Source organism: Sminthopsis crassicaudata, chromosome 3 (genome assembly GCF_048593235.1).
Source record: "Sminthopsis crassicaudata isolate SCR6 chromosome 3, ASM4859323v1, whole genome shotgun sequence".
Lineage (NCBI taxonomy): Eukaryota > Metazoa > Chordata > Mammalia > Dasyuromorphia > Dasyuridae > Sminthopsis > Sminthopsis crassicaudata.
The window spans coordinates 162,055,983-162,118,587 of record NC_133619.1 but is presented as its reverse complement, the minus strand read 5'-3'; the positions used below and the strand labels follow the sequence as shown (position 1 = coordinate 162,118,587).

The 62,605-nt window shown below is 35.1% G+C and overlaps 1 protein-coding gene across 1 annotated transcript; it reads left to right on the top strand.

The window, feature by feature from the left end:
- The first annotated feature begins 1,858 nt into the window (after positions 1-1,858).
- Positions 1,859-52,707, top strand: EFNB2 (ephrin B2). The gene is made up of 5 exons (XM_074299499.1): positions 1,859-2,258; positions 28,014-28,297; positions 47,961-48,053; positions 48,807-48,920; positions 50,497-52,707. Exons 1-5 carry the CDS (start codon positions 2,137-2,139, stop codon positions 50,883-50,885), a joined length of 1,002 nt encoding a protein of 333 aa, XP_074155600.1. The 5' UTR covers positions 1,859-2,136; the 3' UTR covers positions 50,886-52,707.
- The last annotated feature ends 9,898 nt before the right edge of the window (positions 52,708-62,605 follow it).

Genomic DNA, 62,605 nt, shown 5'->3' with positions numbered 1-62,605 from the left:
GGAGAAAGTGGCACTAACTCTGACAGACTAGGGAGAGGGAGGAAATTCACACCCAAGCTGAGAGCCCCTAATTATCTGCAGCATATTCAGGCGCCACATCCTTTTGATGTTGCTCTGCATTTCCATGCCCTGTTTACTTAGGAAGGCCCCTAGCTAATTGTTTTGTAACAAAATAAATTCTGAAACCCATTATTAAGAGGCATCGTGGGAAATATTGAAGATAGCCAAAAAACAATGGAGGAGACAAGGTGAATTCTGGAAGTTTCAGTGTACCTTGAGAAAAAAAACAAGGAACATCAAATTGTTTTCGCAACCGCAAAAGATTGCACTTTCTTGATTTTACTTATGTACATAAAAGTTACACCGAAAATTTTGCAGGAAAGAAAACATTCCAAACTATTAGCATAGTTTCATTTTGAGGATGGAATAAATAGAAAAAAAAAAAACCCTAGTTGTGGGAGGCAGAGCCGCGAAATATCAAGAAAGGGTAATAAATCCTTTAACATTAATTTCTCTCTGTCTCTGTCTCTCTGTGTGTGTCTCTTTGTCTTTTGCTCTCTCTCGCTCGCTCTCTCTCATCCTTCTCCTCTCTCTTGTCTCCTTAATCCTTTTTTCCCGCTCGCTCGCTCTCTATTTCTTCCAAAGAGTCGGAAGAAAAATGCAGGGTGTATTTCATTGTTGGGAAAAAAAAAAAAAACCATTATCGTTACGTGAATATAAATATCACTAGGTATGCTTTCTTTCCCAGTGTCTTCCAATTTACAGTATTGTGGTCCAGTTTATAAACGTTACGACTGGGATGCGGTGCTTGGGGGCGTGGGGGTGGGGTGGGGGTGGGGGATTTACCTGTCAGACATCGGCAAGCCCCACCCAGAGATCGGATGTCTGCTGCTGGAGGTGTGTGATGGACTCTGGAAGCACCCAACCAGAGCCAAGCTCTCAGACAGCAGCCCTATGAGCTTCGCTTGAAGGGGCGGATGGGCTGAGTTTATATTGCTATGACAGCGAGCTCGAAGCGGTTACTTTCGTTCACTGAAGACTCGGAGCAGTAGCGACTTTAGAGCCTGAACGAGTGAGGAGGAAGAGGCTGCTGCTGCTCGCATTCGCTCTCCTCGCTTACAGGCGCACACACAAAGCCACACACGCACACGCGCGCACACTCACACACACACACACACACACACACGCCAGGGCGAGCAACTGCAAGGGCTGGAGTAGCAACGGCAGCGGCGGCGGCGGCGGCAGGGGCAGCAAGCTAAACCCACACCCAAAGCAAAGGAAGGCTCTTTCTTCCTCTTCTTTTCCCTGACACTTTTTGCTGGTCCACCGCACCGCAACTCCTGCTTACAAGGTTGAGGAGGAAGAACGGAGGGGAGATTTTGATGTGATTTCGAGGTCTGCCCTCAAGCCGCCCCCCCCATTTTCTCTGTCCTCTTCAGCAGAGTCAGCGAACCCCGCTCCCTGAAAGAGAAATGGAATCTTGCAAATGTGGCTTTAATGGACTTCGGGCGCTGATCCTCCCCCTGGATTTATAGACCGAAGCTGCCTTTCTCAAGAGCTCTGCAACTACCCCGACTGGTCCTCTGGGGATTACACCGTGCAACCTTGGTTGGGGCTGGGTGGGACGGAAAACTGGAGACGGCGAGACGCCTTTCAGAAGATTTTACCTATTTTTTTGTCACTCGCGCGCTCTACAGCTTTTGTTATTATTTTTTTAATTTTCCTTTTTTTACCTTCAAAGATCAAACACCGTGAATGTGCCCAGGCACACTGGATCCCCACGGGAGTTTGCCGTTTGAGTCGCATCTTGCGCTGTTTTCCGGAGCCCCGAGATAGCAGGCGGGCGGCGGGGGGTGGGTGGGGGGACTCAGAGTTTTTGCTTTGGGGGTATAGTTGGATTCTGGAACCTTACGTTTGAAGGAGCGCTCGGAGGTCTACTGTAACTCAGATGACTCAGTGAATTGGCTTGCAGCAAATCACCAAGTGCACAGATCATTTTTTGCTTTAGGTTTTTATTTTTATTTTTTTAAATCGGAAGAATTGGAATTACGGGCGCTATACTTGGTTCTATTCAGGTACGGAAATCTCAAGGAGTTGGGAGAGGCTTTGCAAAAAGGGACTTGGAGCGGCTCGAGCATGGCTGTGAGGAGGGACTCCGTTTGGAAGTACTGTTGGGGAATTTTGATGGTTTTATTCAGGACTGCAATTTCCAGATCGATAGTTTTAGAACCGATATATTGGAATTCCTCGAACTCCAAGTAAGTTTCATTCGCCCATTTAATTCCCTTTCCCCTTCCTCCTTCCATCCTCTCGCTTTTTTTTTTTTTTTTTTTTTTTTTTTTTTTTTTTTTTACCAGCTCCAGTATTTCTATCGGTACCAACATCCTAAAAACGGAATTTAGATATTCAAAGCGCACTTTCCCCCGTGCCAGCCAGCGGTACTGTGCTCCACCGGGGCTGGGGCGGTATTCTGAAGTGCTTTCTCCTAGAGGAAGGTGCTACGGCCGTCGCTGAAAGCGCCGTCTCGGATCACGTCTTCTTTTTATTAATCTAACCACCCAGCCTTAACCCTTTCCCCTCTTTCCGCCCCCTACCTTCCTTCCGTAGTCACTTTTCACTAGGTGGAGACTCCTTCCTCTGGTTTAGAGTCTTCTGTAGAGCCGCGGCATCCCCTAGCTTCTCGGCCACCGGAGAGGAGAAAAAAAAAAAAAAAACCTTTTCCTCCTCCCATCCCCCAAAGGAAAGCAAAGAAAGCGTCTCTCCGGTGCTAAAAGCCTTTGGTTTCATCTTTCACTCCACTGAAAGGTGTCAGATTATCTATACCTGATCCACCATTCTTTTTTTTTTTTTTTTTTTTTTTTCAGGGGGGGGGGGTGAGAGAAGAGAAACCTTGGCCACTACAAATGTTACCCGATGGAGAAGTGGGGGGCGGGAGTGGGAGCGAGACGGTTGAACGGCTAGAAAGATTTCTTTTATCCATAGGAATTGATTTCCTTGCTAGGTGAGGGTGAAATAAAGGAGCCTAATAGCTGGGTCTCTTATGCGTGGGATGGTGATGAGGTGGAAATGAGAACGAGCCAGAAATTCCCAGGGTTTAACAAACAAAAACCCCATTTTCCACCCCCACCCCTTCCCTACTCCGACTCCGCATTTCTAAGCGTCGTTACATCTTTTGGGCAATCCTGCGCTACCTCATCTGGACAGCGTACGGGGAGCAATACTAACCCGGGGATTGCAGGGAGCTACTATGTGAATCCAAAGATAGAACTTGGGCAGCGAACTTATATCTCCCTCCTACCCCTCTCAGCGTCCTCCGGAGAAATCGAATTTTAAAGTGCATATATGCTTCTTTGCTTCTGTACCTCTTCATTAGCAACTTATGAAAGAGAGCTATATGTGGTCATAATAGCGCGTTCTTTATTCAAAAAATCTTATTTAAAGCAAGAGGGTCTGCATACATTTGCATTCTAAATATTAGAATTTTGAGACAGAAGGAATCAGATGTTCTGGAAAGGATTCCTTTGTGATGACGGCCTTCCTTAGTCAGAAGGTACAATGTTCAGATTTTTTTTTTTTTTTATTCGATAAGAACTCAATCTAGATTGTACGTATCAAATCTAATCTAAACAAAGTTTTATTTAGAGAAAGGGTGGTTTTATGATGTCTTCATCCTTTACCAGCTCCTCCCTCCTACCTTCGAACCCTATCCACCTCTATTTGAAAGGTCTTGTAGAAAATAACTTTCTGTGACGGCTCTTAAATGAAACACATTTTCAAGAAAAATAGCCTTCACTAATGCGACAGATTTGTACATATAAATTAAATATTGTGTGTCAAAACCATTCTAAGGATGTGTATCACTTCCTGCTCCAGTGAAACTTTATTTTATGGAATCCCAACCCAAAAACAAGTAGAGGAAGTCTACAAGAAAGTGATGTAGACTGATTTTTGAATTAGGGGGCTACAGCCAGATCAGTAAAGTCTTATCCAGGTCTAAAGCAAATTTGGATTAGATTTAGAGCTGTAAGAAATGTCCGGCTGATTTAGGAAAAAACATTCTCAACTAAAGAATTTACCTTCCACTCTTTCAAGAAAATGTATTATAGACCTTTCTAGACATTCTCAAGAATTTTAAGATTGGATATTCAAAGTTACCCAGATATTCTCTGTTCAAAAGAGATTTTAGTCATTTTCAAAAATTTTCAGTGGTACAAGATATTTTAGATATTCTGTTCATAATTTAGAAGTTAAGATAAGGGTTCCGTTTAGCCCACCTGTCTGGACATACTCTTTTAAAACATATGGTAGTGTTCCTTTTTTTTTTTTTTTTTTTTTTTTTTTTTCCTGACTTAGAAAACAATGATTTAAAATCCCACCGCTCCAAAAATGTAATGTGCCAGTTGAATAGAGTGTAAAAGCTTAATAGGTACAAGGAACAGGATGCACTGGTAGGCCTGTTATGACTTAAAAGTAGTTGCACATAACTGCACTGGAGAAAAAATGACTGTATTCTGAAGCTAGTGAGCAGTTTATTCCTACAGAGGTCACTCTTCCAATATGTAATGCTCTCAGCAGGATGGACCTCTTCTCTCCCCTGTCTGCTTAGGCTGCTCTTACTTCTCACTTTCACTAATAGGCTCTTCTTAGGTGTTGATTTTTCCTTTCACGATGGAAACGTTCATATTTAACCCTTATTGGAATATATTTGCATTCCTCTGATTTGAATTCTTTCACTGTTAAACTGTGTCTTTGATTCAGCATTAACAGTTTGGAGGGCTTCGTATTTTTGGATTTGAAAAGGCCCCGCTTTTTAAAAAAGCCCCAGATGATAATATTTAATGTCTTTCCCAATATAAACAAGCAAAATAGAAAATATTCTTTTCAGTTATGGAACTGTTCTGGGATGGAATAGATAAACCATTGAAGAGTCATCACCATTTTGAAGTACACTATTAAAATAGTCTTTTTCTGTCATTGGGGTCATATAGGCCATTTGGAGACCTGTACTTTGAAGAGGCTGATTTTAGCGATATTGCTATTGGTGTGTTTGCTCTACTTTTCAAGAGAAGAATTTCTTTCTAATTCTTGTCACAATTGTTTGCCCAGAGGATCCTGAATAATTTTTCTCATGGAAGAAAAAAGGTCATCCTCACAGAGAATATGAGGAAGGCTAGATGGAGAAATTAGAAAAAAATGTTTTTTCCTGTGGCTACCTGAAACTCAAAATAGTGATGTTATAGGATTTTTACTATAATTGCATCCTTTTAGTATAAAAGTATTTGTGGAAGCTACATAATTAATTCAATTCCAATGAAAAGTTTTCCATGGGTAAGTCTGGTATTATAGGGAAGTACTCAAATACCTTGAAATTTAGTGTCTCAGTAAATATAAAGTATGTCGTTATGGATTTATAGATGTCTATTATACATCTAAATATATATAATCAATTTTGTTTAGTTTGGAGGTCATCTTTTTTAGCAGGTGGTTGGCATAGGGAGCATGTAGCAGCTGTTTGAACGCAGGGTCCAGAAAATCCTTTGCAAATTCATCGTCTCCATAGCTACTTTCATCATACTATTCCCCTTACCCACCCCCCAAATCCCAGGACATTCAGGAATTAATGAAAAGGAATGTCACAAAATGAAACATAATAACTACCCTGTAAAATTATATAAATTGCATTGCTACCTTTTATAGTTGACTTAGGTAAATGGTAGCATTTGGGGCTATTAAGTCTTCCTTTGGGGAATTCAAGAATGACTATGGAAGCATAGCTTCTATTACTTCATTAACATACTTAAATCAAGGATTAGAATTGGGGGCATATCATTTTATTTGAACAGAAACTACCACCACACCCTCAGTTCAGGGTTTTTCTTCAAATAAAACGATACACCCCCCCAATTCTATTCTGAAACTTCACAGGAAGTGGCAGTGTCTTCATATTACCTTTCAGGATGAGTTCTATTTATTTTTTTGTATGATTTTGGCCAAATGTTGCAGCAGTTCAGTTATCAGGAAAAAGTGGGTTTGTGTGTGTGTGTGTGTGTGTGTGTGTGTGTGTGTGTGTGTGTGTGTCTGAGTCTGAGGCTGTGATTCCCTGCACACCACATGTCAGATTAACAAAGCATTTTTCTTTCTCCATGGGATCTTTCTCTACATCATGCTGTAACCCTGATATTGATTGACTCAAGAAAAACAAAGAGTGGCTGAATAATTGGCAGATAACCTATAATACATGGACTCTGCTAGAGTCTACCTCTGAATAAATATGAACATGTCAGAGATTGATAAACTAAAACTACAATGAAGAGTCCTGTTTAAACAGTCTATTCAGTAGCATATATAAGCCAGCCTGAACCCGCCCCCTCCTGCCATTGTATCTTGAAATTCTTATTTTTGTAAGTAAACAAATGCACATTCAGTGCTGATTGAATAGCCCCTTGAACTGTGCTCTGCAGTTTGAGTTTGGGTTAATCTTGTCGGTTTTCATATATAGAGAAAAAAAGGACAAAGCACCAGGGGTGGGAATTGTTCATGCTTTCACATCCACATTCCTTGCATCTTGTCAGGATGATAAACTGTAGGTAATGGACAGTCGTCGTTTCACGGGACAACTGAGCCCACTAGAATACAAAGAACTCGCTAAAGCGATATCTCACAACATGTTGGATTGCCTTCTTTTCAGGGCAGAATTTATTTGGGAATCCTGTGTCTTGGGACTGCACTTTTTAACCTCAAGCCATTACAACTTCAAGCTTCAGAAATAGGAGCTAGAGGTTAAACTGACTGGTTAAGCACTTGGTTATAATTCTTTCACAAAGCCAAGCTGTTGACACTTGCCATGCTAATGCAAAGAAATTCGAATAGCACCTCCAACCCTAGTAAGTATTCCTGACAACTATTCTAAGGCATTATTAGTGCAGGTGAATTAGCAAGAGACTTCTAGAACAGCAAGAACAGAATTTTGGAATGCTTTCCTCTGGCCTTGCATGGGCAGGATCAACTGGAATATAATTGACATATTATTTATAGTAATTATCGAAAAGCCTCTTATCTGTAAACTTAACTAAGACCAAGCAGTTGGGTAGTGCAGTAATTACTTTTCCATTGGATTGCCGGCAAGTGATGAAATTTTTAAAAAAATCTCAATCCTCCACTGATGTTTTAGTGAGCTCATTGAACCTCAGTGTGACATAACTTAGAGCCACCTTTTCACAGAACATTCACCTGATGAGAAACTATTTGAAATCCCTGGATGACTGCAGTGATGAGTCACAGGAATGGGAGTGGTAAGGAAAAGCAGCACATATGATATAGGCCTTAATTACTTTTTAAAAAGTTTTTTTTTTTTTTTTAATAAAAACTTTATTCTTAAAAACCTTAATTGCAAATTAGGAAAAATGGTCTTCTGAGAAAAATCGTGATTAAAATGGCCTTCATGTGTGGCTAATCTCTGCCTTCCTTTGCTGCTGACATAAAGAACCAGTTTTTCAGGTCACTTATCATACATCTACATAGATTTGCTTATGAGCTCACCCTTTGTGGAGCCTTGTGGAGACTTAAATGGGAGTGTTCAACTGTTTAAAATATTTTGATTAAAATATGCAGAACCCATAGAACTATAAGCTTCTAGGCAGGACTTAGTTCTTTCAGGGAAGAGAGCTTTTTTTTTTTTTTTTTTTTTTTTTTTGGAGGGTAGAATTAAAAGAGAGATGGCATATATGAAAAGCAAAGAAGGAAGGATGGCAAATGGGACAGCGTTAGAACAGCTTGGAAAAACTCCTGTGGCTTCATTGTCTCTATAAAGGCAGAGAATACAAAGACGTAAGCAATTCAGCCCTTCTCCCATGATGGAAAATGTAAACCGTTGACACGGCTCCCCTGCTTAACTTATTTAATTCTCATTTTAAATTCAGCACTATACCAGCCGTGTGAACTCTGAAGATTTCTTTAGTAATCCATTTTGTAGTTCCGAATCAAAAACAAAGTGAAAGGGTCTGACACAATTTGCTTTTATTTTTAGGCAAATCAACCCTGGTCATAGTTAATAAGGGGATTACAACCCAGACTAGGTCTTTACAGATGTAATGTAAATCAAGGGCAGAGTATAAAGAAACTGATCCCTTTTGATTGAAGTATGGTAAAAAGGCATAGAGAAACTAGCAGCAGTAATCTGATTGTATGGCAATAAAACCACCATTTTCTGTCTTTCAGATAAAAATAATGTGGTAAATCCATGCAGTTCATAAGATGTAAAGGCAGATAAAGAGTGATACCATGGCAACATATAGATTAACTTGATGTTAAAAATGACATGTCTCTGAAAAGGGTGCAGAAAACTAAGGTCCTTGCTCCAGGCTGTTAGGTATTATGTGAGAACTGCACAGAACTTGGAAACTAGGATTAGAAAGTATGAAAGGCCTACTTGTGGCCTGGGATGGTTAAAGAAGTGAAGAAAAGCTGCTCAGTTCTTGCTCATTGGTGGTGTATAATATGGTAAAGGTAGATTTCATTTACTGCCCTTTTTTTCTTTTTTTTCCCCTCTCCCCTCTACCCGCCCCCCACTCCTTTCTGGGGGAGATTTGGACTGATTAAAACTTCAGATCACTGCAGTTGTTAGGCTCTGGAAGATTTTCCTTTTTAACTCCTGGCCTAACAGCAGCAGCCATTCTGTAGGATTAGCTGCACTCTGAGTTTGTTTCCTTAATCTATTTGGGCTTCAGGCAGGGACATGCTGGGAAGGAACAGAGACCAGAGGGGATAGGTAGGGCTGGGGTTATCTGAAAAGAAAACAGAGACCTTTTGATTTCAGCCATCTTTCAGACTGGTCTCACTCTCACACTGCATGGGAGAGGCAAAGATAAACATTACACATTGTCCCTCTCCCTTAACAAGATAATTCTTCTGCCATTTTTGTATCTCCCACCCTACCAAAAATAAAAGGGGGAAATCCAGTTTTAATTCAAATTAGCAATAAATCCAATATGCCAAAAGTGATGTGGCTAATCCAGGTGATATTTTACTTCTGGAATGTCAAAAACAATCTCTGAGTTAAGGAAGATAATCTGTACTTGACTTTGGGAAGATTTCATAAGAAGCTATTTTAATGGTCTGTAGCTTTGAAAGTTAAAAAAAAAAAAAAAGATCCAACATACTTTTTCTACATGGAGCCTTTATTGCACCATTTTTCCCTTCCACACTTACAACTTAGTCATTTAAAAAGGTGGGGGGAGGCCTTTGAACCTATCATTAAGTACCATGCAGGGTTAACATCCTATAGGAACAAGCCCTAAAGGAAATATTTGCTTTATTGCTTGTCATTTTGTGCTGCTAGGAAAGTTCTTACAATTACTTTGAGTGAGCCTACACTTTAAGCACTAAGAAAATACTGAAGGTCACAATAGCCATGGTGTATCATGAGGGAGGGGGTTAATTTCAGATGTGTTGGACAAAGTGGAATTAAGTGATGTGTTCTTAGGCATAGATTATAACAGTTTTTTAAGTTTCTACACTTGGCCTATGAAAGTTTGTGAAAGATCTTAATTAGATCCTAAATTTTCTGTTAAAGTTTTTTTTTTTTTTATCCTGATAACCCAATCCCTAGACCCATCTGAATTACTGATAATCATTTATGTTTTAGTAGAATTTAAGGTTGCTGCTTTTTTCCCTTCTTGGGATGTTTTTGGTTTTACAAATGTCATTCAAGAAGAGAAAGCGTCTTTGGAGTATTGATGCATTTACCTCCTTGCCTTATTTAACCGTCAGTAGTCTATATCGAAGATTTTTTTTTTTTTTTTTTTTTTCATTTATCCAGATTCTGCTAAGCCTAGGGATACCCTCTTCTAATTTACAGGCTGGTCACATCCTAGCACCTTGCATTCTGCATTTGACAATGATTGCTAATGGGCCATTCAACTAAAGTATTTGCTTGTTAACAGGGAACAGAGCATGATAAATGTCCAGCAAGCTTGCGGCCTCCTTCAGCTTTTCAAATGCAGACTGGTGCATATTTATGGCAGGCAAATGACAAAAGAAGTAGCTGAATTACTCTGGCCTTATGCTTTCAGTTAGAACTAGGGTTAAAGTGATTAAAGAAATAATGCAAAAAGCAACCTCATTTGTTTGCTTACCATTATCCACCATTTAGCTTTCCAACCTACTTGCCATGACACATTTCAGAAATATTATAGATAAGGATAGTGTATTTATCTAGCAAACCATAAAAAAGTAGCTGATCATTTATAAAATATTTTCTATACATTGAATGCCAGGTAGGCCTATTTATGTAGTTCTTACAGATCAGCAGTAGGTCAAATATTGTTCATTTTTTTAACATATAAATTTAAAGGTATACTTAGCATCCAGAGAAATTTGCAGTTGTTGAATGCATTCATGCTGATTTCAAATAAAAACACATAATATGAGAAAGTCCCACTATGGAAAACAAGTCTGTCCTACTCTTAGTAGTTTTCTAAACAAAATATGATGGGGAAAGTCACAATAATGAAGTGTTAATTGGTTTGCTGTTTCCATTCTCCAAAGTCCTAAATATGAGGATTTTCAAAATATTAAGTGGCAGGTACACATTATGAGTGCTCTTAGTGAATGAATACTTTGTAGGTGTCCTACACCATTTTGATTTGAAAGCCCATCATTGTATTTAATACTACAGAACCTTTCTATTTTCTCTTTCTAATTAAAACAATCACCCACATTCTCTCTTTGCTTTATTTCTGTGGCAGCTAGTTTTAATTAGAGGTTGTGCTACATTCCTCTTGTTCTTACTAGCCAGGTCTGATTAGACCTGAGGCATTTTATCCATGTCCTTTAGACAAACCCTTTACACACACCTACTTTTTCTTCTCTTGCCCAGATTTATAGAATTTTTAATATGTGAGCTGTAAGAGAACATTAATATAGTCCCTCATTTTATGGGGCAGGAAACTGAGACCCAAAGCATCTTATTGTGCTGGTAAAAGCAAAGGATTTGGAATCAATATTTCTTGGTAGTTATATAGCACTTAGGAAGTCACTTACTTTCTCTCTGACACTTTGCTCATCTGTAAAATGGAGATAATAATACTTGTACTCCACACCCAATATATCAAAAGTGCTTTGAAACTTTTAAAATCTTACAAAAATGAATTATTATGAATGAATACAGTATTTATTAAACACTATGTGTAAAGTACTGTGCTGAGTGCTGAGCATACAGATAAAAAAGTCATATAGTCCCTGTTCTCCAGGAGTTCTTACTCTAATGGGCAAAGACTACAAGTAGGGAAGATTTAAGTTGCAGGTCAGATAGAAATGTACTATGGTCCTTAGGATACAGAGGCAAAGCAAAAGGTAAATTTTTTCCAATGTTATTTTCACTGATAAAATCTTAGTTTCTGTGGTTGAATTATTTGATAGTACTGGGAAGGCTAGGCTGGAAGCAGAAATAGTGGAGTTTGAGATGCTGTTGCTCCCAGAGCTCTTATATTTGTTGGTAGCAGTTGTTTGGCAGTTGTTAATGGTGGGCCTCTCTTTACACAATGACTTCTCCCTTCAATGATGATTATGGAGACTGGTTTGGATGTAGGTATGGTTTTGTCATCATTAATCATCATCATCATTGATTTATTTAAATGATTTGCCCAAACTCACATTGTGACAGACCCAAGACTAGAAAGTTCAGACATCTTGACTCCTAGTCCTAAGTTCTCTCTGCTAAACCATGACATTTATCTTTATATTTAAGATTAAGATCAATGTATATGGGATATGGGGAAAAGAATATGAGGAAATGATTATACCGACAGAATCTTTCTTTGGTGTTTTCCAATTCAGAAACTCTGGGAAGGGTTAGAGCCAGAGAATTTTTTTCCTTATACTAACATTTCATATCTATCATATGCTCCTGGAAACTCTTAATAGCATTCCCAGAATGCATTTTCCCACAGAAAATGTTATAAAGTTTTTTTGGGGGGGGGATTGACATAATGATTTTGGGTCTATTGTGTATTAAATATATATGGGAGCTTTCCTGGGAACTCCTAATTTATGATATGTCTACATCAGAAGCTTATTCATTATAATGGAAATTTCCATATTATGTAAATATCAAATTTATTTCTAGAGATCTAACTTTTATATGAATACTTCTAAAAAATACAGCAATTACTACATTATCATATATTAAAGAAAAAGTTTGTAAACAGTGGGAAAATCTAGCTCTGGCCCTTCTGCTTGGGTATAGAGTAGTGGAATAGGGCACTGAACTTAAGTGTGGAAAAAAAAAAAGGTTCAAATTCTATCTCATATACTTATTAGCTATATGATATAGGGAGAGGCTCTTAGTCTCATCATGCCTCAATTTCTGTGCAAATGATTGGGGTTGATAGCTTTCTAAGTTCCTTCCAGTTCTATGTCTACAATTCTAAGAATCTCTGTCACTTATGCTGTAGATGTTACTTAATTTCAGGAATCTATGATAGCAGTTTTTAATAAGTAGAAAACTAGTATTCTAAAGGATAGAAGGAGGCAGAAAATATGAGTTTGAATGTGACCTGAAATACTTAGCTATATGACCCTGGGCAAATCACCTAGGTCTCTGAAGCCCTGTTTATTCCTCTGTCGAATGGGAATAATAATGGCACTTACCTCTAAAGATCAAATGAAGTGATATATGTAAAGTGCTATATAAATCCTAGAACACTATATAATTACAAGTCATTGTTATTGTTGTTATTTAAAGTTGCTATGTCTTAAAAATTAATCACCCTGTGGTCAGTTTGTAAGAAAATCTCCTTTCTAGACTTAGCCTAGACTATTTCTCAAGGGATGGCAATCACTTTATTAAATCCATGTTTGAAATCTTTCTCATTTGCCAAACTGCCATGGTTTGTATTCTCTAAGCATAGTCTCCAATAGTGTAATGTTATTTGCATAAAACAATGAGATATCAGAGTAGCACTTTGGTGGAGGATCATGGGTAAATAAATGTGAGGAATAAGGAAAAGAAAAAACTAGGAGAGCCATGTAAAAAGACAGTGGTAATATTTTAACCTGAACATAGGTTCGTTTATTTTATATGTAATGTATAGCATATAATAATATAAATAATATGTAATAAGTAATAATGTAATATATCATATATGTAATACATATTATATAATGTTTAGTATATATCACAAACTTTTTGCTATGCTATTTTATACATCTAGACTGTGACCCTCAGGAAACTTAGCAGCAGAAATTCAATTCAATACACATTATGCGAGGCATCAGAAATATTCAGACAAAACCAGTGCATGACTTCAAGAAATTTACACTCTTTTGGGTGATTAAACAGGTATTTGTATGTGAAGGAGATTGACTAGAGGAGAAAGGACTTTTGTAGGTGAAGGATTTGTATAGTGACTTCTTAGTGCCAGATTCTATGCTAAACAAGGTAGGTACTGTTATTCTCCTCAAACAGGTTAAGTGATTTGCCCAAGGTCATACAGTTATCTGAAGCAAGAGGGAGAGCTGAGTTCAAATTCAGCCTCAGAAACTAGCTGTGTGACCCTGTACAAGTCACTTAATCCTATTTGCCTCAGTTTCCTCATTTGTAAAATGAGATAGAGAAGGAAATGACAAACCATCCCAGTATCTTTTCCAAGAAAACCCTAAATGGAATCAACTGAAAGTCATATACAACTGAACATTTAACATTGAATGATGTGACCCACAGGGCTAAGCCCACTTAATATTGTTAATTGGGACTGTGAAAATGTTATATGCAAAATAAAATTTGCAGCTAGGGAGCAAGTAGTTTCATGTAAATAGTATTACAAATTATTGAGAACATTATTGCTCAGGAATTTAACAGTGGGATTTGCTTCTAATGCATTAAAAATATTCCAAAATAATGCTGGTGAGGTTAAATTTGTTCCTGTATATGTGAAGAAAATAAAACCTGACACAATTGTTTACATAACATTTAGAGCCAGAAGGGACATTAGAAATGTAGTCAAATCCTTTCATTTCCACTATGAAAAAACTCAGGCTCCTTAAGGTCACCCAATAAGTAAGTGGTAAGGTTAGGATTTGAATCAAGTTCTGACTCCAAATCCACTATTTCTTCTACCCCACTACAGATCATTACAAGATTAAATCCTAGTGTATCTAAAATGAATGACCTAGTTATGTCTCGTTCAGATTCATCTTCACATAAGGACAAATACTAATTGATTACCCCACTCTTTGTCATTGAAAAATTAACTAATCAGTTAAAGGGAAATTAGTCTTTGAGATGGAAAATGTAGTTAATTTCTACTGCATTAGCCCTGTGGTTTAGAAAATATATTCAACCAATATCCATTGAGACTTACATATGTGGGTATATTCATTGCAACTCAACAAATTTAAACTTCATGTGGTTAAAACACTGATCAAAACAAGAGTTGAAAGGTAGATAGAATTTCTTTGTTAATCATTCTTTATATATGTTATTTTAGTCATAAAGAGTTTTTAAATAATAATATAGAACTTTCTGAATGATTTTTTTCTAATTATTAATATAACAAGTTTATGCCTAATGAAAGAATTACTACTCCTTTAAAGGGTAACTATCCATTTATTTCAATGTCATAATAATACCTTTATAATACATTTCTCTTTTATCTATTAAGAGCATCTGTTTTATGAATTGATCAGTTTTGAGGAAAGAAAAGAGATCAAATGAGTAATGAGTTGGGTTGGTTAGAGGCTGGGTATGGATAAAGGCTAAGGAGATAGTATGACATCTTTTTAAAAAATCTAGTCACAATTAAATGCCATTTTATTTTGGATTTTGGGATCTTTGCCAGCTTCCAGCTTGTCAGAGCTGAGAAGACTCAAATCAAGTCCAGGCCTATTTCTACAGCAAACTGGAATCCTGGCTTCTTGCCTGTAGATTGATTCAGTGTACCCCATCTGGCTTTTGATGTTTTGCAAGTTTGAAGCAGTTTGTTTAAGGAAGCTATGCAGTGAATCCTGGTGAACCTATCTGTCTTCATATATCGCTGTTGTTTGGAGTCTAGAATGGTACATTTTTTAAAAATTTGCATTTTCACTGGTGCATACCATCTGTTTACCTATTGACTGAGCAGTAGAGGGTCTCTATACCTAATTGGATAAAAAGTACAGATTTGGAGTCAGAAACATCTTGACTTCTTTTGGGACCTTAAAACTCAACTGCATTCAATGTCTGCACTTCTAGCTTTCTTCATGTTCAATTAACTTCAGTTTAGTTCAATAACAGCCTGTTTTAATCACTCCACATCACTTAACATATATATATATATATATATTTTTTTTTTTTTTTTTTTTTGGGTCAAGGTAATTGTAGGCTACTCAGGGTGGTTAAATGAGAGAAAAACTATGTTGGCCACAAAATTGCTTTGTAGCACATATCATATTTTTCAAGAGCATATATTTAGTAAGAAATATGTATTTAACCATGAATTGATTACCCAAAGTAAAATCATAGATTTGGGGCCTGGAAGGGTGCTAGAGGGAAAATGGGCCAAGCATTTTTTTAAAGTGTCCATTATTGTGCCAAGCACTAAATTAAGAATTTCAAAGATATTATGTCATTTGATCCTAGAGATTATCTGGTCTAGCCCTACCCCATTTGGCAAATGAGGAAACTGAGAGTTAACTGAATTGTCCCAGGGGATATAATAAGTCAAAGAGGGGAGATATGAACCTAAGGCTGGTAGCTTTGTATCTAGGACTTTCTCCATTGTTCTATGACCTCTTTTTTGGGGGGGGGGAGGTGGAATGGATAATCTTGAAATCTTTGTGTGTGTGTGTGTGTGTGTGTGTGTGTGTATATATATATATATATATATTTTTTTTTTTTTTTCTTAGCTTCCTGCTTTCTGGGAGTAAATAGTGAGTTGTTTTCAACCTTTAGAGGGATAACTTCCATGAATTTACTACAAAGGAAAGAATGTCTTCCTTGTCATGCTTGAGTATAAAGCAGCAATGCCATTGACCTAAGCTGGGGAGAGCCCAGAGAGAAAGGCAAGAAGCAATGAAGATGCCTGACCTGAAATTCTCTGGTTACATAGCAGCCACTTATCTGATTATGAAGGACTGCTAATACCTTCCTCCATACAGCACCTTTATTGTGCTAGTTTTAACGTGTCCCTGGAAAATTGTTGCCAGGGTTATTATACCAACTCACAAGGAGACGATAATTCAGAGTAGAATCTAAGATGATCCCTTGCATTCAGTCTTCTGAACTGGGCTCACAGGGAACTCTATCTTACTCTATATACTTTAAAAAAAAAAAAAGAAATCTAAGTGGTATGAATGTTTCCTTTTGTATAACTTAAAAGAGCTTCAAAATGGGAAAAGATATTTCATTGTGAGTGGAGAGGACAGTAGTGAAAATATACACATTCTATATCTCCAATTCTAGAATGTAATATAATTATCACCATACATACATATATATATGTGTGTGTGTGTGTGTGTGTATGCATATACCATATATTTTTTCAAATAAATAATACAACCTTATCTCTAACTGGATTATTTAAGAACTCTTTCATCTCTGTAGTTTCCTTAAACTAGCTTGAAATATTATTTTAAGTTTTATATATCCATAGATATGTAAATATAAGAAATAGCCACTGTTGTCTAGTGTTTCACTTATAAATAACAAGAGTCCCCACCTCCTTTTATAGACTCTTGCTTAGGAGCATGACTTAGAACAAGACTGTACAGGTGAGAATAAATTACAATTGGGAAAGAGAAGAAGAATCTAAATTCTGTTTGTCTGTGGGTTATGAAATATTTGTTTCAGTAATGGAGGCAGTAGAGCCAAAATAGTACATTATGGTATGAATGAAATCATCCTTTGCTTTCCTCCATTCCCCCATCTCCATGTTCTATAACGCAATGATTTTTAAATTCCTCCCCCAATTTTTCAGTTGTAATTTGTGGATATTTCAGAAACTTTAATTTTTTTCTTAAGGGGGATGGGACTACAGAATCACCCAGATGAATGCCTCAGTTTTCACTTTGAAAGGAGTAAACAGGCTGAGTTTTTTGTTTTGGTCTGTTTTACTTTTTGAGCTCATGCCGACTGGTCTTTGTTAACCTGTAAAGAGAAAACATCTCATGGATTTTTGTACATTACACACATGGGTTTACTTTGTCTGCTTTATTTTCGGGCGATTAACACATTGTAGTTCTGTATCTTTTAAGCAAGAGAGATGTTTTCCTTCCTCTGCTTGCAGTATATGTGACCACCCTCCTTGTGGAACAAATTTTTATTACAATGTAATCAAGACACATATAAAGAAAAATTTAATAAATAATTTGACTTTTTTTTTTCTGGGAGGAGAAAAGCTATTTTAGTCTTCTTAGGAGTATTTTAAAAATAATGCTTTAATTTAGCACCAGGATTTTTAAGCATTGTGTGATAAATAAAAAAAAAAAACACCAACAGTAATATCAAAGGGAGTCAGTTTTCATTACAGTAAAAGTTCGATTGTGCAGTGCTGTAGGCAGTGAAATTTAATATTATTGTGACTTGTACAGTAATTGTAGAATGACAGAGGGAAATGGATTAAGTTTAAATGTAAGTGTACACAATAGCACATGGACTCTGTCAAATGGAAGTTTAGGTTATTGGAGCAAGGAGAGAGCCCTCTGGCTCTGTCATTATGAATTAGTATTTTGTAAATAACTAGCCTCTGGATTGTAGATTTATTACTTTCTCAAATGTATACATATGACATGTATACAGATGCATCCATGCCATTTGTAACTGCATTGGAGAGTTGCTGAACTGGTTTTTGGCCCATATGCTTACAAAGCATTTGATTCGCTGAGGTTCTCATCTTTCTTTGGGGGGGGAAAGATTGTGCTTGCTGTTAGTGTGAAGCTTGAAATGCACACTCCCCACTTTGAGCTCTGAGATTCATAACACTTTAATGGTCCTAAACCAAATAAAATCCCCAATTTGCTCCCTTTCTTTTCCTTGAATAAACTAGGTTCGAGTTGCAGATGATCTTTGTTTTAGAAAAGTGTGAAAGAAGGGGCACCTGTGAAAACAGGCAAGTGTACCAACCCACATATACATTTATAGAAAATGTCAGTTAAAGCTTCGAATTTCTGCCTTTCTTCTTGGCAGTTTAAAACCAAGGAGGAGATCTAGAATTTAAGGTAATTGCTTGATGCCCCAAGATCTGGTAACTTAATTCAGTATAAACCTAATGCCCCATAGCTACACTATAACTTTCACTATAAGTTATCTGCAGAAACCTGTTCTAATGTTAGAGTGCAAAAGGGGGCAGTAAAGGGCTGTCCACAAAAATAGAAATATTTTTTCAAGGTTTCTTTTTATAGCCAATAGGGCTGTAGTAATGCTTGGACTTCTGATCTTATTTATTCATTTTCAAATAAGATTTTTTTTTCTCTTTTTGGCATTTAGAGAATGCATCATTAAGCAATCTAGGATTTAAATCAATGCAAAACATAATATCTTACCTATATAGGAAATGGGCCATCAAATTGGAAGAATGGATCCAAATCCTTTTCAAGAGTATTAAAATGTTCCCTAAAGTAATCTGTAGTCACAATGAACATAGAGCTCCTTTTCCTTCTGTATGAATGTAATTGTATCTCTGCAGAAAAACCAGAACAAAACAAAACTTTTAAGTTTGAGGTTTCTAGTTGAAGTACCAAAGTGTGTGGTAATGTCATAGGTCAAGAGTTGGGCTTTGATCCAGAGCAGCATGCATCATTTATCAAGAGTTAACTAAGAAAAAAAAAATAGCCAATTGCAATAAACTTCCAGAGTATTTTTTTTTCATTGAAAAATTTCAGAATAATTTATAAAGATTGGGTTCTTCCCAATGGCCCATGACATTGGGAATTAATAATTAAAAGAAGAAAGGAAAAAAGGAAAATATTTTAGGAAATAAATGTATTTCTCCTGTATTTCAGGAACACAGGAACATTCAAGTACTGGAAGTGTGTTTAATACATATATACACAAACGCATATAAGTCCATGATGGGATATTTTTTTTTGGTTTGCCAGTTTCTAGGGTTGTAAAGTATGTGAGTGAGGATTTAGATTTCTTAAAAACATTACCCAACTCCTTATCTTCAGAGAGTATAAAGATCAAATACAATAAATTGATTAAGAACAACCAGTCCTGCACATTATCATATATTTTGAAATTCCAGGAATTTGTGGACTAATCTTACTAAGGTTGTAATTTTGTGGCATTAAATTGCAACCCAAATAATAGCACCCCAAACTTTAAAAGTATGCAGCAATTCTCAATATTCTATGTAATTATTCTTATGATCCACAGAACACTGAAAAGTTGAAGTACACATTAGTGTGTCTCTTTGAAAATACACACCGTATTGATAATTTTTTAAAACCTGGTTTAACAAAAACAATTTTCTTGAAAGTCTGAATCATGCAATATTTAAAATGCATTATTTATCCTAAGAAAATTTGGAATTTTCCTTGGTATCTAATGAAAAAAAAAAGGAAGTTGAATGATGACAAGAAATCTGGACAAATGCATTTTGATATTGTAAGAGGAAATGTATATAAGTTACTTAAAATCAATACTAATAAACTATAATTTGTACATTTTATTTTGAAATTTAATTGCAAAATAGTTTTTGATAATATATTTAAATATTTTATTGACTTCAGGATATCAGATTTGAGATCAGAGTTAGTTTTTGTTGTGTAATGTTATTATAGAAGTCTGCCAAATTTTTTTTATAGATTTTGAACCAAGTTCTGCAAAATAAAATAGAAGTGGATACTGTTGATTAAGTTCAACGCCATATTTAATTGATTTTTACATTTTTTTCATCGCAAAAATAATGTATGATTCTCTTTCCTTTCGTCCTATTGTGTAAAATTACCCAATAAAAGCAGATGTCTTTTTCATAGGTGAATGCTCCATGCTATAAATATATGTAAATATGAACAATTTAAAAAAATATATATTTTTATGGGAATACCATTAAACAGAGTTGAAGAGCTGAGAAAATGGCATTTTTCCATTAAGATGTACTTATAATTTATTTCCTAGAAACACCATTACTTTTTCCTTTACAGTTTTAAGAATATGCTTTTCCTAGTTAAGTTTGAAAGGCCAGGCAAAGAATAATTGTTACTCAATTATTAATTATTACTTTTACCTTGTGTTACTTCAGTATTTATGTACACAATTTACACTACATTAATTTGCTTTTCTTTGCATCTTGCTTTTTAAAAGTGTTTTTAAAATGGCTTCCTTTTGTGTTTATGAGTTGTCTCTCTTACTAGACTCAAGTACAGTAACCATGTGAAAGAAGTGATGAACTTGTAGTCACAGTTTGAGTTCAAATCCTGGCTCTCCTACTTACAAACTATATAATTTGATGCAGTTATTTAACTTCCCCAGGCCTTTTTTCTTAATTTGTAAAGTGGGGAGAGGTAGTGTTAGATGTAATGACCCCTAAAGATCTCTTTATAGATCTGTGAACCTATTTCCACTGTGGAGTTTATTATTATATACAAGTGATCATTAGATAAATGCTTTCATCTTGACTGGCTTAATCTGAACAAGAGTTTAAGGATTTAATTGGTTAGATGTTAGATGGGAGGCTGAACAAATGGTCCTCCCTATCAATGAGTGATTTTTTTATACATTCTTTTAGATTTTAGAGATGGCACCTGAGCTGAAATATGGTTCCCCCATTCAAAGGTATGGTTTCAATTACACAGCCCAGCTCATCTCTGATAAAAACAAGGATGGGAAGAAAACGATGGAACTCTGTTATAGAGACATCCTAATATAATGAATACAGCACTGGACTAACATGTAGAAGGGCTTGGAGTTTAGATTTCCCCATAAAGTCTTACTAGCTATGTGACTGATCTACTGCTGTAGACAATATCCCTTCTCTGTAAAATGGCAAGAATAATAACACCTACCTTACCAGGTTGTTGAGGGGTGGTATGTGTGTGAAAATGAGATCATGTATATAAAAGGCTTTGTAAATCTTGAAGCACTATATAAATTTCAATCACTTAACAAACTTTGTTTAATGCTAACTATATACCAGAGACTACCCTTACAAAGTGAAGCCAAAAAAAAAAAAAAATCCCTATCTTCAAGGACCCCAGTCTAACAAGGGATATTACATGTAAATTACTAGAAATAGATGGATAGATGGATGACGGATAGATAGTTGTCTATAAAGGCACACATATTGCATGTATGTATATGTACATACCTAACTAATATGTTTGTACATATTAAGTATTGGAGAGGGATAATCTAAAGTAGCTGGAAAAGACCTCTTGCAGAAAGTAGTATTTGAAAGTCTTGAAAGAAACCTAGGAAATCATGAGATAAGAGATTAGAGTGAGGAACAAACAGACAATGCAAAGGGCAGAGATTTCTTTATTGTTATTTTCCTGTTTCATTAACTGGTAGGTTTTTATTTTTTGATAAATTATTTAATCTTATTTATCATGAAGTACAATAAAATTTTGTCATTTTCGGTTTTCCAATTACAAGGTTTTAGCAATGCAATAGAATTTGTTTATGACATGGCTTGTTATTACACAGTTTGCCATAAAGGCAGATCGAATCATGTCCCCTCAAATATAACAACTGCAGATATACAATAAACCTATTGTAGTCTATAAGAAAAGTGTTAGTCATATCCCCAAGTATGGAATTAAAAAGCAATATTATAAAGGAGTTCTACCTTGTTAATTTGAAAATAAGATCAACAGGGCATCTCTCAGTTGATATTCACATTTAGACTGGAGAATGCAGATACATTATATTAATTTAGTACAATGTGTTGTCATTGGGCTTATAATACTTCCTTTATTTTCTTCCAAAGTGTATCTATAGATACACATATAATTCCTCAGTAGCAAAACATATACAAGTAATTAAATGCCATAAATTAAAGTGTAATTTACTTTAAATTTTGCAAATTTTCTTTATGACCAATCTGGGAGGGAGGTAGTACAAATATTATTATCTTTATTGTAAAGGTAAGGAAGCAGTAAGTAACTTGCTCATGATCACATAAATGTAGTAGAAAGAGCAATAAATTTGGAGCCAAGATATGGGTTTGAATCCTGAGTCTAAGATCTGTGTGACTGGGATCATCTGGAAAACAAAATGGTCAAACTATTACCTTATAAGCACTGAATTTAGGATTTGAACATAGTGATTTGCCTTCTATTACACCAGGTTTTACTCTGAATTTCTAGCCTTAGGACAAATTTACAGTTACACCAAGGACCCAGGACCCCTCTAAGAATACAAGGACTAACTAGACTATACCTTACATCTTTTATGTTCTAAAATAGTTTTGTTATTGAGAAAAGTATACCACCATTATTTGCCTGTGTATTCAACTTCCCTCAATGGTAAACAGAGATTGTTTGCTTTTGGATATCAATTATAATTTTGTATAAAAAAAGAAATTGTACAGTTAGTATGTTTTATTTATGCTTTGGCGTTATAGGCCCCTGTGGGGCAAGGTAACCATACCAGGTGGCAATGATCCTACGGTCTCAGATGTCTATATTAAAGAAGCCTCAGGGTTTAGATATAGCTAACTGTGGTTTAGGCTTGAAGCTTCACAGCCATGACTCTAAAAGTGACACTTGTAAGTCAAGTATATTTTACTATATTTCTTTTCTCTTGACTTCATTTTATAGCTTTAAAAGCACATTTAGCAAAAAAAAAATACATTGAAAGCAATTTTTAAAAAATGCTAAATTTAAGACAAAGCAACCTAGAGAGGACAGTTCCTGGGCTGAACTTAACTCATCACATTTATCATTAAATTTGTAGTTTTCTTTATTATGTGCCATAAACATGTGAAGAAGATTATATACTTTGAACTCCATCTTAGGAGAATGTGTGGACAAGTATGATCCTTTCTCTTTACTATCTCCTAAATCTTGCTGGATGGAGCTCTAGTTGGGAATGATCGTTCTTCCTCATTCCTATAGCAGTTACCACCAGCATCACCCACTGGGCACTTTTACTGCACCTTCCAGTGTCTAGCATTTCTGTATGCCTTAATTTCTAGAGAGAAGAGAGCCAAGAGAAAGTGAAAGTGGAGAAAAGCCTTGACCTGAGAATTAGGAAACCTGTCTCTGAGTCTCTGTGTCTCTGTCTCTGTCTCTCTGTCTGTCTGTCTGTCTGTCTGTCTCTCTCTCTCTTTCTTTCTTTCTCTCTTTCTCTGTCTCTTTCTCTGTCTCTCTCTGTCTCTCTCTCTTTCTCTCTCTCTCTCTCTCTCTCTCTCTCTCTCTCTCTCTCTCTCTCTCTCTCTCTCTCTCTCTCTCTCACACACACACACACACACACAGACACACAGACACACAGAATACTTAGTGAATTTCCTTGCCCTCATTGTTTGCACAAATGCCTAGAACTATGCTTTGCTCTTAGTAGGTGCTCAATAAAAGTTAATTGAATAGTACTCATTTAATCATTTAATATTTTTTGCAATTGTTAATGATTTGGGGGATTTTGTCTTAATTCCTGTTGTTTTGCTGTATTTTCTTCAACTTGCTTGTTTCTACTAGATGGGACTTGACTATATCTGGGTATATAGATTCATCTGGAAAAAGAGAACTATATTCATAGGATAGCCAATGTTTAATTTTGAAATTTTTTTTCATGGAGAATAAACTTTGCAAGAGAATCAGGATGTCTGTTTTAGTCTTATAATAAGCAGAAACTGTCTTTCTATTGAGACATCACTTGTTTTTCAATGCATGAGAATTCCCATTTGAGAACTTGATCTACAAGGACACTTCCTAACCATTAGAACTATTAAAAAAAAAAGTGAGTTGTTCATATCTTAGTTCCAAAATTTTTGTTCTTGTACTAGTTGGATTATATTTCGTCTCACGACCTTCAAACTCTGAGACTGTTTTTCTGTATATCTGTGATATAATAAGCAAATAGGTCAGTTTTCTTATGAAATTTTGTGATTGCTTAGATTTTTTTTAATATCTTGTAATATCTTCGGACTAAACAATAAGATATTGAATCTTATCTTATTGATAAATGAAAGATAAATTACTTATTTTTTTACTAAATTATTTAATTTCTACTTTAGACCAATACACTGAAGGTTGCTCATCTTCTCCAGCAATATTAAAGGAAGTGAATAATGACACATATTTTCAGTTTTGATGCTAACACTGGATAATTGATATATTAAAACATTACTTTTTATTTCATGCCTTTTAAAATGTAAATTGATGCTGTCTTTATTAATTCTCATAATTACCATTAGTATTACTTTTAAAAAACGATTACAAGATACAAGCACTTTTTTTTCACATGTTGGGTCTTATAGAGTTAAGAACACTTCAATTTACCTATTTTTATATGTGAGCTTATTATTTAAACTAATGCTCAATAAACATTAGATAAGTAAATTTAATAAAATTTTAATCAAGTCTAGTTTTACCTTTGTTGAATGAATTAGAAAATTGAGGCAGCTATTTTTAGATTATACAAGAAATACCTCTTCCCCTTCCCCCACATTGCTTGCTCCCAAATATCTAAGTAATTGAGATCATTACAGAAAAGTGATAGATTTAAGATTCAGAATGACTATACATTTGTGTGTGTGTGTGTGTGTGTGTGTGTGTGTGTGTATACATATACACATACATATATGTATATATATATTTTGGGAAAATTTATTTTTCTTGACGAATATTTGTTTCAGCAATTGTTTTTTTCTCTTTTTCTGGTGAGGTGTAGAGTGAGTAAGGGAAAAAAATTGGTTTCTGTTCATTTAAAAAAAGTGGCAGAGTATTACACATGTGAAATGTTGCTTGTACTTTCAGATGAGGTCACTGTATTATTTATTTTACTTAACTGTTTTGCTTATTTACGAAAGACCTCTCAAGAACTGGTAGTAATCTGTAAATGTTTTTAATGTAAAAACAATACACATCAATAAAACTTTTAAAAGAAAAAAAAAGTGATCAAAGTTTAAAAGCAACTTTAAAAGCCCCTTAAATTACTTGGAAAATTGCTTTAGTTGTTCATTTTTTTTTTCTTCTTTTTAGCATAAGCAAATAAATTTAAAAAGAAAAAAAGACAAACTATGCTTTATTAAGTATATAGTGCAGGAACTCCTAGGAACTGTGGATCTAGTCTACATAAGCTGAAAGAGGAAATCTCCACCTCTTCACTTATTCAGGAGAATTCTCTTAAAGAAATAGGAGGAAAAAAAAATAGGAGATTGTGGCAAGTATCATTTAGAAATGGAGTGTGGTCTAGGAAAAGATCATAGACTTCATGTGTCATAGACCTCCTTTGCAGTCTGCTTGATGCCTGTGAACCTCTTCACAGAAAAGCATACAAAGGCGTAATGTGTGTGGCTATAGTGATTGAAAGGAAAGATCAGTCTTAGGAGATTTTAAAAAATCTTTTTTTTTCTTTTCTTTTCTTTTTTTTTTTCTAATTTTGCTAATGTAAAGTGAAAGAAAGTTTAGTGGCATTTTTCCATGCCTCCTGCTTCTTGAGAAGTTGGTAATGGGGAAACAGAAAACAAAAGAGTGGGTGTATAGAAAAGAGAATAGTTTGCTTAGTTTGAGTTTGCAATAAGGTTATCGATACACTGAGGACAAAGTGGTGCAATGGAGAGATTGCTGAGCCTGGGAATATATTAGGTCATATGAGCCTTGGACACTTACTAGCTGTGTGACCCTGAGCAAGTCACCTAACCCTGTTTGCCTCAATTATCTCATCTGTAAAATGGGAATAGGAATAATAACAGCATCTCCTCCCTCTCCCTTTTTGGATTTGTGAGGATCAAGTGAGATAATTGCGAAATTCTTAACACAATACTTAGTACATGAAAGTACTATATGATTATATTATTATAATATGGGCTATGAAGAGCTGGATTTTAGAGGGAAAGTTTAGTATTAGACAGATAAACTTCTGTTTCCTTTATGGAAAAAGTGAAATTACCTGGATTTCTCATATATAGACTGAACAGTAGACATCAAAGCTATGGAGCAGTGTGGTGTGGAAGAGGGTGCTGGATGTGGAGTAAAAGAATTAGAGGTTCAAATCCAAGTTTTGCTGTGCTCAAGATCCTTATTTCTTTAGAATTCAGGTTCCTCATTTGTAAAATAAGGAGGCATAAACTAAATGATCTTTTAGGTCCCTCCTGAGAAAATGTTTTTGGGACACCATCACAAGTAGTTAACCAATGGGGACTAAGTTTATTGATTCCTCCAAAGAAAATGCTGTGTATACAGCAAAAAATAATTTAAAGAACACATTGTGATGAGCTATATCAACAACATTTCTGGGAAAACCATGGGTTAATTGTGGTTACAACTAAAAACTTGTCTCTGATTTACTGTTCAAGTAAAACAATGGTGTTATAACCAAATGGACATTTTGATTTTTGCATTAAGGAGAGCTTTTATATTAGATTCTCCTCTGATTTACTTCTGAGCAATATGAATATAATGCTCATGTCTAGGCTACAAAAGAGGCCATTAAAGGAAAAATTGAGTTGTTGGGTTTTGTTTTTGTTTTTGTTTTTTTTAGCTCGAAAATGAAAAAAGCCTAAGAGAGAATGGCATTCTGTAGTATACAACATACATTTTTCCTGCCATAAAATGGCATTTAAAAAAAATAAACCTGTAATTAAATTTCTCTTTGTCATGTTACACGCTGCTTCGCAACTAACATAATGCATTTAGAGAGAAAATTAATGCCATTCATTAGTATAAATCATAAGCTTATGGGACTAAGCAAGTCCCCATATGGATTTGAAATTGGGGGTGTTAAACCATTTTTTTTTCCATATTCATCAGTGAATGATGACCCAATAATAATCATGGCTGGTGGGCTTCTTCAGTTAAATAAAGGATTGTATTGGAAGGATTCAAAACCTAGGGCTTTGTTCTCAGGCTTTAATATTTTAATGAGCTTGCAGGCTTGGCTGCCTACGAATGAGCTGGGATTTCTAAGTGTGTTGTTTAATGTTAGCAGTTGTAGAAGGATGTTCATTAGGAAGCTCTTGTTTCAGCTTCTCAAAGAAACTCTCCATTAAGAAAGATCTTTCAGCAGCATGGAGGACCTGAAAGAGAAAGAGGGGCGGGAAGCTTTTAGCTTCAGGCATTAGGGGATATTGTATCAGTAGCCTTCATTCCAAAGCGTTGCTTCTAAGCAGTAATTGGAGCAAATACATCTCAAAAAAAAAAAAAAAAAAAAAAAAAAAAAAGATTAGTACAGAAGGACAGTAGCTGTTGTCCCTCCAAGAGGAGGGCCCATCTTGCAGCTGAATCAATATTACAACTAATTATTTCTAGTTATCTTTTATGGGTTTGTAAGACATTTCTTTTGTTCAGTATATAAAAAACCTATTGTTTGATCAGTGACTGACTAATTATGATAAGTAATTTGAAACATTCTTGATGAAACTTGTCTGTTAATTAACATCAACAGCAAATGGAAAATAACAGGACAACAAAGTGTTAGTACATCCACTGTTCTCTGAGATTGATGAGATCTTTGTATGGAATTCCCAATACACGAAAGCTGCCAATTCGTTTAAACACACATACACACATACAAAACAAACAGGTGGGAAGGTCTGACTCACCACCAAGGAAAATTTCTTGCAGAGTGAAACAAAGAACTACTGAAACATTATGACTGAGGGGGTGGTTAAATAATTAGAGCAGGGCAGAACACACTGCTTCTCTTAAAGGGTGTATTTACTCCTCTCCCCCTCCACCCCTTTAAATCTTAAGTCCCAAGACCTTAGTGGTAGGCCATTCCATGTTAAGGTGACATGCTATAGGTCAAATTTGGTTATAGAGAGTATAGGGCTGCCAAGTGGGAAATTTTAGAAATATTGCATTCTGCAGCATTGCCTATTTGGTTCAACTCATGTGTCATTTTTTTTTTTTTTTTCTGTTTTTGGTTCTTTTAGATTTCTACCTGGACAAGGACTGGTACTATATCCACAGATAGGAGACAAACTGGATATAATCTGCCCAAAGGTGGACTCTAAAACTGTTGGCCAGTATGAATATTATAAAGTCTATATGGTTGATAAAGACCAAGCAGATAAATGCACTATTAAAAAGGAAAACACACCTCTGCTCAACTGTGCCAAGCCAGACCAAGACGTTAAATTTACCATCAAGTTTCAAGAATTCAGCCCTAACCTCTGGGGTTTAGAATTTCAAAAAAACAAAGATTATTACATTATCTGTAAGTACAAAATGCAAATATTCTTACTGATTAATAATAATATGAAAGATAAGCTGAATGGGTTTGTATGCTTTTAACATTTTTTAATAAACAGATTTCTTGAAATCTGTTTCATTGAGGATATCTGCGTTCAAATGCTTACTTTTGAAACTCAATTCAGTTTATTGCAATATGATAATATTAGCTAAATGCACATATGTATATTTCTAGTTAAAGATTGTGTGTATCATGCATAAAATCAGAAAAGGGTTTGTCTAATAACTGGTAGCTACTTGAAACATTTGTATATTTTTGCTTTCTTACAAAAAATATATATTTTAATGATTGCCTTTGATAGTCATTTTTCACACAAATATATCTTGTCTTTGAAAAAAAATAAGGGGGACTTTGTCTTCGACCTGGTGGTATGAATCATGATTATATTTTACTTAAAATTGGCTTAGGATGTTTGATATAGAGCTATAGTTAAGGCATTAAGATACTTCATTTTATTTTTTGTGCACACAATTAGGGCCTTAGTCCAAGTAGTTTACAACTACAGGAAAATTTTACACTGTGTGCTAATCATAAAAACCCAGGAATGTCAGCTATATTGTTTATGAGACAATATTTAAGAGATTATACAAAGTATGAATGTTTGAATCTTTGGGTCAGGTCAAATACTGCTTTTATTAATAAGTTTTAATTAATAAAATTAATAGCACTGCAGCTATTTAATAAAGTCAACATGTATTAAATGGATGCCTCAAGGAAGTAAGGCACTCTGTTATGTAAGAAGATGTTAGAAGGTCAAAATTTGAATTCTGTCTGTGGAATTTTGACAAAATGAAATGCTATAATTATCCAGATACTTTCTGTGTGTGTGTATGTGGTGGGGGAATTCTTACCACATTGAAAATATTTTTATGAAACTATTTAAACTTTAAATTTACATACGTCTTTATTTTCAATTCCTAGTAAATCTTTCTATAGATCTAAGAAATATTGAGAACTTATTGTGTACAAAGTTCTATTTGTATTATTTCATTGAAATAGGGAATAGTTGAATAAGGAAACTTCCTTTACCAATGATTTTCTTAGGATCACATAGGATGTATTCCAGGCAGGAGTTGAACTCAAGTTTTTTTCTGCTTTGAGGCTGACTTTTTCTCTGTACTACATAATGCCTCTCCTTTTTTTTTTTTTTGTATTGTAATGCCTCTACTCTAGAGTATATGGATATTGAATTATTCTCCCAGAACTTAAACTACTTTTTGCAATCAATTTGGAAACTATTGTGTCTTTCTTATTCTACCAGGCTACCACATTTTATACACTAAGTTAATACTTTACTGAATGTTATTCTCATTTCTACTGGGACAATCTTGGCAAATAACAGATATTTCCTAATGTATTTCATTGTAATCAAAGCAAAAGCATCAAAACATTCTACAGCCAAAATGAAAAACACGTACTAAAATTGCCTTCAAATTGTTGTATGGTTTTTGTCTCTTGGTCTCTTCTGTGAACCTGGAATGCTAGAGATATTACAAATCAGCTTTTAAACCAAGATAATTCACAGTGATATATTCAGAACAAATCACACAACATAAAATCAGGCAAAGTGATACTGTAGATAAAAGGATAATTGTGACAAAAGAAAATGAAAATCAATCTTAAGAAATTAAATAATCAGATAAGGAGGAAATATATAAAAATAACAATTTTAAAAAGATATATCTACTGCTTAGGTGAAAATGCTAATGCTTCAGAAGTGAGATTTTAAAAGACTGGTAGTAAATAGTTCAGATGTACAGTGCCATATTTTTTTCTATTCCAAAAATAGCTGAATTTTAATAAATTCAGATTTTAAAAACAGACTAGTTATAATAGTAGAAGAAATTACAATTCATTCATTCATCCATCTATTCATTCAACAAACATGTTCCCACTCTGGTATTAAGGTACTATGATATAGGTTGAGGAGAAAATAGGGATAAATGATCATGTGCTCAAGGTTTCCTAGGGGCTCATTATTTAGTGAAATGATCCTTATGATTACTTTCATTCTTTTTTTTAAATTCATAGAACTGACATAGTTCTCCACTTGATCTTTGAATCATGTTAAATGAATAAAATGGTTATAGCTGATTTTTAATTGGGGTAGATAACTCTTACATTAGCTTTATTATTTAATTATTATTTATTATTTAATAAGAAAGATTGCATGGAATGTTAACTATGGAGTTGTAAGATTTAGAGTTAGCAAAGGACCTTAGAGATGATTTAGTCTGATCCCCTTATTTTGTTGATGAAAAAAACAGATCCAGAGAGTTCAAGTCACTTACCCAAGATCACATCAGTAGAAGTAGCTGAGTTGGGATTGTGTAGTCTTTCAAGTGAATACAATTAGTTCACCCATGTGTCTGGAAAAGTATGTTGTCGTCTAATTTGTATTAATATGATGAAAATGAGGTAACGCTTAGATCAATGACATTTCAGTTTCTGAATCAATATCTTAGATTGAGCTATTAGACCATAGGAATTACACATGCACACATCACAGAGACAGTCACTCAGACACACTCAGACATTTTATGACTCAGTGGTGGTATTTGAGTGGTTGAGTTGTTCAGCAATTCTTAATCTGGGTAAGGGGATCATAGTAACTAGTTTAAAGAATTGAAAGGTTGTTTGTACACTCTATATGTGAATATAAAGTACTTAGACATGGTGTCTTAGGCTCTGACGTTTATTAAGAAGTTAAAGCAAACAAAAAGTGTATTTTCTTATGGTTTTCCCCCATTTCATTGTTGTCTTCATAAGATTGAGAAAACTATTATTTTTCAAAACTGCTAAAGCTTTAAGGTAGGGCTCAAAATTTGTTCTGGATCTAGAAGAAGATAGAAAAGGAAGGAATGGCATTAATTTCATAGGAAGCCTCATTAAAAAGTGCTTTTAAATGAACAAGTATGGTATAATGCCTTCCTCCAATCCCCTTGTACATAATCAAGAGGAAAAGAGAGATGGAGAAAGGAGGAAGAAATAAAGTTTCTATCTCACTATTAAAAAAATCTCAAAATAATCTTAGTAAACATTGAGATTTTGCTCTAAATAAGATTTGCATCTCCCCCCACTTCCAACATTTAGTGAGATGGATAGGTAGTGTCTTAATACAAGAGGAGCAAGTTTTGCGCTGACACCTTTTTTTGAGCAAGTGAATTTAGGAATGTGGATGAAGAGTAGGGAAGAGGTAGCTCATATTTATTACTGAAAACAGACAACCAAGTTGAAACAGAGAAGGAATGGAAAAGCATGGGTATATGTTTAACTCAGTTTCACTTTTTGGGGGGGAATGGGGGAAATAGACCTGTTTTGTAGAAACTGATGCATAATGTACTATCTTTATTATACAGAATTTAGTAGAATTTGAAGAAATTCAGTGGTTTAAATGCTGCCTTGGGAAAAAAATACTACAAAGTAGTTCTATCATAATAGTAGGAGACATTGAAGTTCATTCATTTTTCTATTCTACAAACATTTGTATGTGGTTTTGTTGGGGGACCTGTATTATAAAGAAGCTATAGTAGAGGATCTACATACAATGAGATATGGTTTGTGACTGGTCTCAGTGGATCCTTGATATGTAATGTTCAGAAATGTATCTCTCCAGCATGTTCTTGTAACGCTCAGGATCCCAAGAGGTCCTACTGATGGATGTTGAGAATATCCATTGCCTGCTATTGCTACATCCTTTCTTCTATTTCCAGAAAGAACTGTGTTCATATGTGATACTTAGAATGTCTAAAATTTCAGTATGTTTATGACTGAATTTTTATATTGAAATCTGTACATGTATACATTGTTGAAAGGAACATATCTCATGATGAGATTTCTAGGTGCCATGAATTTGTTGAATCCTATTTTGATACACTGCAGAAATTTTAAAAGCTAATTCTTCAGCCCTGTAGAACCAGTTTTTATTTAAACCAGAGATGGGGTACAGAATGGAAAGCAACTCGAAACTCTAGTCTAAATCTTAATTTACTAATTAATTTACTAATTCTCTTACCTTTTCATATTCTTCCAAGGTAATGAAAGGAGAATTTAAAGATAAAAAAAATTGCTTTACAGGGAAACTAAGGTGATTTAAAGCTTTAAAATTGTTACTTCTGATATAACGACACACAAAATTGTACTGTACTAGTTTTCTTTTCATAATATTTAGAGAGCCAATACTCTATATTTAGAAATGGACAGACTGGATCTTTTATTAAGTCATTCAAAGAGTATTTAATATTCTTAGCATTATGAAAAGGGAAGCATGGTATATACTTTATATCATTCTTGATAGTAACCATCTTTTAAATATCATAAGAATGAAAATTACTGTTTTTCTCTTTACAATGGAAGGAAGAGGAATGAGTTTGAGGGAGAATACGATTAGCATGGTTTGGGAGTAATCCAAAGTATCAGTTGATTTATTAATTAGTATAATAACTCCTAAATGAAATACAAATGAAACATGAGATTTTTTTTTTTATCCAGTGAAATTATTTTCTGGCACATAATATTTAAGACCTTTGATTTAATGTGTTACCAAGTCCACCAAGGTTACCAGTTAGCCAGGAAATCATGTTTATTAGTTGAAAATGTACTTTTAGACTTATGAGATATCTATCAGATTTCCTTAGGAAAAGCCTTTCAGAAACTTTGCAGTGCCTCATTAGCTTACATTAGAAGAACATTTGCTTTGACACCCAGAAAAATGAAATATGTAGGGTTTAAAATATTTAATATCATTTTTTTCAAATGACTTGCCTAAATAATTGGCTTTGATCTTAAATTATATATATAAAGTGTTTGAATTTGAAGTTCTTTATCATTCTTTGGTTCTCCAAAGATCCCCTACTCTTAAATAGAATAAGATATTCATTGGATTTAAAACAACAGTAATAAGTTTACATAACTAGATTAATAGTTTTCCTTTAGGACAATGCAAATTCATGTAAATTGTGAAAAAGGAGTTACTTGTGTGCCATAATAATTGTGGCCTATCTCTCAAAGACAAGCAAATTTTTTTGTGATTTAGTGAGCTCTCAAATTAATGTTGACAAAGTGTTTCTAGGAAAATTTGGTGTTTTCATTTATAACTATGCCATAGATCCTTTTATTTGTACACTTTGCATGCCTTGTTTAAATTTTGTGTATCAAAAAGGTAAGCTAGAGATGAATGAATCATCATTTTTGGTAATTTGGCAATCCTGAACACCTATCCTTTCAAAGTTTTGTGGATTGGCCATCCAACCTTCTGAAACAGCCAGGCAACAAAGGATTATAAAGAGGTTTTCATTGTATGACCAACATTACATGAGTCAGAGGTTGCATTAAAAGTAGAAGCCACTTTATTAGTTTTTAAATTGTTTTGGTTTTTTTTTTTTTTAAGTCAGTGAATAATAACTGTGACAAAGCTGTTGGGTGGACAAAGAAATCACTATTAAGAGACTAGATCTTGGTTTGGCTTTATATACCTCTATATTGCTGCATTATCTTGTCAGAAACCACCAAATTCCTGATCCAAAAAAATGGTCTAAAAGGCTAGGCCCCACAAATTATATTTGATTAAGAACTTTAAAAAAATATAAAGTATATACTGAGGTGTGCCAGGTAAATTCATACAAGGGTGTGGTATTTCCCAGAGCCACACTGCAACATTCCATACCCTAGTAAAACATTTCTTTAAGAAACACTACTGAACCTTTATTGGTTCAGTGTTGCAGAATAGGTATTTCACACCAACATATAAGATTAGTAGGATTCAGAGGAAGCTAAGAAATTTATTTTTTTTTCCCTGTTCAGAATGGCAAAATAAATGAAAATGATTAAATGGATACCATAGTATGTTTTTTAAAGTATTAAGATCAAAGAAGAATATTTAATATCCCTGTCTCTTTGTTATGTATGTATAAATTTGCTTTTCTTTTGTGCTACAATACTCTGTACCAAAAATACTCTGTATTATCTTTCCTAAGTAATACTCTGTACCAAAAATACTCTGTATCCTCTTTCCTAAGTAATCTGGCTTTAATAACTTAATCATTCAAATTTCCTTTTTTGTATGATTTCTAGAATTATAATCATATATATTTCTGAGTAAAATTATTATATGCTTTGTCAAAACAAAACAAAACCTAAATTTTACAGTGTACATATTTTGTGATCAAATCCTCTTCTATTTCAAATAATCAAATTTAATGAGAAGCAACTAGATAATAAAATAATAACAGTTTCAGTTGCAGTTTTATTTTACTTAAGATAACCAAAATATACATTTTGTTGTTTTCTGATGGATCATTTTTGGAATGATGATCCTTTTAACAGACACAGGTAGATGAAACAGTGCAAAGAGCATTCCACTAGGAGTCAGGAAGACCTGAGTTCAAATTCCGTTTCAGAGACACTAATTTACTATATGATCATTGATAAATCATTTAACTTCTCTTCAGTTAGAAACTTCCTCTTTCTTCAGCCATAAAATAGGGATAATAACCTAACTCAGAGGGTCAGCATCCTCTGAACATGATAATATAGGTAAAATTCGTTATAGACCTTAAACTATTATGTAATTAATTGCCAGATGTTACTATTAACTTTTTTATTTTTAATACTTCAAATGTGTTCCTTTTGAAAATACCACCACCACCTCCACCCCCCCACCCCCGGCCCTTCACCACCACCTCTCTACAAAAGTCTGTCATTCCCTGGACTTTGTGGCCTAAAAAGTACAATATATTCTGTAGAATCAAAGGCAAGACCATCCTTTTGCAAAAACTAGAGGGCCTATGGAAGGTGGCTTGATAAACCTGTAATTTTTCATTTAAAAACCATCTATAAAATAAAATATAAAGGAGTTTATAAGTGTCAATAACTTATAATCTAATGATAAGGCCTCACTCATTTTCTCTGGTTATTATAAAGTACTTTTCTATTCTGTTTCCTGTTACTAAGAAACACTCACTTGAATCCTCTGGTACTTGGTATTGCCCAAGCATGTTAGCAGATCTGTCTTAATACCTATAAGAGACAGACAGGGAGGAATCTCCACAAGATATGTGTAATCATTCTTCTCCCCACCTTGTATTTCCAACTGACACTAATGTCAGAAGATTTTGCACATCCCCTTGCACAAAGAAAACTATATTAATTGAAAATTTAGGAGTGGTCAAATGTGTAGTTTCAAATGTCTCCGTAAATTAAAAAAAAAATTGTTTAAAAGCTGTCTTGTCAATGTGACTGACCAGGAAGTACCTTACTACTCAGATTTCCCCCTGTATCAGAATTTTAGATAAACTATGTCTATCATTTCTTAAGGCAGGTTTTATTTTGAAGGGCACTTTCTGATTTGGCTGAAGGCTATCAAAAGGGTGTGTATACTAGCCAAACTACTTAGTGCTTACTGAGTTGAAAATAAATAAAACTCATAAAAGTTATGTTATTAGCGGAGGAAAATCTTAATGCCTATATAACTTCAAGTGGCTAAACAAAGTCTGTGGCCCCAAGGCTTAATGGAATTATGGACCACTGGGATTTTTGTCTATGACCACACAAAACTTGGAAGGGAATATGACTAAAATAAATTGAACGCATTTGTTCACATCCAGTGGCATTACCTGTAATGGTTTATCTCTTTTAAAGCTAGACAGAGGTAGTATCTCAGCAAATCCATAATAAGTACCATTTCTGTATTCCCAAGGGCAGCAAATGAAAAAACAAGATCATTTGATTGTTAAAAGGATGAAGGGTTGGTGAGCACAGAGAAACTAAAAATATTATATGTAAAGTGAATGTGAAAGCAGACAGAAAATGAAGCATGATTATTTAGTAGGAAAAATTTATTTAGGAATTGCTCAGAATGAAACTATTTTTAATATTTCATAAGATGCAATTTAATATCCAACCTACTATTTATTTATAGCCTTTTTTTAGTTCACTTTGCTTTATAAATGATTTAAAAATACTGGAGAATACAGTACAAACACAAAAAATGAAACATTCTTAGTCTTTAAACATTCATCATCAAGATCAGAGTCTAAAGCAAAAGGAAATGCTTTAAAAATGAAAATCCAACAAAGATGTAGAAAAACGTTATAAATATCTATTACTATGTGGAGGCATATTTACATAATTTTAAGAAGCAACATATATTTGTGCCCTAAATCCAAGTTCTGAAGCCAACTTTTCTCTAGCAAAATTGGCTGTGCTGTAAGAATGAAAAGAAGCAGAATTAAAGAATTAAGGAAGTTGAAGAAAACATTCCTCTTTAGGGAATATGTTTAAACTCTCCATTAGTCAAATAGAAGGTATGTTTCCCCCCAAACCTTAACATTACCTATATTTGAATTTTTACACAGTGTATTCACACATGTGTTTTTTCTCCCCCAAATAGATCTTCATTTAGGATTATAGCACATACACATACCAATCTAGTAGTAACATCTTATACTTATTTTTATCCTTTTAGGTTGTCAAAGCACTTTCCTTACAATACTGAGGAAAGTAGCACAAAAATTATTAGCCAGTGAATTGCCTGTAATCTTAGATTTTGAAGTATCCATGGTGTTATTGAGACCCAAATTTCACAGCTCAAGTCCAATCCCTACTACATTATCCTGTCTCAAATATATGAGGAATAGAGAAAACAGATAAAAAAAACATGGACTTAGAAATTAGGGAATATATAGTCACTTATATTCTTGTCCGCATACATGTGTGTGTATGTGGAAAGGAGAGACAGACATAGAAAAAGGCAGAGAGAAAAAGAGAGAAAGAACATATAATGACTTCCACAGTTATATTCTCTTGAGCCAGCACTCCCTGGCATCTCTGTAACTAACTAAATGTCTTAACTCCATGCAAGGTAAACTAATTAAACTATTACTTTTAAATGATGGAGAAAGACATCAGAAAATATTGCCATTGTGGTTTTGTCAGCAATTTGTTAAGACCAGGATTCTCACAGTAATTCTAGCAACCGGTTTGGGGAGCTCAGTCATGTGACTTAGCTGTCTGCACCTCCATTTCTTCAGGACAACTGTGCAGTGTTAAAAGGTTGTGAAACCCTCCTATGAAAGATGCTCCAGAGTACAATTCTTATACAAACACCATCTCTGTCTTCCTACTAGCAACCCCTAAATGCCCGAGCCGATCCACATATGTATTAAACTTCTGACTAGCTTAGCCAAGTAAAAGTGCTACTATTTTTGGCAAATCCCCCCCAGTCGTATCATAATTGATCAAATTACAGAGGTGCCAAACTATGTGTTACTGAAGGATAGTTATGTGATTGTAAATAGCTTTTTGTGTTTGCAATGAAGCCCAGTTTTGTTGTGCCTGATGTAAAATCAGGAGATGAAGGTATTCTTTTATTGAAGCAAACATGTGGAAAATTGCTCTAGATTGTTATAGTATAGAACATCTCCCCTGAAAGGAATGAGGTTCATCTATAGGGCAAACTCAGACAGTAGCACTTTATTGGGGTTACTGCTGGTCTCTAGATGGTCAAAGCAAATAACGTCATGTCCATCTAAACTATTATACCATCAGAGGGGCACATTTTCTCATCTCTAGTGTTATATTCTAAACTGTCAGTAGGCATTAACTCAGTCAGTGGTGATGTCCTACCACCTAGAGATGAACTCTGCCTCAAAATGATGTTTTCCACTTCAGTGCCACTCGTCTGGCAATTACTGGGTCATTAATATCATTGCATGCAATTAGTGACAGTAGAATGAGCAAGAGGTTCGTGAGTTTGTTGGTTGTTAGGGTTTTCTATCATTATGAAGTTTTTATTATAACCCTTTCTTAACCTGGCACTTCCTTCATTATACAAAAGCCAAGATTTTTTTTTTAAACAGTAAATTCACTTCGAAAAGAGATTTGAGTTTTGTGTAGGGGAAAATGCTTCCTCAGATGATATATATCATATATTCTTCTAGAGTTGCTAATAAAGAAAATAACAGTCACTTGGATGTTAACCAATTCCATTAGTTTTGTTAGGCAGACCTCATCATGGCAAGAGAGCAACATTTCTAGTTATATTTGTTTGAGTATAATGAAGCTTTTCTCACTGTCTCTAGAAGGCCAACTGTGTAAAATGTTTACTGACTTCAGTTGAAACTAATCATTTAGTTACCTTCTTAAAGAAATTCCACCTCATTGTAATTAATGGCTTTTTTGTGGATAATAAAATTTCTCTCTCAAATGCATAATGGCATAATCCCTTTATACTATTGACTTTCAAACTCTGGGTAAATTTACCATGTTTGAATCATTGTGACAATAAGACAAGATCTCTTAAAGCATGCAAATGAGCAGCTTTTTTTATAAAGTCATTTTGGAACTTATCCTAATGAGATATTCCACCAGTATAAATCTTTATAATTTTTTCTCAGGAGAATTTGGGTTTTGTTAAAGGATTCTCCACCCCAGTAAATGATTTCTTATAACCTAATTATATCGGAATACAGTGATGATCTAGCTAGAGAGTTTGTTGGGGTTTTTTTGAAGGGGAATGTTTGACAGAGGAGAACAAAATAAATTACGCCACACCAAATTTCATGAATCTTAGTTGAAGAAGGCAGACAATTTATTATGGCCAGGACTATTTGATCTTCTTGAGAAAGTAGGATGTATTGGGAACTTGGGAAGGTACATGAACTTTATCATTCTCTATTGTTTTGTTCTAGGACCTTGGAAGTAATAGTTAAGGCTTGTCTTTTAAACAAAGTTAATGTTGGCCTCTGGTACTTTGATTAAATTAAGTGCTCTAAGCAGTGAGCATTCTGTGTGGTTTTAAGAGACTGTGACCAATGTATGAATAAGATGAGGTGGAATTTGTTTTCTGAATCCACCCAGGGATGTTTAGGTAAGGCACTTGCATTGTATTGACTTCTTGACTCAATTCTGCATTTCTTCCTTTTCTCTCATCTGAGAATAGTTGAAGCAATAAGCATCATGAAAACATCTGAATTAATTAATGGTCAAATCAAAGGATCTTTAAAAAAAAATTGAAACCTCTAAATTCCTCCTCTTTTTCTTTCCAATCATCATTATATATTGCTTTTTAATTTCAGAATTAATGTATCTGCAGTAGCCTTTTAGTATTTGTGGGAAATATTAAACTGGGCGAAAAGATTAAATTGTAACGTGCTTCTCTAGAGGCAGCTTTATATAGTAGACAGAGCACAGGCCTTGGAGTTAAGGGACCTGGACTCAAATCCTGCCTTTAATGCTTACCATCTGTGTGACACTGGGCAAGTCCCCATCTTTAAAACAAGACCCTGAAGGTCCTTCCAGCTGTAAAGTATAATCCTATCTAAATGAGTTTTTTATATGATTTACTTTTACCTCTCAAAAAAGTAACTTATTAGCATTTTGAATTTTTAGACCAAAATGACTAGAACACATTTTTTTTTTTTAAATCATGCTTTCAAAATAATCACTTGGCAACTTGTATGAGATTTTTGTAGATACAAAAATCACAAACATAGCATAGTGTTTTACAAATGAAAATAAGCTACTAATTTTAGCAAAGAAAAACCAGTAAAACATGGTGGAAGATTTAAAGAAATCAAGGACTGGTAAAAAATGCTGAATCACAGATTTCCTTATGGAGAGGTTTGTTCTTGTACCATTTGATTCTCTAAAGGAAAAATACATGGAAACATCCACAAAGTGTTTGCTGTAAAAGAAGGTGAAATTTACTTCCATGGGAAGAAGTTCCTAGGTAGACTTTTGAAAGGATGCTGATGCCTCTTCCTCTTAGTGTCAGACTAGCCTAGCAGCTCTCTTGAAAAGTCATGCTGTGCTGTGCTCTTCTTTCAGGGCATTTTTCAAAAGCTCTCAGAAAGACTTTGCTGCTTTTGTACTTGTTTCCTTGTTCCTTGCTTTCCCAGGAATTCCTTAATTGACCACAAAGCAAAAGTAACACTTAACATTTGGTTGACTATTGTCATGACTATATTTAGTCCTGTCTTCTTAGCTGCCTTAAAAGGATGGCATAGGAAGTAGACCTGTGGGTTTGTTGTTTTTTTTTTTTTTTTTTCCCATTGGTATAGAAAACTCCCAGGTGAGGAAATTCCATCTGTCAATTCAAGCTGACAGCTTCTGCCCAGTAGAATCTTAGAGAGTTTCCTGGAGCTGAGAAGTGTGGACTTATATCACATAGTCAGCATGTGTTACAAGGCTAAACTTAAACACAGGTCCAGCTTCACTAACAAGGTTGTCTCTCTGTGATACTATCTCTCTTAAGAGGAATGCTTCCTGAGGCATCAAACCACTTCAGCTTGGTGCCTAGAAATTGATTCCTTTTTGGTCCTCTTCTCGTGAAGTATATTTTTGAATGTGTTAACATTTGATGGCAGTGAGTTAAGATAGATGTATCCTGATTTTGTTGCATAATACTTTTCATATTAAGTAACCCAACATCTATCCACCTACATATTCCTTGGCTGGCATAACTCATTTCATTTTTGTTTCTAGTGGAAACCCAGAGATTTGTAAAAAGGAAAAGCATAATCTAGTTCATATTTCATGTGAATTTTTAATAATCACTTTGCCTTCCTTTTCTTTATAAATTATATTCTATCAATTTCTTAATTTTCTACATAGAAGTCTTCTGATATGATCAAATGAGTTGGTATTTGAACTTGCAGATTTTCAGGACTTTCAATCAACAAACCTAAATTTAATAGAAAACTTAACATATGAAAGTGAATATAAAAGGTCAAGTTTAAGGACCTCAACATGGACAAGTAGTTTATTTTATTTTTTTTTTTAACATGGGAAATGTATACCATATGTTTAAGATTGACATAACAATAGGGTAGCTCAAAAGAAAGATTGGGGCAGTTAAAGTAAAAATAGTAATTTTGTTATACAAATGAAGTTCAGAGGAGGAATAGACCAGAGGCATTAGAAAAAGGAGGAGGGCTTGTAGTTTGAAATCCTACTCACATCATGAATGAGGAAAATAGGCAATATTACATATATATCATGAAGGGTATAGCATCCTTCAAAATCTATAAAGAAATAAGGGGGAAGGAATGGGCAAATGGGAAAGCAATCGGTGAGGGAAGAAGACAATGGATGGATTCATGGGGGGGTTTCTTGAAAGAAAACCACATAATTACAGAAATCCAGAATCTCAGAACTTTATTTCTTAATTTTCTACATATAAATCTTCTGATATGATCAAATGAAATGGTATTTGTAAAAAGCATTTAGTACAGTATGTCACACATACAAGACATTGTTTTCCTTTGTTGAGACATGAGAAATCTGTTTTGAAAGCCCTTGTTTCTGTACAGAAGTGGAATAGACCTAAGAAACCTCAAGCTGATATGAATTGTACATTTTAGCATGGTGGAAGAGAAGAGCATCCATAAAAGAGACTAGCATGGGGATGTGTCGTCATTGTTTGAAATAATTTCACATAGAGACAACATAGTAGGTTGTGAGGTAGCCTAGAAGCTAGACTGTGTGATCCAAGGCAAGTCATTTACCTTAGACTCTCTGTGTTTTAGCAAATTTAGAAATTTGCTTTAAGTCACAGAGAAGATGCTGGCCTACAATGGTAGAAGCATTTCTTCATCTAGGACTTCTCTCTTGAACTAAAAAAACCACAAGTTCAGTCTTCAGTCCTGAATTTGCTTTATAGTTAAATGAGATTGGGATTATTATATCATTTATTATATCAATCAAATGGGATTGGATCATAATATCAATGACAATAATAAGTGCTACTTTTTGCAAATTCCAAGTTGTCATTTTGTAGAAAATGTTTCTGTCATTCCCCTCTTCTGTCCATCTAAACTTAAAAGGTATATTTTATACATAACAAGTAGTGCTTAGTATATAGATCAGATTTGAATTTTCATGAATTTCATAGTGTAAATATTATTTTTAAATGATGAAAGTGGTAGGGATTTTTCTTTTAGTTGCTAAAGTGAAACAGCCTTAATTTTGCTTTCTTGCCATCATTTCTAATCTCTTTGTGAATGGAAAGCCATATATAGGCACAAATCCAGCAGCTTAATTCTCCATCTGATTAGAGCAATGTTACCAACATGATGGGCTGGACACAGCCAAAATCCATGCAGCAGCTTAGCCTCCTGGGAAGCAGAGTAATAACAATCAAATGAAGACATATTAAAATGTAATATTACTTCCTCTCCATGGGGAATGTATAAAAATCATAGCCAGAAATACCCTTGTCTGCTTATTCTAGTTTTCTTAGGTTGCCTTTTTCTGTACTGACTAGCAATAGATACTCACATAGATGTCAAGAGCTACAAAGGAGGGAATATAAAAGAAGAGTCCTGTGAAAACTCAACTGATTAGTGTCATTTTCAGAAACATTTGGGGACATTTAAGCAATGTGGACTCTGGATACTTTTGACTGAATAATGATTTTTACTTACTACAAATGAAGTTTTGAGAGATTTGCCTGATGGGAAACTGTTTATGGCAGCTTTCCATTTTATATATTAATTTTTTTCTTGGAGCCTATTTACAATTCATTAGAAGCTCAATGATCAGATTTTTTTTTTTTCCTCTTTAATTGAGTAAATATAGTTTAATCTTGCAATCTTATGTTGGTACCTTTCCTAGCTTATGATGAAGATAGTCTAGAAATGCTTGCCATTTTTGATGTTATATTATTAATTGAGGATTAATGAATAAATATTTTTACTTTCTTATGAGAATTTTAAAAAATAAGCAAATACTAAAATGATTGGATCATATGGTCCCAAATTTATTACTAAGCTTTATTCCTAAACATTGGGTAATGCCTTTTACCTTTTTTTTTTTTCCCAAATTACACTGTTTTAAAGGTTTCTTAGTGATTGTTGCTGTGAAGACAGGACTCAGAATATTAATTTTTCTTTTCATATTCAGGAAATTAATTTCATGATTTCATAACTGTTTATAGCCTTCAGCTGAAACTATCATTAAAAACATTAAACATTAAAACATATCATTAAATGACCTAAAAAAACCCCAAATCCAAAAACAAAACCACAAAAGTGAAGAAAAACTCTGTGCTGCAGCAAAATCTTTACTTCAGTCAACACCACTGTAAAAGGACTACAGGATTATGGTTACTTTTTTCCTTTCCCCATTGAGCATATAATAGGATGGGAAAGAGAATTGCATCAAGGTAGCTGCAATTTACATCTACAATCAAATATAAAACCAGCTGAAAACATTCAGGAATATTTTGCAATTTTTGTACACTGAGTTTTCAACAAGTATTAAAATCTTGAAACAGTGTTTTCTTTGTCATCTGAGGTGATACTTCCCTTATAGTCTTTCCTTACAGTGACGCCTATAGGAGGAAGTTTCAGTTATCCCACCCAAACAACCCCATTGACAGTCTTAATGATATTTTTAAGAATAATTTACTCAAGTAACTTGGCTAATTATCAGTTTAATTAAAAGGAAGAGCAGAGTCTAGTTCTTTTTTGAAAATAATTTCTCAGAGTATACAGCCAGGTCCCAGTTCTAAGCAAATATCCTGTGACTTCAATAGAATCATTGGAAGACAGGAAAAGTGGATTCTATTGCAGATTCCTTCATCCAGTATTTGTCTGTCTTTTTTTTTTTTTTATGTTGTAGATGGTAGAGTTTGATCTGGCTGCTTTTTAGACCAAGTCCAGTTGCTCCCAGCATAACAGAAATGTTATTCAGGAGACAAGAAACTTAAAAATAACTCAAATATTGGCAACCTAAGGCAGTCACAAATCAGATGTAATCATGACTACCTAGACTCCAGATCCTTAACTAGGAGTTTATGAACTTATTTTAAACAATATTCTGTTAACTTTTCACTGTAATTGGTGTCATTTATAAACCTATGCATTTTTTTGGTGGTTCTTAATAGTATTTTTCCAAATACATGTTAAGATAGTTTTCAATATTCACTTTTGTAAAATTATGTGTTCCCATTTTTTTCCCTCCCTCCCTTAGCTCTTATCTCCCTAAGACAACAAGCAATATGATATGGCTTTAATGTTATTTTATTTTTGCATTGAAAAAATTATTATGAAAAGGAATCTATAGGCCAGGCTGTTAAAAGTTGTATCATGACACATGCAAAAAAGATTAAGACTCCATCACCTACATGTTTGTTCAACTTTTTAAATAATAGTATTTCTATTTATCATTGTATCCTTTCTACCTTTCCCTTATCCTTGTATTTTGTCATAAGGTACACAAAGTTAGGCATATTTGGCACATAAAAAGTATATTTGGCACCAGTATGATTGATTTTACAACCAGAATTTCTCCCTCCTTCCCCATTTTCAGATGTAAAAAAGCAAACATTTCTTTCTATTATTTTGGAGGAGACTTTGGAAACATGCTTCAAATCTTGTTTTTATTATCATGAACACTGAAATTTTTTTTAGCCCTTTAATTTTGTGGGGCTTGGTACAAGTGTAAATGAAGGTACATAAATATCTCCACAACAGAGAATAAGTTATTGAAAGTCAATAGCAGAAGTATAAATGTAAGATGAAGCAAAGCAAAAAGAAAAAAAGGAAAACCAGAGTCAGTCCTGTGAATATAAGTTGTAAAGCATGGAGGAATGTACATAGATAAGTAAGGCCATCATTTAAGCACTGGTCACAGATATCTATTTCATAATATATAATAAAATATAAGTGGTATACAAATACCACTTATATTTTAAAAAAAATTAAAGGGAAGGAGTTGTGGATCAAAAGCAGAGCCATGCAGGTACGGCCTTTGTTAAATCCATATCCGGAGATGATGAGATTCTACTTCAAGAAATATATGGTTTCCTAATTTGTTTGCTTTTTTTTAAAAAATTGTTGAACTGATTAATAAATTAGAAATAGAGAAGATCTGAAATCTATGTTTGAATTTGATGAAGGGAGAGGAAAAAGGTGAAAACTAAGGACTCAAATTAAGAAAACATAATGAACTTAGATTATTGCAAGCTATTAAAATTTAGTTTATTGCTTTGTTTCATGCAATCTGTTAAGTATTGGGTTATTACTGTTAAGAAATATAGCAAGTAATTTACTTCTTCAAAATCCATGGTGAGTCCAGGTATAGCACTAAAATAATATAATTAGTAGTATTATTAGTAAAGTTTTCAAGCTAAGAGACTATTTGGTATAAGGTCAAGAATATTTTTCTTGGGGGAGAGGGGGAGGATTAGATAGAGAATTTTAGTTTAAACCAGTTCTGCTTCTCTGTTACCTGCCAGATCTTAATCTCTCCAGATCTCAGTTTCCTTATCTGTTAGACTATACAGTCTCAAATCCTATCCATAATTCTACATGTGTGGACTTAAGTAAGCTTTGTGTGGAAGAAGACTGTTACAATAAAGTTATTTTAAACTTAGAATTTAACATAGTTTCTCACTGATTAACAAACATTTATTAGATGTTTGCTATACCTTAGCCAATGTGCTAAGCTCTGAAGCTACAAAGATAAAAGTGAAACTGTCCTTGCCCCCCAGATGCTTTCATTCTATCAATGAGGATATATATATATATATATATATATATATATATATATATATATATATATATATATATATATATATATATATACATACACACACACACACAATGCATGCAAAGTAGGCTTGGGAAGGAGAGTTCAGGAAAGACTTCATATGAAGTGTCACTTGAACTCAGTCCTGAAAGAAAACTAAGAGTTGGAAATGAAGAGGGTATGAATTACAAGATTGGAGCCCACTAACACAAAGGTTGGGAGTCTAAAATATTTATGCATTTTATGTGGGAACAACAAGTAGACCAATATGGTTGGATTGGAGTGTGTAGAAGGAAGTACTGTATAAGAACACTAGAAAGATAAAATTGTGGAAAACTTAATATGCCAGACAGGAGAGAATATATTTGAACTTAGAGAGGAAGCCACTGGAGTAGTAGGGAGGCACGGGGGTTTATTGAATTGAAGGGAGAGGGGGATGTGTTTTGGGAAAAGCAAAAAAACAATATGAACACAGGGGAAACATCTGTTTACTTTCTTAGGCAGAAAGCAGAATGAATCCTGAGAATTTGAGAAAGCAAGGGTAGTAAATATACTGTTTCTTGGTGCATAAAAGTATCAGCTTTCAATGTTTAAGGACTAGGTGTGCATATAGGGATCAAGTAGAATTTAATTCTTGGATACCACAGTTAGAAAACATATTCTTGAATCCCCGTTGGAAAATGACCTTTGCGTTTAGGCCAGGAAAAAAAAATCCTAATCTCACTTTACTTGTACCAAAGTCCATAAGTTCACTTGCTTTTCTGAGATTTTTTTTTTTTAATTACAAAAAAATCCACTGTCATATGAAACACTCCATTCCTTGCCCTCTGCAGTTAGAAGAAAGAAATACATTCTCCTTCTGGCTGCTTCTAGTCCTCTGAGGCTTGAACTGATATTACTAAGCCAATCGTTTAAATACAGTCTTTTCCTAGCAGCAGACTTCTAACCACTTCACTTTACAGAGCTTTATTAGGATTTGATATCGAGAAGGGCTGTCATTTAACAATAAAAAATTTAACAGAGTTAAAAGAATATTTAATAAACTTGAGTTTGTCATAGTATCAATATTCTTTCCTTTTCCTTTCTACTGCAAGAATCTATCTAGTCAGTCCTCCTCCAGGTGGTCTGTTTGTGAACTGTCCATTGGGGCAGGAGCCTAGACTACAAAGAGGAAGCCATTAGGCTTTGAATAAAATTTGAATATGCCCCAGATTGATGAATACGAGGCATGTTGTATCTAAAAAAGAAGTCACCTCATATTCCTTCCAGTATTGTAGAAGAATAGAATAGTGTTATGGGTGCGAACTATCAACTCAAATGTTTCCCAAGAAATATTATTATTGTGAATCTCTGAAAGCCTCCTAGCAGGAAACCCCTTTTTTTCTATTTTTAAAGTAGATGTCTATATTTAAAGAATGACATCAGAACTTGTAACCATGCTTACAGGAGAATAAATCTCTTTTGAGATAGTATGAGAGCCAAGGAAGAGAAAGGGTAAGGAGAGGTTAAGGGGAGGGACAAAAAGGGTCCCTCTCTATATTTCTCTTAGAGAGCTTATATTCCCTGGTGCAGGGAGGAGAATCAAGCTAATTGTTCTTTCAACAGGAAATCTATACTGAAGGAAGCAGGTGTTGTGTGGTGATTGTCACTTTAAAAAATTACTGTATTAAATACCTTGTTCTTTTGAGCTTATCCCTGAAATAGTTGATTGGTTGGCTTTTTTTGGAAGACACTATCCCTTTTATCTAGAATAAAAATACTTAGACAGTCAATTGTGAAGGAAGAAGAAAGTGCTTAAGTAAATATGAAGTCTAATAGCATACATACACCACTGTTTATGTAAAATATACAACCTGCTGGTTTGTTCATTTTTATTTTTATTTTTTGTGTTTTGTTTTGTTTTGTTTTCTTTTACTTTTTGACTTTGAGCATTTCATGCCTTTTGGGGAACAACCTTTTGGAGAACTTGACTGACTAAGAACGAATTCTTATTTTTTAAAATTGTTTTCAGACATTTCATGTTCATGTAAACTTGGCTTATTGATTTCCTGATTTTTCTTTCTTTATTTTTTTTGTTCATTTTATTTTTAATCAGCTACATCAAATGGGTCTTTGGAGGGCCTGGATAACCAGGAGGGAGGGGTGTGCCAGACAAAAGCCATGAAGATCCTCATGAAAGTTGGACAAGGTAAAGACCATCTGCTGCTTCATGAAATCCCTTTGATCTGTTTCAGTCCCCACACTTAGAGTTCAGGCTTCTTTTAATAGGGCGGACCAGTGTGTGCCAACAGAGTCTAGCTCACTCATTCTTCCCCTGAGTTTTGAAAGCAAAGCCTATTTTACTGTACCATGAGCTACTGACAGATTTCCTCAAGTCAAATGTAATAAGAATCTTTTATTGGAGATCTCGCTAAAAGGAAAGGGTAGCCAGGAAGCCAGCATTTCAATATTTTTTTTTTTTTCCTTCTTCAAAAGCAAAATATCTCCACGGTTCAAAATTACATGATACAAAATGAAAACTAATGTTTCTACAGTTTTGTTCGTTCCTGAATTCTGACTACAGAAGAGGTTTTTGTTCATTGTGTCTTTTCATATATAGATAACCTATTGTGCAGAAAGAAAGAATTATTCTTCTAATTAGAAATTGGTATAGTAGTCAATCAACTTGCTCAGTTAAATTGAAATGTCATCTGCAAAGCTTTGCTTGCCAAATGCAAGAATCCCTATAGTTTCCACAGATGGCCTCACAATCTAAACCTCTGAAATCACTAGTATAACCATTTTGCTTTAAAAGGAAAATTACATTCTTGTATCTCACAGTACTTTGCATAAAGAATCTTCTGTTCAGAGCTATTCATGCCTCATGAGATCTATATCCAGCTCATAAAGCTTAATATCATTAGAGGTCTAAGCCGTAATTAATCATTTGTTTTTCATATAGATGCCAGTTCTTCTGGGTCAACCAGGAATAATGACCCAACAAGACGTCCAGAACTGGAAGCTGGCACAAATGGGAGAAGTTCAACAACAAGTCCTTTTGTAAAACCAAATCCAGGTAGATAAGCATGATTTGTTTTGGGATGGTACTTTCTAGTGTTATACCCAGTTGTTCACTTCTCTCTCTCCTTCCCTCAATCCTCACTTTGCTCTAGGATTATTGAGTTTTCTGTTTGATTATTTTACTGAAAATATTATCCTCTGTGATCAACTGGAGGCAGTCTTTTAGGAATAGATTCGTTACCTCTCCTCTAAATTTAGAATTGATTGCATCTAATAAAAAATAAAATCTGTTTCTCAAGAAAGTTTGGGCTATACACATCTCAAAATAACTTAATTTAGTTTCTATCAGAATTGATACAACACTAGCCTGGCTGACCAGAGTAATTTTCAGTCTTTCTCTTTTTCCTGCCTAATGCATTATCAAAATGGTTTCCTACATCAGTTTGAAGCTTACATTAATGTATATATAATTAATGCTCTAATCTCTCATCTAATTATATCTAGTCCACAAAGAGCCTAATTGATCCTTTTTTTATATTTCAGATAGTTGGATTTCAAAAGATTATTTTCTAGACTTGTTCCTTTTTTTTTTAAATAGTGTTTTTAAAAAAAGTTTTACATTTTAAATTTATATAAAAATCAAACAGAACACTGACAAAGAGATTTAGAACACTGTCAGGCAAACCTGATTGTCATTTAACTTCATTTTCTCAACAGTTCTCTTCTAGCAATAGCTATATATTTGTTGCCATGCTAATGAATTTTTTATATAGCACTTGTTGAGCAGACGTCAGCAATTTTTGTGCTCTGGGATCTGTGTGCCTAGTGGGTAGTCATGTGAATTTAGCATCTGCAGCAATATTCTATCTCTTATCAAGCGTCAAGAAGGGAAGTTGTTATTTCTAACTTTCTATGACAAGATGTGTCAAATTCTTGTGACAAACTGATAAATGGATAATATAATGATGCCAGGCAATTTTTTTAGCTCTTAACATTTGGGTTGGCAGTCTGTTCGGTGTGAGAGTTTCTCCTGCCTTCCAACTGTATTTTAAGTGAAATCAAAAAATAAAAATGGGTTACGAGGCGACCGCTTTCCTGGTTTTCATCATTCTTTTCACATTCTAAGGCTGTTCCACCAGTAGGCGGGGCATTTCCTTAAAAGCCAGCTATTTTGAAGACTCCCATGAAACCTCCACCCTTAAAATAAGGCAATACAATGTGAACAGTAAAACCTGAGCTGAGAATTGGCCATTTTCTTTTTTTTCCTCCCTCTGTTGCTGCCTGAGGCTAGCTAACATCGGTTAAAAGATGAGGCATGAATCAAGAGCTGGCTGTCACTGCCAGTCCTTGCTGCTGATGGATGATGATGTATAAAAAGAAAACAATGTGGTTTGAAAGCAGCATAAAAGTAAGACCCAGAGACACAAAGTCTTGTTTCCTATTGATTGCTGACTTCTGCTGTTTGCATTCAGCTGTCGAACAGGGTAATTGGTTTGTCAAAGTTTAGCTGCCAGCTAATTCTTTGGTTCTGCTTAGTTTTCACATTTTTTTAAGGGCCGCAGAAATAGCCTGTCAGCATCCAGGGCAGTGATAAATTCTGTTTTTCTCTTCCTCTCTTTGATTCTCTCTAGGTTCTAGCACAGATGGTAACAGTGCTGGACATTCGGGGAACAATATCCTTGGTTCCGAAGTGGCCTTATTTGCAGGGATTGCTTCAGGATGCATCATCTTCATCGTCATCATCATCACCCTAGTGGTTCTTTTACTAAAGTACAGGAGAAGACATAGGAAGCATTCACCCCAGCACACTACAACACTGTCACTCAGTACGTTAGCCACCCCCAAGCGAAGTGGCAACAACAATGGCTCTGAGCCCAGTGACATTATTATCCCCTTAAGGACTGCAGACAGTGTTTTCTGCCCTCACTATGAAAAAGTCAGCGGAGATTATGGGCATCCAGTGTACATAGTCCAAGAAATGCCTCCACAGAGTCCAGCAAACATTTACTACAAGGTCTGAAAGAACTCTCTGGTGGTACCTTTTGATTTCCCAGAGGAAATTTACTGGTCAGATGCTTTCAGTTGAGGGTTTTTAATGACACATTGTGCATTAGGATTGACTAGAGCACAGTGGGGGAAAAAGGCACCAAGCCCCTTCAAAGAGAGCCTTCTTGAGCTGGACAGCTTACCTAGTCTGTAGAATTTCTGTCTTGGTGAATAAATACTATTCACTGGAAGCTGGAAGACTTTATATAGAAGATACCCATTCTGATTGCTGTACTCTTGATACACTCATCATCCTCTAAGCCATGTGATGCTGCAGGCATTCAGGCATGTATAAAAAAGCCAAGGGAAGAAGGACAATAATAGTTCTAGACATGCTGGGAAGGTGCTCTAGGATCTCGCGCTTGAAATGCAGTCTCCTGACTTGGTGTGTGTATCTCTCTCAGCGCATACTGGATGTGTCCCACAGACCTCTGGGGCTAAGTAAGACTCTTAAAAGTTCTCTCACTTTTAGTCCATCACTGTTACATTCACTTCTGTCCTTTCCAGGGCCCTGCCATATTTCTTCACACGAGATTTCCTTTCACTCCACATCCGGCATCACTAATGGAACATTAATGTTGTTGGGAGTTATTTGCTCCTTCCATTTGCTACAGCAGCTATAGTTGAATGGGTAATACATTTTCTAGAAATTGTGTTTGCTAATAAGGAGCCTTCCAGCCAGAAGTTAGGCCGTCCGACGAATAAGACTAGGAGTTTGTGGTTGGGGGTGGGGCGGGGGAAAGGGCTGACTGCAATTGCAGTTCAATGCTGCTGCCTCTGAAACATGAAGCTGGAAACAAAACGAAACGAAACAAAACAAAACAAAAAACATTTTTAGGTAGCACAGCACTTTGGTTTGCTAAGTTTTAAGAGGCAAGTAAGAGACACAACACCACACACAGTGGATTAGGGCTGCATTTGAAGGAATTCACTGTTATCAAATAGCAATGTTCAGAGAGAAAAAAATAGTACCTTTTGGTTCAGTAGAACAAAGCGGGGTATTGTTAGTAAATGAACAAGCTTGGAGGGAAAGACAATAGTAGGCCGCTGATGATATATTAGGGCAGGACTGTTGTGGTACTGGCAATAAGAGACACAGCTATGAAGCTGTAGGAAAGTCAGTCTGCTTTGGGATGGTTTTTAAAGCAGACTCAGCTGCTATACTTATCACATTTTATGAAACACAGGGAAAGCATTTAGGAGAATAGCAGAGAGCCAAATCTGACCTAGAAGTTCGAAAGCCAAAGGTCAAATGGGCTGTAATTCCATCATCATTGACATTATTAAAGAATTCTCATATATAAAAGGTAGGTCAGATCTCTCCCTCTCCCTCCCCCATCCCATACACAGAGACCCAGATTAAGCCTTATGACACTTTGGTTTATGGCGGTGCTGTCCCTGCTTCATGGTGAAGTCTAGGTACTGTGACTGACACAGCAGTTCACCCGGTGCTCTGTTTCCAAGTAAAGCACATATGGCAAACCTCTTAAGAGTCCACAAGACTGAAATAAATTATGATGTCGAGGGGGAGGAGGAAGATATGACTTATTTATAATAGGTGTATAGAACACAAGGGATATAAAATGAAAGATTATTACTAATATATATTTTAAGATTGCACAGAGTGCACACCAGAAGATGTGAAATTCATTTGTGGCAATTAAAAGGTCTGACCTCTCAGTGCTTTTAAAAAAAAAAAAAAAGGAATTTTTTTTTTTAATTGGACAACTACTTCTGGGAAAAACAACTTCATTCCAAAAATAACAATAATGAGAGCAAATACAAAAATAACAAAAGTCCTCTGAAGGCATCTCACGTAACAGTAGACTAGGAAATACAAGCCCCCAAACACCAGGAAATCAATGTTGCTGCATCATATATTTAACAATGACAAGATGTTCCGGCATTTATTTTCTGCATTGTGTTTTCCCTTGCCTTATGGCTGAAGTGTTCGCTAGAATCCAGCAGGTCACATTCAGGGGGTTCCAGTTAAAAGTTTAGCTTTTGCTACACCCCCACCCCCACCCCTCCTTCCCCCTGCCCTCCCTTCTGAAGGAAAAAAAAAAAGTAAACATGAAACCTACTTTTTATGTGCTATGCAAAATAGACATCTTTAACATGGTCCTGTTACTATGGTAACACTTTGCTTTCTGAATTGGAAGAAAAAATGTAGCAACAGCATTTTAAGGTTCTCAAACCTCCAGTGAGTACCTGCAAAAATGAACTGTCACAGAAATGATAATTCTCTCTATTTCCTGAACCTGAAAAATGATGTTGGTCCAAAATGTGTGTTTGTGTGAGAGAATGGGTGTGTGGCGTGTGTGTACATATATGTATAATATATATCTGCAATATATATTATATATATCTATATCATAGTTCTGTGGAATGTTACCATGGTGACTAACCACAGTACATATGTAATTCTTTCCATCACTCCCAACCCTTTTCTTCTTTATGTGAATCCATACAAGATTTTCTTGTTAAGCCATTAAAATTTTATTTTCAGGGTGGGGAGAGGGAAGAGAAGGGGGAACCTGGGAATAGTGAGTCTGATTTTAATGAAATCAAATTTATGTATCACCAGTTGGCTACGTTTTGGTCATGTACTAAACTGTGAAAAATCAGATGAATCGATGAAGAGTTACCTGCAACCAATTGAAAATGTGTACTGTGTGTCTGTTTTGTGTCTGGTGCAGAATATGACAATCTACCAACTGTTCCTTTATTTGAAGTTGGTTCAGCTTTGGAAAGTTACTGTAAATGCCTTGCTTGTATTATCATCCCTAGTCACCTGACTTTGGAATTTGCACCATCATGTTTAAGTGAAGATGCTGTAAATAGGTTCAGATATACTGTATATGGATTCGGGGTGTTACAGTAGCCTTATTCACCTTTTTAATAAAATACACATGAAAACAAGACAGAAATGGCTTTTCTTAACCAGATTGTGTACATAGAGCAATGTTGGTTTTTTATAAAGTCTAAGCAAGATGTTTTGTATAAAATTTGAATTTTGCAATGTATTTAGCTACAGCTTGTTTAAAGGCAGTGTCTTTCCCCTTTGCACTGTAATGAGGAAAAAATGGTATAAAAGGTTGCCAAATTGCTGCATATTTGTGCCGTAATTGTGTACCATGAATATTTATTTAAAATTTTGTTGTCCAATTTGTAAGTAACACAGTATTATGCTTGAGTTATAAATATTTTTTCTTTCTTTGTTTTTTTTTTAATAGCCTGTCATAGGTTTTTAAATCTGCTTTAGTTCCACATCGCAGTTAGTCCTCCCCCCCACCCCCACCCACCCCCCAGAAAATGAAATCCGTGAAAAAAATCACATTCCACGTCTGTTTCAAACTGAATTTGTTCTTAAAAAATAAAATATTTTTTTCCTATGGAAAAATTGCCTTCAAAGTATTTTCCTTTCCTCTTTTTTTCCTTTTCTTTTCTTTGATCTTTTTCTTTTCTTTTACCCTAGTCTATTCCTCTGTAATTGCTAGTCATTTTTACCTGTAGCATTGTCTCTGGAGGTACATATGCACAAACTTTTCAAAGTAGGGCATGCACATTATGTCAACCTTAATATCAGCTACATTGCTACGAACTCACCACCATTTCCTGAAAAACCAGCCACACGTTTTAGAAATAATTTTGTCTTCTTCGGTTTTCTAAAACATTGTCATTTTGAAAATGTCCCAAGGTTTAATTAGAAATGCATCATTTGAATAATTATCCACAAAGATAATTGGTTTTTATTTATTGCACTTTTTAGGAAAGGAGTGGAGGGTTGGAATGTAATGAGAGAGGAGGGGGAAGATATCCTTTGTCATCCTAACAGATAGCTTCTAAGTTGTCTTAGAGGAAGACGGCTTATTAAGAATAGCTCTCGTATAATCCCCATTTGTCAAATTATTTGTCTTCCCTGGATAACCTAGAGAGAAATGACTGACAAGTCAATGCTGGCAGAAGAGTAAAGCTATAGGTGAAGCCTGGGTTGTTAAGGCACATTTATTGCTACTGGAGGTAAGCTTGGAGGCTGGCAGTGAGTTTAATCAGCTTTACTCACATTGCAGCCAAATCAGCTTCTTTCTTGCTGGGAGAGCCATTATGTAACTACAAAAAAGTAACCCTCTTTAGTTTGCTTAAGTTGCTTTTGGTGGAGGCCACATTTCCTTAGTAAAACCCATGGCCCAGTGCATTTAGAGAAAACACTACTGACTACCATCATTAGGGCATGTTCTATTTGATTTTCTAGCAGTGGTGATGGATTTGCTTTTTTTTTTTTTTCTTTTCTCCCAGGCTTCTCTCCTAATCAAATCAGCTGGCTATGGCTTATGGCTATCATCTGTGGCTAAACAATGGCAGCCTTATGTAGTGGCAAGAACACTGCCTTAAGGAGGCCTGTGCTCTAGTCCTTGATATGCCTATTGACCTTGGATTAATAACTTAACTTCCCTGGGAATCTAATGAAAAATGGATGTTGGACTAGGTGATCCCTGAGATCACTTTTTGTCTTGAAGTTCTGGTTCCCCAAGGAAAAAAGAGAAAAGAACACTATCCGAGTATGACTATTGATCATGCTTTTTAGTTTTATTTTGTTGTTGGGATGAGGGATTGCCTGGGATAGTGGAAGAAACAATCCACTTTGGGTTAGGAATATCCAGGTTTAAATCTTGACTGACATTAGCTGTGAGATCTTTGGTTGTCACCTAACTTCTCTGTGGCTGTTTCCTTATCTTTATAATGGCACCTACTTAACCATGTTCTTGAGGATAAAAGAATAATGTAGTATAATTCAAAGAACATTGGGGTCAGAAGATCTGAGTTCAAATCCCACCACTGACATATTGTCTGTAAGACCCACAACTTTCCTGAATCAATTTCCTTTTCTGAAAACTTAAGGATAAGGGGCAGCTAGATGACCCGGTGGATAGAGCACCCGGCCCTAGAGTTCAAATATGACATTTAATACTTGGTAGCTGTGTGACCCTAAGCAAGTCACTTAACCCCAGCTGTCTCTCAAAAAAACAAAATCTAAGATTTGGGTTACATGGCTTCTGAGGCTTCTTCCCATCAACTATCCTATCAATTATAAACCTTTAAATGTTATTTATTATAAATAGCAGATATCCTTCTGCCTATCACCACATAGTCCATGTTTTCAACACTCAGATGGAAACCAAATTTCCCAGAGTGAATCAAAGTAGATAGGATTGATCAAGTAGGAAATAAAATGAAGATTTCCAGTTGCCCGTCTAAACAAAAGCTACTGAGCATGGTGAATAGGCTATTGGATTAATATTAGAAAAATCTTCCAACACTGACCTTGCTTGTGCAAGTAGTCACTTAGTCCCTCTGAGGCTCAGGCATTAATGAGTTATAGATAAATTGTGATTTGTCCAAGAAGCAATGAAAACACAACTCCTTGAGGGATCAATAGTTTCCACCTAAATTTTCAATAGTAAAAGTTGATCATACAATAAGAGAAAAGGTGCCTCATCACAAGGCAAGGATAATAATGTTAACACTTCCATCTGCAACTTTAGGAAGCATCATCCTTCTCAGCGCATCCTTTTAAAAATGGCACTATTTGTGTCTCAGTCATAAATGCATTTAACTTTTTCAAAACTCTGATGACTAATTTTTTTGGGAGGGAGGCAGAAGAATTGTCCATTCAGGTTTTAGAAAAAGCTTACCAAGAAGTTAGCTATAGAAATGGATTGGGAGCAGGGCTGAAGTGAAAATCAGTAGAATAGCTCTGTGTGGTTCATTGGCTTAATGGTATGTTTTCAACTTCTGAATTCTTCAAAAAGCTCATGTGAAGTCACATTTCTGAGCCATAGATGTAACTATACCTTACCAAAAATATTAGAGTACTGAACTTGGTGTTTTAAAGCACTTTGTGGAATTTGTTTCTGATAATTTTTATAAACTCCACTTGAGAGCCAGATCTGTGATATATGATTGTATAAGCACACATCATTCCTTATCCCAGTCATTTATTCCAGGTAGAATCTCCATCACCAATTCTGACAAAAAACAAAAATGGAAATAGTGCATTTATTCATAATAAATTATTATATTCATTTAGATGGAAGAATCATTCTGGCTTGTCTTTTTTTTTTTAATTGCCATAACCAAATACTTTTAATTATTATTGTAAGCCTGTACAGGTATACATTAGCTATAAAATTTTCTCATTTTAGTATAGCAATGCTTCAATTAACAAACCTCCTGGAGGATAAAAAAATTTCCTTTATATGAAGTCAGTCTCATTTTAAAACAGCAACCAATCCAAACCAAATCGAACACCTTGTAAAACAAAGCTGCTTGCTTTTGCAGCTGGGTGACAAAAGTCCCTTACTTAGGGGAACAGCTCCTATTTGCCCTGGCCTACCCTGACTGAAAATTAACAGGCTCATACTTTAGACAAAGTGATGAAATCTGCAAACTTTGTCTTTTGTCCCTAGCCTCCTTCTTTCCTTGACTCACTTTATTCACCCACCTTAAGTGTCTATATTACTTGTATTTTATCTCCTACCTCTATCCAAACAAAATAGTCTTTATAACTAATCGTTTATGATTGTTGCTTGATAGAATTGCTTTTAATTGAAAGTCATTCGGACTAAAGTGAATAGTTTGCCTCAGCCCAATATTCTGTTGTAATCTTGGGATCACCTGTTGAGCACATTGTAGAAGGGGTTTTGGGGGAGCAGGGGTGTCAGGTGCCAGTTGAATAGCTACTGAGATCCCCGCTTGAGAATCTATAATCACCAGCTGTTAAATGAAAACACTTTTCTTCTAGGGATTTCAATAATCCCTAGACACATGGAGATCCAGGATATAAAGAGCCTAATATGAGGAGTCCATAATTTTTCCCTCAGACAGCCTTCTCTCTGGTCACAATAATCTTTGAGCCCCTGTTTAGTGATCTATAAAGGGGGCGTTTAGACCAGTTGAACCTCTAAGGGGCCATCCTGCCTCTTAGTCTCTTGGAAGAGTGCCTGCCTAAGCTGCTTCAAGGTATAATTTTAGCAACTGTTGGGAATGGAAAGATTCATGTCACTTTATTATTATTTTCTTCCCAAACCTAAAATCTACTTTGACTTTAAAAAAGTCATCCCTGCTGTTGAGTCCCTTCCCTCTAAATATTATACATTCCTGCTTTGTGTGAGCACAGAAGAAACTCCCACAACCTTAACCCAATCTCTGCCCTTTATTTCTTCTATATATCATGTATTCTGGCACATTTACTGTTATTTTAGTCAGTGCTTAATGATTTTTGATAACATAACCTTCTTATCTAATGTCTTGAAATGCATCCTATATTATTTCAACCTCTGATAACAGTTTCTGACACAGTAGTCATCATCAGCATATATCTGTTACTATATATATAAGTGAACTAGGTTAATTTTTTTTAATTGCAAATTTTATCCTAAAAGGGAAAAAAAAAACAACTTGAGATGTGTATGATCACAAGGAGGAAAAAAAAGATTTAAATCTTGATCTTTAAAGTAACAAGGTTCCTATTCCACTTTCATTTTCTTCTTTGTTAGTACAAATCTACATTTGTCTATGTTTAAGGAAGAAAAAATATTTAAATATGATAATAACTATTACCACTTTAAAGTTTGCAAAGCAACTCATTATAAATCTAATTTTTCAGTCACAGCAACATTGGGAGAAAGATGCTATTATTAGCCCCATTTTACAGATGAGGAAACTGAGGCAGATAGAAGTTAAGCACCTTGCCTAACTGTTTGGGGCTAAATTTGATTCCTTTCTGATTTCAGATTTGATACTCTAACCTCTATACCTGTTTCCTAAGTATTATTTGTATCCAAATATTTTGTTGAGTTATGCATTCCTTCATGAAAGTTTTTTTTTAAAATTACAGTGAACATCATATTTCATTCAGTCCTTCTAATAATCCTGTCCTGCCCTTTACCAACTGGTTAATTGAGCATTCCATTTAATAATATCTAATTAGCAAACTTAAGAAACAATATGTTCTCCAAGCCTACAACTTAGAATTGTATTGTTCTGCTTGAATAGACAAGTGTTGTTTAGTTTCTTTTACATATTTTAAATGAAGCATAATTTACATTTTGAGAGGAAAAATACAAAAAAATAGATCTGAATTTCATGAATCTGGAACTTTTCATTGCATGAACTAAGACAAGTCACTGATCTATTATGGAGCCTTGAGCTAGTTAGCTATTTGCAATATAGGTAGGCTAAGGAGAATTATCCTAAGGTATAATTCAATGACGTGCATTTAACACAGTGGTATAAAGCAAACTAAAACAAAAAAGCATCATGTCTATAGCTCACAAGCCCTTAATAGAGGAAAACTGCTAAAGGTCAGCGACTAAAGTACACATAAGCATTCTGGACTAATATCCTGACTCACAAAGATTCATTTCTTACATCTTGTCACTCTCAACTAGACAGGATAACTAACAGATATGTTTAAGACTAATAATTTTGTATAAGGATCACTATATATGTATTGATAGTACACAAACTGAAAAATATAAATTAATAAGTTAGCCCTCATTCAAACTTGGTATCTTCCCTAGGACTTACTTGAGTGATCTGAATATAGATGCTTTATAAATGTACATTAATTGAATAGAACTAAACTGAACTGAGTTGAGTTGAAGAGAAATGTATTAGCTTAATTGAATTATATTCATACAAACTTTCTCACAGGGTTGTTGAGAGGAAAACACTTCATAAACCAATTCTAATTTTAACTGGATGGGTATTTATTATGTCCAAGTGGGGCAACTAGGATAGTATAGTGAATAGTGTACCAGGCTGAAATCAGGAAGATTAGTCTTCCTAAGTTCAAATCTGGCCTCAGACAGTTATTTGCTGTGTGATGCTGGGAAGGTCATTTAACCCAATTTGCCTCAGTTACTTCATTTTTAAAATGAGCTGGGGAAGGAAATGATAACCATTCTATTATTTTTTGTGAAGGAAACCATCCAAATGGGATCATAAAGAGGCAGACAAACGATGGCAGCAACAAAATGGGCCAAGTAAAATGCTAGGGATACAGAGACAAAAATGCAAAGTCTTTTCTGTCAAGGAATTTTTCAATCTACTAGGGAAATACACACACACATATACATATATATACAACATGTAAAAACTAAATATGTAAAAACTAAATATGTAAAAAACTAAATATAAACCCTCAGGGGGTGGGGAGGGAGTTAAGGAGAGAGAAGCTATAATAAATATAGGGAATAGGGAAGGTCTCTTTTGGGAGGTTGCATTTGAGCTCAGCTTTGAATGTAGCTTCTAAAGAAATACAAGTAAGCTATAGAAATATAAGTTATTGCCATTACCACTTCAAGATTCCCTTCTGAAGGGAAATAAATAATGCAATTGTTGTCATTCTGTATATTCCTTGAGTACCTTTTAAAAAAAGTATTTAACTAAGAATAGTCTTGCACATTCCACCCATCTACACGTTCCTCAGTGACTGAGCATCAGGACATTTTTTACATTGCTTTACAAATATGCCAACAAGCTGCTTAGGAAGCTAATTTTAGTCTATCTGTTCTTTGAAATGTCTTGGTAGTTTGCCTTAAGTGACTGCCTCTGGCCTTAAAGGGTAGAATCAAGAAGTTTCCAATTGGTTTCCTGCCCACATTTCTATGTGTATGTGTGCTTGAAAGACTGCTTCTTGGCTATAATTGGTAGTTTTCTTCAAGACAGTTCCGAGGAAAGAATTGCAGAAACTTTCATGTATGTGTATGGTAGCTTGCACTGGGCTTAAAAACAAGGGGGAAAATGAAATCTGGGCACCTGGGACACTGGCCAATGTGACCTGTACATGGCTATGTGTGGTATGAACATTTTAGACTAACAGGCAGCTTCTCCAACAGAAACAGGGGACATTTCCCTCTTGACTTCCTTCCCAGCTAAAAATCCTTTAAAATAAAGGGAATAGGGGGAAGGGGGTCTCTTCCTACCTCCCTTAAATATTTGAAAGAATAACAATAAGGACTGTGTTAATAAGAGTTTTACTTACCCAAGTATTTTTTGTTCCCCATGCTTTTGGCTGATTCTCAGTAAAAAACCAGTACATACTAGTCTCTAGGAACGTGTGGGTTAGAAAGTTCATACTGTGTGTAACAGTCACACATTAGCTTTTAAAAATGACTTCTGTGCATGATATAGGTGCTAATCCCTGTTTCCAAAGAGGAAGCTCTGTGGCACTGATTTAGATGGTGGATAATATCCAGATATGTTCCTCTATTGGCATCTTACCACACTATGGTGATCAGACCCTTGCCTGTTGAGAATTGCAAGATGTGGTAAACATTTATTCTTTGTATCACAAAGCACTAGCAGAACTCATAAACCCATATGTACCATGATCATTAACAACATGAGGAGAGGCAGCTGTAGCAACTGGACTACCAACATACCTTGCACCCTAAAAACTAACCTGGAGGTACATATTTTACCCTTGAATCACCACCACCTCAAGGACATACAAGAGGATGTATTAAAATCATATGGCATTTCATCCCCCATGTATTATTTTTAAGAGAAGCATTTATGCTTACATTAAGAATGGCTTCCAGAAGAGTGTTTGAAATATGGCAATATTATTTAAAAATAGGATTGCTAGCCAAGCAGGTATTATGATTACAGCAATGATTAAGGCATGTTTAAAGAGCATGGCTGTATTTAATAAGATTGCCTGGGGGGTTTTTTATGGCTTTAAATAAAAACCCTTTGCATGCTACTTGCACAGTGGACCATCCATCCAAACTAGTAAGTCCTTTGATGAGTTTCTTAGTTTTAGTTCTTAACATCTCATTCCTTGACAACTCTATATATGTTTGTCAAGAACTTTGAGCAAGATTTAGTATTAATGTCTGTGTCCCAATTCTATGTCACCTCAGCTGGGGATCCTATGAAGTTTCTGTTTGCCATGAATTTTCTTTATACCACTCTCTTCTTCTTTCTCTTTTTGACACTAATGTCAGGACCATGACTACAGTAAAACAATTGGGACTTTTCCTTTAGTAAAACAATTTTTTTGGCAAGACTAGTTTTTTCCTTTAGTCATCCCTCTGTGACACATTCTATTCAAGAACTGGGCAAATTCAAGAACTTTGGGTAGTTTATCTTCTTACCTATAATGAGAGAGAGAGAGAGAGAGAGAGAGAGAGAGAGAGAGAGAGAGAGAGAGAGAGAGAGAGAGAGAGAGAGAGAGAAGTGAGAGAGACACACAGAGAGACAGACAGAGAGAGAGACAGAGAGAGAGACAGAGAGAGAGAGAGACAGAGAGAGACAGAGAGAGACAGAGAAAGAGAGAGAGAGACAGAGAGAGAGACAGAGAGAGAGACAGAGAGAGAGACAGAGAGAGAGACAGAGAGAAATGGGGAGGGGAGGGAGGAAGGGAGGGAAGGAAGAAGCAGCAGCAGCAGTGAGGAAGCCCAAAAGTAAGTTATGAATAAAAGCTACTTTTCCACCAGAAAGGAGTTTGTAAATCAGCTATCTTCTTAGTTCTCACTAGCATGAATCAGTCTTAATCCCTCATTTCTGATCTGATCAAATCCAGGCTTTCAACTTCTTGCTAGACCCAAATAAAAATCAAATAAGCCAGTGGACTTCACCTGTTTGGGCTCCTATATCCCTACGCATGCTAGTGGACCTCAG

Coding starts and splice junctions, on each gene's coding strand:
- EFNB2 (XM_074299499.1), top strand. CDS start 2,137: ATGGCTGTGAGGAGGGACTCCGTTTGGAAGTACTGTTGGGGAATTTTG. Junction 28,298..47,960: donor CAAAGATTATTACATTATCT/GTAAGTACAAAA, acceptor ATTTTTAATCAG/CTACATCAAATGGGTCTTTG. Junction 48,054..48,806: donor CCTCATGAAAGTTGGACAAG/GTAAAGACCATC, acceptor TTTTTCATATAG/ATGCCAGTTCTTCTGGGTCA.